This window comes from Bos indicus x Bos taurus, chromosome 12 (assembly GCF_003369695.1).
Source record: "Bos indicus x Bos taurus breed Angus x Brahman F1 hybrid chromosome 12, Bos_hybrid_MaternalHap_v2.0, whole genome shotgun sequence".
NCBI lineage: Eukaryota > Metazoa > Chordata > Mammalia > Artiodactyla > Bovidae > Bos > Bos indicus x Bos taurus.
In genome coordinates, this window is record NC_040087.1 from 47,818,411 (window position 1) to 47,890,499 (window position 72,089).

Below are 72,089 nucleotides of genomic sequence, written 5' to 3' on the forward strand. Positions count from 1 at the left end.
AGTTTCTGCTGCTGCTCATTATCTCTAACTTGAGTTATTGTAATAACCTTCTAATTGGTCATCTTGCTTCTATCCTTGCTTCTACAAAATTGGTTTTCAATGCAGTAGCCATAATAACTCTCTTATGAGTTAAAAAAAAAAAAATGGAACCCTATAGTTTTTCCCCATCGGACTTTGGTAAAGACCAACGTTCTTACATAGGAGCACAAAACCTTGTACTCTCTGACCCTCAGTTCTCATTATGGTCTCCTCTGGTGCCACACTCCCACCCCTTTGCTTGCTCCACCCACACTGATCATGTTTCTGTTCCCTGAACAGACCAGGAACATTCCCACTGGAGAACCTATGCACTGGCTGTTCCTTCTGCAGGAAACACTCTTGCTCCAGATACCATTACGGCTATTCCCCCGTACTTGAAAAGCAAGTCTTAGTAAGGCTTGTCTGTCCTCTTCGTTAAAAATTTCAACCCCCACTGCCCACTGCTCATCCACACTGTCATTCCCAATCCTCTTAATTCTACTTCGAAGTTCTTTCCCGTTGCATTTCCCATTCTCTAAGAGATTAAGTTACTCATTTATCATCATAATTGTCATTATGATTATTATTAATAGTCCAGTCTCCCAAAACTTGAATGTAAACTCTAGGAAGGCAGGGATCCTTTCCCATTTTGCTTGCTGATATATCCCAAGAGCCTAAAAATACTCCTGGCCTGGAGTAGAGACTCCACAGATACTTGTTGATAAATTGAATAGAAGGTAGAACAGAGAGAAATTAAAAATCACTTTGGTGGTAAAAGAAAAGATAGGGTGTGTTGAAATTCTATGGTTATTGGATATGTGAGGCTAGGTGGCTTAGTGGTCAAGAATCCACCTGCCAATGCAGGAGCCACAGGAAACATGGGCTTGATCCCTGAATACAGAATATTCCCTGGAGAAGAAAACAGCAACCCTCTCCAGTATTCTTGCCTAGATAATCCCATGGACAGAGGAGCCTGGTGGGCTATAGTCCATGGCATCATAAAGAGTCAGACAGCACTGAGTGACTGAGCACCCACAAGGACCTGGGAAGGAAGCCTGCTCCACTTAGTCAATAAAGAAAGACAAACTGACAAGGGAAGCTATCTCTTGGCTATTGCTGTGTAAATGTCCCACAAATTGTTTAATGTGTAGCTCTGCAACTCAGGGTAAAGATCTGGGGTGGAGAAAGAAATGTATAAGTCCTCTTGTAATCGTAGGCATGAGAAGAACAAGAAAAGAAGGTCTCTGTTTTTTTTTTTAAGGTATATTTTTATTCGTTTGTTTGTTTATTTTGGCTGTGCCACAGAGCATGCAGTATCTTAGTTCCCCAACCAAGGATTGAACCCATATCCCCTGCACTGGTAGTGTGGACCACCAGGGAAGTCCCAGAAGGAAGGTCTTTTGCAGTTTAGAATATTCTTGTTTATAATGTCCATGTCCATATAGGAGGAAGTCTGAGGGCCATGAAGTTCTGGAAGGCTGGGGGTGGGGATGGAGGAGGTCACAAATGAACGTGATTGGGTGACCGAGACACACTTTACTTACTTCACAATTTGGCATAAAGCTAAACCGCTTATGGCTGAGGATGGGGAAGGATTAGAGAATGCACACAGCACTTTCTTGTCATTTGGGTTAAGCAAAACCAAAATGTAATGGGGCAGAGCCCTTAATGTCCTACCCAAAGTGAAGCAAATCAGACTAAATATACCTGCAAATTTTTCTATTATAGCTGCAGTTGGGGCAGGATGAGGGATGCAAGTTGGGTGTGGAGGGCTGTTCATAGCCTGGTTCTTAATTTTCTAAATTCTAATAGCCCAAGGAACACTCTGTGGTGTTTCTCTCAAGTCTCTCAGGCTATCACCTTGTCCTTTCTTCAGAGCATAGTTTTGTCATTAAAGCTTTCATTTGGCAAGAATTCGATTTATCAAGGAAGACAGAACTCTGTGTTTGCACGCTTCAAGGCAGAGTGAAAGTCTACTTTGGCAAGCCTTACAAGGAAAGAGAGAAAAGAAAATAAGAGCCATAAATCATCTGGAGGCCAGAATGCAGGATTAAAGATACTTGATCCGTTTCAGAAAGGACTTCTGCTTGCATATGTTTACCTAATGGTTTGAGCTGGGCAAGGGACATCTCACGTTAGAGGCTGCCTTAGGGAAAGAGGAGACTTCATGGAGACTGGCTTAAGGCTTATACCCCCAACACCCTTGTGAGTCCTTGTTCCTAGGCAGTGACCACTTTGAGAATTTCACATTGGTGTTTATGTGACAGTACAGCTTCAGAAATAATAAACACTTGTAACTCAAGCCCTGTTGGTCTGTGTTAAACAGAAGAGAATGGCAGGATTCCCATCTTATAACTAACCTGCTCCCCTTCATATGATGAATTTAAGTAACTGAAGTGCAAGCACAAAGTCTGGATGAGAATCAGATTTCAAGGGAGCCTATGCTTCAAGGGCTTCCCAAGTGGCAGTGGTAAATAACCCACCTGCCAATGCAGGAGATTTAATAGGGGTGGGTTCCATCCCTGGTAAGGAAAATCTCCTGGAGGAGGAAATGGCAACCCACTCCAGTATTCTTGCCTAGAAAATCCCATGGACAAAGAAGCCTGGAGGGCAGTGGTCCATAGGGTCGCAAAGAGTCAGACATGACTGACATGACTTTGTGCACGCATACTTTATGAAATCTGGCAATTAAAAAAAAAAAAAACAACCTAGGCTTTCAGATGTGTATTCTCAACACTTGAACTTTAATGAACTCTTCTTCCTTTTTAGATAGGCTAAAGACAGCTGTACACTCCAGCATGAGTCACCCAGGTCATGATTCCCTGTTGATTTTGTAATAAAATGCTGCTGATCAAATCTATCATGTCACTCTTTACATTATGAAGGAAAACGATTTCCATGTGTCAAATCACATCTGAAGACTGAGGAGAAAAGATATCTGTCATAATATGTTTTTATGACTTGTATTTTATGACTTGTAAGTATTAATGACTAATAATATTCGGCATCAAGAAATACGGTTAAGGACACTTTAGGTAGGACAGTGAGATTTGGTTTTGACATACGGCAGACTGCTCTACCTTAACCCTGGTTAGTAGTATCCATCTGGAAATAAGGTAATGTGAAAAAGGAATGAGCACTTTGGAGCCTACTGTTAGCCCTCCTGTTATCCCTTGAATTTGGTTAAAGGCTGCCCTCAAAGGATCACTTGTCAGCTCATTATATTTGATTAGAAGGCACATACCCAGAGAGAAGAAAGGAACAAACCTGCATTTATTTAGCTAGGGTTTCCTGCTGTGATGTGTTTCCAGTGTAATGACGCATGCATGCAAGAACTTAGTTATTCTGTGAACAAATATTTGTTGAATGAATAAGTAAGTAATTAGCCAATGGCAAAGTGTGCTCCTTGATTCCGGGGGACAAGGGTAACTTTTCAAGTGCATTCTCCTACTGTTCCCTGGAGTTGAAGTAATATTAACACAGGACATACTCATGGTGCTTACATTGGTGGCTTCTCTACCTAAGCACTAGCCTTAGAAAAGTGCCTTCACATTTCCCTGAATGCTAAGAATTAATCCCTGTCTAGGCTTCCCTGATAGCTCAGTTGGTAAAGAATCTGCCTACAATGCAGGAGATCCTGGTTCAAACCCTGGGTTGGGAAGATCCCCTGGAGAAGGGAAAGGCTACTCACTCCAGTATTGTGGCCTAGAGAAGTCCGTGGACTGTATAGTCCATGGGGTCGCAAAGAGTCAGGCACAACCGAACGACTTTCACTTTCAATCCCTGTCTAGCTGGGAATCAAAGGTCAAGTGTTGTAACCCATGTAATCTTTCTGGAACACTCAACGTGTGTGCTGGTCCATGGCCATGGGCCATGACCAGAGGTTATTTACCCATATGAAATAGACATTTCATATCCATTTTTTCTTTACAGTTTATGTGGTCAAAACAGCCTAGGTCAGAAGCGTGCAGCAGCCATAGTCTTCACGTCACAAGAGTGGAACTCTTGGACTTTAGTTACCTTCTTTACCTGTGTAAACCACAAAGACAAAAGCTCATCCCGTTGCATCACTGTGGCTCAGTTCATCCATGATGGGTTCACAGAAGCCAGGCTTGGTTTTAGAAATGTCTAATTAAACCCTGGTGATTTGGAGTCCAGGAGAACAAGATGTGGCGAGTGGTGTTCATTGTGGATCTGCTGAGTAAGCAATAGACTCCTGTTTTGAAGGTGCCTTCAGTTACTTCAGGTCAAAGAGATTTGCATGAGACATTTTTGCACCTGGAAATAAAAATTGCATGCTTAGTAATTTCAAATATGGTAAAGGAAGTTTTATTAAGGCCTCAGGGAAGAGCAGCCTTACAGGTCATACATGCTTACACGAGTGTGGAGCAAGAATAGGGCACACTGAAAGAGATTCCAATCTGAGCCTGGGGCAGGTGGACACTCAGATTCAGAGCAGTTCTTCTTTAGGGTGGTATTAGGAGTTAGAGCTGGGAAATGCCTCAGAGCTAGGTGAACAGAAGCAGAAATCTAGTGTGCCTCTTTTTTTTTTTTTTTTTTTAATAGGAAATACTCAAGCTTTGTGGGGCAGATTAAGTCTGAGAAATCTGAGAGTGGTTGGAATAGTTATACACTAGAAATCTGGCAAGATGAAAGGCGAGTGATTAAGGTGGTTTCGGTCTAAACCAGAGTGAGTGCTCAGCACTCTTTTTGGCAAAGCTCGTTTTGGCAACATTGTTACACCCATCCCAGGAGAGAAGCTTGGGGTTGAAAGATTAAGGGCACCAGAGGTCAAAGGTTAACTGTGTTAATGTATTTATTTGGGAAAGTCTACAAAAGCCCTTATTAACCTTGGCTTTTGAGGATGGAGTTGACAGGTCCTCGCTTTCATGATCACAGTTTCATCTGAAAATGTTATGAGGCAGTCCAGTATCAAAACAGAATCTCTGTACCTCAGGTAGAAACATGTTGAACGGCACGGTACCTGTAATCCTCTGTACACTGGCAGCTTCGTGGCTTAGATACCTATCATGTGAGCTATTCTTCTGTTCCTATAAATTTAGTTACTATTTCAGGAGAGAAGGTAATTTATTATTTTTTTTTTTAAATGGAGTGGAGGGAATGTTCCCTATTATTAAAAACAAAAACAAACAAAAAAAAAACCTCCTCTTTGGAAATTAAGCTTTCAGCTCCCTAATCTTTTAGGGGAATACTTACTAACTGAGGGAAAAAAAAATGCTAGGTGTCTTTTAGTCTCAGGGGGGTTTAGCAACAAACCATTATTGTTTGCAGACTGATTCTTCTCTGAGAAGACAAGCTGCCTTAATGACAGCTTATGCAATAACAATCCATGATATAGTACTTACCAGGATGGAGCAACAACCGTGCTTTAAGCCAAGAAGAAGGAGGAAAAAAAGGCAGTATCTTGTGCGTGAGAAGCTTGTAGATACCCTGAGGTGACTTCATATAATTCTAAAATAGCAGGTAGCTTCTTGCATAGCTAATCGAGGCATCGGCGCCTGGAGCGAGTGGAGGAGGCTGACAACGTACTTTGGTTTCAGATGCATTCAGCTCTTTTTTGAGTGATATGAGCTTAATTCATATTCTAGTTTCTATCCTAAAAGTTTATGTGTTCTGATTTGGCAAACAGCCTCCCCCCAAATCTGACAGCTCTGTGCTTTGATAAAGCTGCTGATCTTAACGTCTTACTTGGATTTGTTCCCCTATGTGCTGAGAAATTTAGCACAGCTGAATAAAGGGAACGGTTGGGTGCGTGTTTCTTAAGCACCTGAATGATACACCTCACCTTCCCCTTTCATTCATGGCTTAGTGAAAGACACAGGTATTCACCAGGACAACTTGAAATACACACTGTAGATTGAGTGGAAAGAGCTTACGGAGAAAGGAGTCACCCTGACTTTGCAAAGTAGGTTGGTTATTCCTGCAAAGACTCCCTTCTTTAGAGTGAAGGTCACAGAATGGCATGCTTAGATAATTTTAACTGTCAGTATCTTGAGGTTTTCCTCCAAAAGTCTAACATCAGCAGATGCTTTTGGTTGGTACTTGTGTCAATCCAGGATCATCCCTTTGGCTTAGGTCATACAGGAAACGGTTTCTTTTAGGATCCATTGCCTACTTGCTAGGCAATCTCAGGCATGAAGAGGATCTGCCTTCCAAAATAAAGGGCTCCACGTCACATTTATTACTTCGATGCTCAGGAAGCTACAAGTGGAACTGCACATGCCAAGAGCCCATAATTTTACTCTAATAGATATTTAGCAGCTTAAATGAAATAACAAGGAATATGTTCACCCAGGCGCCATCCAGGAGGATTGATGGGTATTTCACATTCCACTCTTTGAAAGGAAAAACACAGTTTTTTTAGACTTTCCCAAGATCTATGAATATTTTGGTATGCAGAGCAATAATACACAGAAGCATACTTGTAAGACTGAACCAAGTTCTGTTAATTACTGCGATCAGTAAGTATAATGTAGGCTAGTCAATCAAATTGATTTTTTTCCTTCCAAACCACTTCATTAGGGTTCACCCAGGCAGCCACTTGCCTTCTGCCTTGTTTGTTCACATGCTGCTTGATTTTCTTGAGCACAGTATATGAATGCCAAAACTTGCCACTCTGTGTGCCTGTTTCACCTTAATCCTCAGACCCCAGCTCTCAGCGCTGGTTTGTGGTCCTGGTACTTTTCCTTTCTAGCCCTCAGAACTCCATAGTTACCCTGTTCCAGGCTCATAGATTTCCAAGGAACTATTATGAGTTTTCTTTTGGTCCCTATCTGGTGCATCGATTCAGTGTTGGGCTACAGTCCATAGTGTTACACAGTGTTGGACATGACTGAGGCGAAAATCATCTTCTAATGAGTAAGAATTATTATGAGGCGTTCCCTGGTGGTCCAGTGGTGAGAACTCGGGACTTTCACTGCCAGTGGCCTGGGCTCAGTCCCTGGTTGGAGAACTAAGATCCTGCAAGCCACACAGTGTGACCCCCAAACACACATATATAAATATTTATATAATGAGTGTCCACTGATCTTCGTGACTCTTTACCTCACCTTCCGACCATCAGCACAGTTGTCTTCCTTCCACCTGGAAATGATCCAGTTGCTGCCCTGCTCAAGGATCGCTGCTCATTGCTGTTTCTGATGGTTCCAGTTGGCCTTCACCCAAAGCCATTCTGCCATTCCTACTTCATGCCCAAGGCTCTTTTACCCCAGCCCCACAGGCATCTCGCCTCTGCCAGATTGCTCTCACTCCTCTGTACCTTGGCTTATGCTCTGCCAAGAATATCATTTTCTTTCTCTGCCACTTGTTAAAATTCTACTCATCCCTCCAGGCCCTGTTCAAGTGTCGCCTCCCCTGGGCAATCTTTTATCTAAATATGTTTTGAAGTCTTCCCTGGCCATCTAGTTAGAACTGATTGCTCTGTTGGCTACAGTCTTATAGCACTTTGCTTGTATATCTAGTCAGAGTTGCCCAAGTGTGCTTTTTCATAAGGTGAGCTGCAGGTATCTGTTCCCTGCAGGGGATTCTAAACATCTTCAGGGCAGGAATTTAAAAAAATCTCAATATCTACGTAGTGCTTTGCTCATAAGGTGGATAAATGGTTTAGAATTGAAATAAAATTAGATATTACATGGATAACTTGTCAGTATCTGTAAGTGGGCTGGAGCTGCTGGTCTGGGCACATTTATTAAAAAACTTAGTAGGTAAGTGTGACTGTAGAGACATGAGAGTACAGGAAATTAACAAGCACAGGACACTCTAATCTCTTTGACAGTCAGAGGAAGGGGGAGTCCTCACTGGTCCTGCTGGTGAGAAAGCAGATGGGAGGTGAGCTGGTGGCCAGGAGGCGTCTTTCACTTGGGCTCACCATAGAGAGGTTAGGGGGCAAGAGTTTCCTTCTCTGTAGAGAGAGAAGGCTCCTTCTGCTTAGTGCATCACCCCCAAATATGGTTCTGAGGCACTCCATGGTGAGATCTGAGCACAGCAAGATGAGATTCATCCATTCATGACAAGAAGAGGTTGACGTTTCATAGAAAGCCTGATTCCAGCACCAAGATGGACACCATGTAGTTAGATAAAAATGCTCACTCACTCTACAGATGGGAAGGCTGCCCGAGGGCCTGTGTGAAGGATGCTACTCATCCACAGAAATGTCTTCTCCCCTTCCTTCCTGATAGCAGAGTTATAGCTGGGATGGGGGCTATCTGGCTTAGCAGTGCCCAGCTCCCTCTGCAGCCAGGTTTGAGGCAAAGAAGCATGCTCAAAATTGATGTGTGCAATTCCTCACTCTTTTCAAGAGAGGGTGTCTGGCCCTGGATCTCTATTTTTCCCTCTCTGCCTTCTGGGTGGTGGGGTGGTGGATGAACCGTGAATTTGAGGATGGAAGTCATTTGTTCAAGATGGTGGAGCCATGTCAGCCAGGCTCCTGCTAAAACTAGAAACTTTCAGCCACTGTCTTGCATTTTTTATAGTAGCTTTTGCTCTCCTGATACAGGGTCTTTCCTTTTTCCATCTGTATAAAGCTATCAACAAACATTTATTGAACACTGACTGTGTTTTAGACCCTCACTCTGTAAAACCCAAACTGGATGATTCTTAGTCCTTGTCTTTAAGGCGTTTATAGTTCATTTGGACAGATAAAACACACAATAAAAAAATGCCTGTACAAGTATGTCATCACTCAGCTCACAGAAAATATACACTAGAGGTTACAGGAAAAAAGAGATTCCTTTAGGCTATAGTGAGCTAGAAAGTCTCGTGAAGGATGTAAGATCAGATTTGGAAAGATGGAGAGGTACAAGGAAGGCATTGTGGATGGGCAAAGGCAATGTGTGTCTTGAGATTGGGAGAGATATCCGTGACCCCTGTAGTCTGGACACAAGAAGCAATTTACTTGTATCAGGGAGGAGCTGTAGTTGTCTTCAGGAAAGTGGTTGGGATGTAATTAGGAAAAGTCTTGAATAACATATGGACTTGGGAATTGGTTTCTTCCTGGTGGCCAATGGGGGAACTAAGGAAACATCACTGCATATTGCTGTGACCCAAACAACCTTTCGTTTGTTTACAGATCTGTTGTCCTAACACCTTGTAGGAAGCTGTGAGAAATCTGGTTTCGTCTCCAAAGTACAGGTTTTCGACAAATAGCTGGTTTGTGTACCTACAGCCTCAGGCCATTCCACAGAACAAACTGCAGAGGAAGAAACACATGGATGGCTGTGTTACTGGTTCAAACCTTTCCTTTTAACCCCACCTTCAAAACAAACTTCCTCTCATCTTCCTAGTCTCCCATTTTCTACATCAATGATTTCTCACTGCACCTGTCTTTGCATAATTACTTCTTGAAAAAAAAGGCAAGTAAACTTTGCATGTTTGATCTCATTCTTCTTACCTCACAAACTGACTTTTTATTGATTTCCCTGTCCAAGAAATCATGTTCAGACTCGGTACCTCTGCAGTTAACCTTGTTTTTATTTATCAACCACCTAGCAACACAGTTGTTCAGGGAGCCCTTCTTAACAACCGGTATCCTACACACATGTATTTCTCCAGTATTATGTAGATTTTTCCAGCTACATATGGACTTTTTCTTTCAGTCCCATGATGATCACTTCAAAACTTAAGAAAGTCTGACTCCTGGAAAATTTACTCCTAGGTGTTTTTTACTTGTCTTATTGCTGAGTTAGATTATTGTGGTCTTGAAAGGTGCAAAAGTTTGGATGAAGGAGAGTTTGATTGCAGCTGGCAAAATTTGAGTCATAACTTCAACTTGGGCGGGCTAACATTAATTTCCACGTGTTTCTTGAACATGTGAGGTTGGAAGGCCAAGATGCTGGAACGATATTTTGTGACCCTTTGTCCAAGAATGACCTCCTATTAAATTATTGAATCAGAAGTGGGAGAAGATAGTGTAAAAATAAAAAGACTTCTCAGATGTTTGAATTGTCCAAGACATGACTCCTGCCAATATGATGGAAAATGTTGGTAATTCATTGTAACATCGCAGAGGTGTCAGGAAGGAGATGCCTTTTGAGTTGTAGAAGAAAAATGATCAACTTGTAAATTTTGTCATCTCAGTAACTTCTTAAGTTATGAAATATTCAATGGCTTTCATTTTAACAGAATTGTGCTCAACAGTCTGGTAATTTAGTTTTGTTTTTATTTTATTTGGGCAAGTTGTGCTTAAACAGGTCATGATATTATATTCTTTACTATACCTGATTCTCCTTCTTACAAGAGGAGGACTGTTGATTAGGGAAGGGAGTTCATTTTGTGCTAGTGTTACTGGGATGCTTGCTGAAATGTGAATCTGGAGTGAACAAAGTGATCTTTTATTTATCTCCATCCACATACGGCTTCACTCGTGCTTTCCTACACCTCCCTGGCAGTTGATGTTAGCTTCTATCTTTTGTTCTCCCACATTACTTTCTTAGTTTCTACATACTGCTGTTTTTGTTTTTAAAGTTTGTGGTTGGGATGGAGGAAGGGTGGGGAGTGACAGTTAATGAATATGGGATTTCTTTTTGTGATGATCGAAATGTTCTAAAATTGATTAAGGTGATGGCTACATGACTAAATAAACAAAAAAATGAATTGCATACTCGAAATGTGTTAATTTCTTGAGCTCCTTGGTGAACCAGGTTCTACTTAGGTCCTGGAATCAGTGGTAAATAAAACTATTACGTTCCCTGTCCTCAAGGGATTGACATTCTAGTGATAATGATAAGTATTAAATCAACTAAAAATCAGTGCATATAGTAATGCACGCTCCAAAGAATATTTAGAGGAAAATATTGTACAGAGTTTATTTTCATTTAAGATGGAATCTTCAGGAGAGGTCTGTCCAAGAAGGTAACACTTCAAGTGAACTGAATGATGGGAGAGAATTCCAGACGTGTGTAGATTTCAGGGAGAAGCACGCCAAGCAAAGGGCGCATGAAGCATGTGGTTCTGGTGTGGCTGGGGCATAGTAGGGATCACGTCATGTGTGCTTTGTAGGTCACAGGAGAGTCCTTGATTTTTGTTGTAATTGCAATAAAAAGTAATTGGAGGATCTTAACAGAGGTGTGCCATAGTTCGATTTTTAGTTTCAAAAGACTTCAGAGACCAATCTGAATGCTGCTGCCATGTTCTAGGTTGGAGATGATGTTTCGTTTAGATTATGGTGAACATAGGGGAGATGTAAGAAGTGGCTGATTTTGGAGCTGTAGCCCATTGTGTGTGTCTTTTATATTTCCTAGCATAATATGGCATATACGACACTTTGCTGAGTGAATGAATGTTTTCAGAGGGCTATTTAGGGAGAAATATCTAAGCAACAACAAAGGGCCCACGATACACTCACTTTTAAGTTAAGTCGCTCGCTCAGTCATGTCCAACTCTTTGCGACCCCGTGGACTGTAGCCCACCAGACTCCTCCGTCCACGGGATTCTCCAGGCAAGAATACTGGAGTGGGTTGCCATTTCCTTCTCCAGGGGATCTTCCCGACCCAGGGATCAAACCCAGGTCTCCCGAATTGCAGGCAGACACTTTAACCTCTGAGCCACCAGGGAAGCGGTGCCATGCAATACTGACTTTTGAACTAGCAGTGGTCGAGTTCACAAAGGATGCTGCTGTGTGTCACAGTCCAAACTTGTAACATCCGCAGAGATAATGTGAGGGTAATTCCTTTGTATTTCATGTCATCTCAATGCAACATTCAAAGAGAGAATTGCATTTGAGGTTAATGATGTGCACTGGGAAAGCGGGGTGGTTTTACATTTAAAATCATCCCATTCTGTACCTTGATATCTTTCATCATTGTCTCCACTTGTCCTGGCGACATTTGTTGAGTTATAAACATCTTTCAAAGAAGTTGAAACCCAGAATTTAGCAAGTCAGCAACATTGTTATAATGTTCATTACAACAGAAGGAAAATGAAAACCATAGATGTGGAACCTAATTTATGCATGATGCCTCTCATTATTCAAGATACAAGGAATCCATAGGAATTGACGAGAATCTGTTTCCAGATTTAGAATTCTGGTTTGCTAGAAAGTAGCTGCATCACAATAGGGCTATGCTTCTTCTCCAGGAAGAAGCTGGCCCTGGAGGGCAGAGAACAGGTCTTTGAATATTGGTTTATATCCCTGTTCTGCCACTTACTGGCTGCAAGAGTCTGGGCACAACATTTCACTTCTGGGCTTGGCGGGCTGAGCTGCTGTGTGGTGGCAGGAATCCATCTCTTTCAAAAGAACTACTTTTGAGTCTGCTTTGTATGGGAGGTCACTTTTCAGAGTAACTCAAAGCCTAATCTCTTTACTTCCTTCCCCTTTTCTTCCCGAAGGAAGTAGTCGTCACTGGTAATTTTATGACTTATCAATATTGTAGGGCTTCCCAAGTAGTGTTAGTGGTAAAGAACTCTCCTGCTAATGCAGAAGACATAAAAGACTCTGGTTCAATTCCTGGGTCGGGAAGATCTCCTGGAGGAGGGCATGGCAACCCACTCCAGTATTCTGGCCTGGAGAATCCCACGGACAGAAGAGTTTTGGTGGGCTACAGTCCATGGGGTCACAAAGAGTCAGACACGACTGAGGAGACTTAGCACACACACGCACACATTAATATTGTAATTGTTGTGGAGCACAGAGAGAGACAACAGTCCTGTGATGAAATCTCCTGACGGGACTAAATTGCCTTCTGCTCTGTGATGAAATCTCCTGACGGGACTAAATTGCCTTCTGCCCATGTCCTGGCATCTTGTCGGACATGCAGGGAGAGCCCAAGGAGCCAAGAATTAAGTGAGCTGATGGGTTTCTGTGATTATGCCAGAATCTCAACCAGCAGTAAAGACATACAACCTGGGAGAAATAAAACTAAAACCTGGCTGTGTTATAAATACACTTGGATGAAAGCTCCTGAGGATGGAAAATGTCTGACCCTCCGTTCAGATGCAAGTGTTTGACTTGGTTACACTTTACTTCCTCTCCAAACTGGCACTTTATTTTCCTCCTTCAAATAAAGAGCAACCATTTGATTTTGTAATGTAAAAACTATTATTGCCCTTAGGAAAAGGATTACTGAACTTTCTGTACCTAGTGTTTATGCCTTTAATAAGCACAGTGTTTCCAAGAGAATTGAATGCCTTTTTGTACTATGATGTTTTTCTGCCACCACATCTGAATTTTGTACCTTCATGTCTGGGATGCTTGTTTTTTTAAATTCACAGAAACCTGACAAATAGTAAGAATTTGTTCTCTGTTCTGTAGAGACGGGCAAATCCCTAAAGAGCTTGTTGATTTCATGCTAACCATTTTGCTGGGAGGCAGGCATCTTTCTTTCTTAAGGAAAAGGTTTATAGAGAGAAGTAAGGTTCATGGGAAATAGCAGACTCAGGTAACTGCAGCTCTAGCAAGCAATATACATCTTAGAGATTACAACATGAAAACTCTCACATGCTCTAACCTTTACCCAAGCTTTACAGTTTGCCTCTAGTATTGTATTTCTTAGTCTGGTTGTATTACCACAAAGGGTAATGGAATAAAATGACCTAAACATTAAAATGAAATTACAAGATGCTTGCTCCTTGGAAGGAAAGCTATGACAAATATAAACAGCATATTAAAAAGCAGAGCCATCACTTTGCTGACAAAAGTTCATCTAGTCAAAGCTATAGTTTTTCCAGTAGTCATGTACAGATGTAAGAGTTGGACCATAAAGAAGGCTGAGCTCTGAAGAATGATGCCTTTGAACTGTGATGCTGGAGAAGACTCTTGAGAGTTCCTTGGACAGCAAGGAGATCACACCAGTCAATCCTAAAGGAAATCAACCCTGAATATTCACTGGAAGGACTGATGCTGAAGCTGAAGCTCCAGAACTTTGGCTACCTGATGCCAAGAGCTGACTCTTTGGAAAAGACCCTGATGTTGGGAAAGACTGAGAGCAGAAGAAGTGGGTGACAGGGGATGAGATGGTTGGATGGCATCACTGACTCAATGGATATGAGTTTGGGGAAACTCTGGGAGACAGTGAAGGACAGGGAAGCCTTGCATGCTGCAGTCCATGGGATCGCAGAGTCAGACATGACTTAGTAACTGAACAACTGAACAACGTTAAAAGCCAAGCATGAGGAGGAAGAACTTAAGTGTGGAGAGATGAGACTAGAGAGAAAAAAGCAAGAGTCAAATGGAAAAGTGCATTTTGTACCAACCTTGAATGTTTTAACTTTATTCTCAGGAAACTTCAGGAAGATCAGGAGAAATCATGGGAGGCTTCTAAGCCGGGAAATGAGATTTTCAGATATATATTTTAAGAAGGTCTCTTCTCTTGGAGTTATGTGGAGGTCTGATTTCCAGTGTGAAGCCTGGAGCCAATAGCAAACTCCACCCCCTCCCCCCAAAACCTGATTTAAAAATTCACAGAAGACCTAAATAGATACTTTTCCAAAGAAGACATACAAAATGGCCAACTGGGACATGAAAATATGCTCAACATCAATAATCTTTTAAATGCAAATCAAAGCCGCAATGAGATATCACCACACACCTGTTAGAATGGGTATTATCAAAAATACGAGAGATAAATGTTGGTGAGGATTATGAGAAAAGGGAACCCTTGTGCACTGTTGGTGGGAATGTAAATTGGTATAACTACTATGGAAAAGAATAGTAAGTTTCCTTAACAAATTAAAAATAGAACTATCATATGACCTAGTAGATGGGTATATATCTGAAGAAAATAAAATCATTATCTTCAAGAAATATTTGTAACCCCATGGGCCATGCAAATACTGTATAGCGTCACTTATTATGTGGAATCTAGAAAGAAACAAAAGTCTATGTCATAGAAACAGAAATTAGAATAGTTGTTGCAAATGACTGAGGCATAGGGAAAACAGGGTACAAGGGTACAATCTTTCAGATGTCAGATGAGCAAGTTCTGAGGGTCTAATTCCAGCATGGAGACTACAGTTAATAACACTATGTTGTACATATGAAATTTGCTGAGAAACTAGATCTTCAGCATTCTTTCTATTCAATAAAAGGTAACTATGTGAGGTGATGGATGTGTTGATTAACTTGATTTTACAACATGTATCTGTGTCAAATCACCATGCTGTGTACTTTAAATAAATACAAAATATCACTAAAGTTGGAAAAAAATGAAATATTTTCATGTAATTTTTATCAGGGGTGTTCACTTGGGTTGTGTGGATTCTCTAGGTCCTGGACAGAGGTGCTTTTCCATTCACCTATTGCTTTCTCATCAATCAAAATTGCTTTTGAGGAGAATTTTCTCACTGAAATACTAAATTTTATTAAAATCAACAAAAGGAAAATTAAGAGTATAAAAATATTATATATTTATTTTACTTCATCTGCTTGATTCTATGAATGTCTACTGTGATTTCTTTTAGCCATGGCAAGTTTTTAATATTTAAGATAAGCAATAGAGCTCATCTTATTGGGAAATAAAGGAGGGGATTTCAGTTGAAAGATTCAATAGCAGTAATACATTTAAAAAATCATAAAACGTATAGGATATTAAAATGGATCTAGTATGCTTGGTGTGGAATGACATATTACTTGGATGTTTTAAAACTCATATCATTTTTAGGACATACTTACCATTCCTAATTTACAATTTCTGGAGTGGAGCCAGTAAATCAAAAATGCAGTAGCCATGTCATCTATGAAGATCCTGGGGGAACTAGAAAAATGTTGGTCAAACCTCCCACAAAAGGTTCAGTTGTGGGAGATGAATAAGTTCTGAGATCTAATGTGCAGCATGGTGGCTACAGTTAATAATACTGTGCTGTAGATTCAAAATTTGCCAAGAGAGTTGATCATAAGTGTTCTCACCACACATACAGAAAAAGTACCCATTTGAGGTGTTGAATATGTTAATTAGCTCAAGTATGGTGATCATTTCACAATTTGCATCACATACTGCTGAAGCCTGGCTTGGAGAATTTTGAGCAGTACTTTACTAGGGTGTGAGATGAGTGAAATTGTGCAGTAGTTTGAGCATTCTTTGGCATTGCCATTCTTTGGGATTGGAATGAAAACTGACTTTTTCCAGTCCTGTGGCCACTGCTGAGTTTTCCAAATTTGCTGGCATATTGAGTGCAGCACTTTCACAGCATCATCTTTGAGGATTTGAAATAGCTCAACTGGAATTCCAGTTGAGCTATTTCACTAGCTTTGTTCATAGTGATGCTTCCTAAGGCCCACTTGACTTCACATTCCAGGATGTCTGGCTCTAGGTCAGTGATCACACCATCATGAACCGTGATCTTCCTGATGTTCAAGCTGGTTTTAGAAAAGGCAGAGGAACCAGAGATCAAATTGCCAACATCCACTGGATCATAGAAAAAGCAAGAGAGTTCCAGAAAAGCATCTATTTCTGCTTTATTGACTATGCCAAAGCCTTTGACTGTGTGGATCGCAATGAACTGTGGAAAATTCTGAAAGAGATGGGAATACCAGACCACCTGATCTGCCTCTTGAGAAATTTATATTCAGGTCAGGAAGCAACAGTTAGAACTGGACATGAAACAACAGACTGGTTCCAAATAGGAAAAGGAGTACGTCAAGGCTGTATATTGTCACCCTGTTTATTTAACTTATATGCAGAGTACATCATGAGAAATGCTGGACTGGAAGAAGCACAAGCTGGAATCAAGATTGCTGGGAGAAATATCAATCACCTCAGATATGCAGATGACACCAACCTTATGGCAGAAAGTGAAGAGGAACTAAAAAACCTCCTGATGAAAGTGAAAGTGGAGAGTGAAAAAGTTGGCTTAAAACTCAACATTCAGAAAACAAAGGTCATGGCATCCAGTCCCATCACTTCATGGGAAATAGATGGGGAAACAGTGGAAACAGTGTCAGACTTTATTTTTCTGGGCTCCAAAATCACTGCAGATGGTGACTGCAGCCATGAAATTAAAAGACGCTTACTCCTTGGAAGGAAAGTTATGACCAACCTAGATAGTATATTCAAAAGCAGAGACATTACTTTGCCAACAAAGGTTCGTCTAGTCAAGGCTATGGTTTTTCCTGTGGTCATGTATGGATGTGAGAGCCGGACTGTGAAGAAAGCTGAGCACCGAAGAATTGATACTTTTGAACTGTGGTGTTGGAGAAGACTCTTGAGAGTCCCTTGGACTGCAAGGAAATCCAACCAGTCCATTCTGAAGGAGATCAGCCCTGGGATTTCTTTGGAAGGAATGATGCTAAAGCTGAAACTCCAGTACTTTGGCCACTTCATGTGAAGAGTTGACTCATTGGAAAAGACTCTGATGCTTGGAGGGATTGGGGGCAAGAGGACAAGGGGACGACAGAGGATGAGATGGCTGGATGGCATCACTGACTCAATGGACGTGAGTCTGAGTGAACTCAGGGAGGCCTGGCGTGCTGCGATTCATGGGGTCGCAAAGAGTTGGACACGACTGAGCGACTGAACTGAACTGAACTGAACTGAGGCATCATATTGTACACATTAAATATGAAAAGTGAAAGTGTTAGTCCCTCAGTCGTGTCTGACTCTTTGAGACCCCATGGACTTCAGTCCATCAAGCTCCTCTGTCCATGGGATTTCCTAGGCAAGAATACTAAAGTTGCCATTTCCTATTCCAGGGGATCTTCCTGACCTATGGATAGAACCCACATCTGCAACACAAGCAGGTTCTTTATCCACTGAGCCACTGAGGAAGCCCTCAGTGTTGTTCAGTAAATGGCAAATTAAGGAATGTGAATTATGTGTGTCCGTAGGTCACCAGGAATTTTATTTTCATTTTATTTGTTTTTAATTAGACTATAATTACTTCACAATATTATGACAGTTTCTGCCATACATCAACATAAATAGGCCATAGGTGTACATATATCTCCTCCCTCTTGAACATACCTTCCACCTCCCTCCCCATCCCACCTCTCTGGGTTGTCACAGAACAATGGCTTTGGGTTCCCTGCATCATACAGCAAATTCCCATTGGCTTGTCTATTTTACATGCATGTATGCTAAGTTGCTTCAGTTGTCTCCAACTCTTTGTGACCCTATGGTCTGCCATGTTCCTCTGTCCATGAGATTCTTGAGGCAAGAATACTGGAATGGGTTGCCATGCTCTCCTCCTGGGGATCTTCCCGACCCAGGAATCAAACCTGCATCTCTTATGTCTCCTGCATTGGCAGGTGGGTTCTTTACCACTAGTGCTGCCTGGGAAATCCTCTATCTTACATATGGTAATATACACGTTTCAATGCTATTCTCTCAAGTCATCCCACCCTCTCCTTCCCTCACTGTGTCCAAAAGTCTGTTCTGTATGTCTGTGTCATCTTTGTTGCCCTGCAAGTAGGGTCAGCGGTGCTATCTTTCTAGATTCCATATATATGTGTTAATATGCTATATTTGTTTTATATGGACAGTGACATAATGAAAAACTTCCATAAGAAAGTATGATTGGATAATAGAGTACAGATGGACTCGGGGGACTTCCCTGGTGGTTCACTGATTAAGAATCCACCTTCCAGTGCAAGGAGTGCCAGTTTGATCCCTAGTGAGGGAACTAAGATCCCACATGCTTCAAGGCCAAAAAACCAAAATATAAAGCAGAAGCAATATTGTAACAAATTCAATAAAGACTTTAAAACTGATCTATATCAACAAAATCTTTAAAAAAAAATGAACTGGGGAGAGATATGGAGTTACAGCAAGGACAATGCTTTAAAAACTATTGCATTAAATCTAACATGAGCAATTGAATGCCCAAATTATAATGACGATATTAGGGATAAAAAACAGTAACAATAGGGGGCTAGATTTAAGAGATTTTGTGGAGAAGTAAAGTCAGACTTCGTGACTGATTGAACACGGGTAAGGGAGTAAAGGTAAGAGGAAACCTACATGGGTAATTCTGAAAAATTTTTTTTTATATTGTATTGGTTTTGCCATACATCAACATGAATCCACCACAGGCATACATGTGTTCCCCATCCTGAACCCTCCTCCCACCTCCCTCCTCATACCCTCCCTCTGGGTCGTCCCAGTGCACCAGCCCCAAGCATCCTGTATCCTGCACTGAACCTGGACTGGCGATTCATTTCATACATGATATTATACATGTTTCAATGCCATTCTCCCAAATCATCCCACCCTCTCCCTCTCCCACAGAGTCCAAAAGACTGTTTTATACATCTGTATCTCTTTTGCTGTCTCGCACACAGGGTTATCATTACTATCTTTCTAAATTCCATATATATACATTAGTATACTGTACTGGTGTTTTTCTTTCTGGCTTACTTCACTCTGTATAATAGGCTCCAGTTTCATCCACCTCATTAGAACTGATTCAAATGTATTCTTTTTAATGGCTGAGTAATACTCCATTGTGTATACGTACCACAGCTTTCTTATCCATTCATCTGCTGATGGACATCTAGGTTGCTTCCATGTCCTGGCTATTATAAACAGTGCTGTGATGAACATTGGGGTACACGTGTCTCTTTCCCTTCTGGTTTCCTCAGTGTGTATGCCCAGCAGTGGGATTGCTGGATCATAAGGCAGTTCTATTTCCAGCTTTTTAAGGAATCTCCACACTGTTCTCCATAGTGGCTGTACTAGTTTGCATTCCCACCAACAGTGTAAGAGGGTTCCCTTTTCTCCACATCCTCTCCAGCCTTTATTGCTTATAGACTTTTGGATAGCAGCCATTCTGACTGGCGTGAAATGGTACCTCATTGTGGTTTTGATTTGCATTTCTGAAATTTTAAGATCCCCTGACTTAGGGAATGGTGATCTTATTAAAAGAACCGTATGGGACTTCCCTGGAAGTCCAGTGGTTAGTTTTCCACATTTCTAATTCAGGATGTGTGGGTTTCATCCGTCATCAGGGAATTAAACATCCTATGCTACATTGTGTGGCCAAAGAATAAAAAAACAAAGCACACAAAATAAAATTAGATTGTTATATTTAAAAAAAAATCTTCTTAAAAAAAAAAAGAGAAGTGTGAAGGGGCAGCTAGTTTTCAGAGGGGTAGGGTGAGTTTTCAGAGGGGTAGGCTGTAGTCCATGGGGTCACTAGGAGTCGGACACGACTGAGCGACTTCACTTTCACTTTTCACTTTCATGCATTGGAGAAGGAAATGGCAACCCACTCCAGTGTTCTTGCCTGGAGAATCCCAGGGACGGGGGAGCCTGGTGGGCTGCCGTCTCTGGGGTCACACAGAGTCCGACACGACTGAAGTGACTTAGCAGCAGCAGCAGCAGGGTGAGTTTTAGTTGTAGATATATTGTTTTCTCATTATGATGTGACATGAAAATGCCAAGCTACAGTTAGAGAGACACAATGGGTAGAGGTGACATCTGGGAAAGTCTCATACTTAAATGATTGGGAAAGGATTGAGGAGGCTACAAAGAAGGCAGGTAAAGAACTGCAGGGGGTGAAGGAGAAACCAAAGGATAAAGTGAAAATAGACTATAGACAGGTGAGCTTCCAACCTGGGGGGTAGGGTCTAATCTATAGACAGATACTAAAAAGGTCCCTAAGACATATGCCAAGGACACTGGATTTATCAATAAGGAGGTCATAGTTAATCCTGAAAGAGAATTTCAGAAATGTGATGGTTGGAGAGAGACCAGAGTAAGAAGAGATGGAAGCAGAATGGGGAGAAGGCAGCAGGTAAGAAGTTTGACAACCAGAAGAAATGACATATAGGCAGCAGGAAGGTGGTTTTTAAGATGCCTTCTGCAAGGGAGTAGAGAAAGAACAATTTAATAGGGGCATTGAATGTGCTGGAGGGGCAGGGATTAAAAGAAATAAGTTCTTAGAGCAGGAAGATCATAGAATGGCAAGACGGCCGGAAACTGAGATGTCTCTGCTTACTAGATCAGAAGGAAGGGGAAAAAATGATGCTATAAACACAGGTATTTTAAACTGGGATTGTATTGGCTTTGGAAAAATGAAGTTTTGAAAGTAAAATTAGAAATTGCAAATGACAATGAGGAAAGTTATTCTAAGAAAAAAACTGTGGTATAATATTTTTTCCATCTTTAGGATAGTAAAAGAATGATAAATGTCATGACCAATTTTGTGGGGTGAGCAAAGCCTGGCCAACTAAAGCCTAATGCATCATAATTCATAAAGACATTGGCATCTCATCCTAGAATTTCTGAATAAATGAGGGAAGGGTGAATTCAAGGTAAAGTGGTGCTAAGGAATAAGGTTGTTGTGAGGGATGAACTGTCCTATGCTGTGAAGGCAGGAAATCTGGCACTGCCTGACCAGGTGGAACAATAAGAAATTAAGAAGAAGCAAAACCCAGCAGGATACAACAGCTTACAATGTTTTGACGTCAGTCAATAACCAATGGGATTGCCCAGAAAGAACATTGAAACAAACAGTGGAAAGGATCCAGAGAATAATAAACTTCTATTTTCAGGCCACTCAATTAGAAAGTGACATGACAGAACATAAACAGGCAATATGTCAGCATTCTATCAACAGACATCCTCAGTTGACAACCTGACCAGCTGTACAAAATGTTGCAGAGCAGGACAGGCCATTGTGAAGGGGAAACAGCTCTCAAGCCAAAATAAATACTTTTCAGAATGGTGAGGTTTCAAAAGAATAGCAGATGAAATAGCCCATACTAGTAATGAATGAGAAGAGAGAAATACCCCAGGAGGATAAAGGAAGAAAAATAAAGGAGAAGCAGAATTCAGATCAATAAAGGTTTAAAAGCGTGGACCACATGTTAAGAAATCTGTCCTCTCATGGACCTTTGTGCCTGAAGGTCCAAATTCGTAACTGGTTGTAGAATATATTTCCACTGCCTTAAATGGCAGTGGGGTCCTAGGCAACAGTTTCCCCATCACAAAGGGATAGAGCTAAAATGATGAAGGCACTGCCAGTTTTCCAGTTCTGTGATTCTGTGATACTTGATGCTTAGGTACATATGTTCATGCAAGAATTCAGACACTGTTGGCTATCAGAAAGAACCTTGCTTTAAGGAATCAGGAGAATTTAAAAAGCTTGGATTGTAGCCCTGGCTCTGTGTGACTTATGACAAGTCATTTAACTCCTCTGTTACCAAATTTCTTATGTAAAATGACAAAGAAAGGCTAAGTGCCCACTAAGGTCTTTATTCTGTTTGAAAGATTGATGTTTCATTGATGTGAGCAGAAAGATGGCGGAGTAGAAGTATCCTAAGCTTACCTCCTCTCATGAGCACGCCAAAATCACAACTGTCGTTAGAACAATCACTTTTGAAAAAAGACTAGAAACTACCAGAAAGGATCTTCTACTGTTCAAGACATAAAGAAGGAACCACAGCAAGATCGATACATTGGAAGTCCTTCAGGGACTCAGAGGAAGATTCAGCCACAGATGGAGACCTGAGTCTTGGATCCTTGGCCCATATGGGACTGTGGTAATGAGTGAGATATAGACTTTTGCACTAAGGCACTGAGATGTAGAGGTTCATCTGTTATAACGATTAGGGTCATTCTTCATATCAAATAAAGCAACGACAAGGAAAAAAAGCAATGTTTCTACAAGAGTGGTGCACCACATTATTGACTACCTAAACATTCAGGCTGCTTTTTGTCAAATAACTTTAGATACAGAAATGACAACTAGGTCGTGGTTGACAGAGTCCTTCTGCAAAATGAGGGGAGGGGGGGATAACCCTATACCCAACACCATAAAACATAGATGATATTAAAGCCATAGAACTGGATAAGGCAAGTTAGGGAGGGAGGGTAGTTAGAGGCGAGGCCCCAAAATGAGATGGACTTCTCGACCTCCAAGACAGTGAGGACCCAACGAAGGAGATAGAGAATAGCCTATGAGATTGTAGGAGAACCAAGAGGAAGTGGGGTCTGGGAGGCCAAGGAAAGAAAACATAAGGAGGAGGCAATGATCAATGCTGTCAAACACTATTGATCAAAGGAAGGTGGGGCTGAGAATTGGCCATTGGATTTGGCGGTGCCAGGTCATTGGGTGCATGCTAAGTTGATTCAGTCATGTACAGCTCTTTGCAACCCCATGGACTGTAGCCTGCCAGGCTTCTCTTTTCATGGATTCTCAGGCAAGAATACTGGAGGGGGTTGCCATGCCAAACTTAAACTTAATCCAGTTGAGCCTTCATCTCCTGACTCCTTGAAACAGGTCGATGAGGGCCTAACTGGAGTAAGTTTAAGTTTGATGGAAGAGCAGAAAATACAGAAGAAAGTTCAGAACTCTTTTCAGTGAGTTTTGCAGACAGTAAAGGGAAGCAACAACTGAAGACAGATGCAGACTCAAGAAGCTTTATTTCATTGCTGGATGGGGATGAGAATAAGGCAATAGAGCAAAAGCATCTGATGATGCAGGAGCCAATGATCAACAAAGCAATAGCAAGATGATAGTAAATGCCATGAACATATCACATAGGATGTGGAATCCATAGAAACATTGGGATATTACTTTAAAGTGGCTCAAGAAGGCTTCCCTGGTGGCTCAGTGGTAAAGAATCCACCTATCACTGCAGGAGACATGGGTTCAAACCCCGATCTGGTAAGATCCCACATGCTGCACAGCAACTAAACCCATGTGCCACAACAAGAGACTGTGTTCTAGAGCCTGGGAACCACAGCTGATGAAGCCCTTGTGCCCTAGAGTCTGTGCTCTGCAACCAGAGAAGCCACCACAATGAGAAGCCCACATACTGCAATTAGAGAGTAGCCCCTGCTCGCCACAACTAGGGAAAAGCCCACAAAGCAATGAAGACCCAGCACAGCCAAAAATAAATATAGTGGCTACAGAAAGTCTTTCTGAGATTCTTGAGATATGGATTTTTTTGGTAGAGGGCAGGGAGAAGGAGCGATGAGCAAAGGAAATAGGAAGTTCAGTTGACATGGTTCGGCTTGGAAGATTTGGGGTGTAGGAAATGAGGCCAGTATGTCTGGAAAAAGTGAGTAACAGAGATAAATGAAAATCGAAGAGTAAGCAGGTCCCCAGTGCTGTCGTCGTCTGAGGTCACAACAAGTTGAGATTTTTACGGTAGGTGCCGAAAGAAGTCCCTAGGGTTTTAAGCAGGTGAATGTTTTTATATGATCATTAATGACATGTTAATATCAATTTTTATCATCTTGACTTTTTAAAGTGATTTATGGTTTCTAAGCACGGAATCTCACAAATGAAGGCTCACAGAGTTCAAATCCTTTGCTGAAGTTCTTAGCACAGACCCAGGCACCCAGCTCAATGCAGCTTATGGACTCAAACCCAGTTCTACCATCTGCAAAGGCAGTGACTTTTTCCACCATTCTCACCCCCTTGTTCATACTCCTCACACTTGACATTGTCTCAATCCCTGATGCTCCTCAACAGAATTCCTATGATCCTGAGCATGTCAGGGTTAGCCCCAAGCATTTCTCACGTGGCTTCTCCTCAGTATCCACCCAGAAGGTCAAATAACCTTCTTTCTGCTCCCAGGCTCTCCAATTCTTCTCATATGAAATTCCTATAGCTATTGTCTGTTGCCTTTCACGTTACATGATTATGACTTGTTTGAAGCCAAGGGCCTCATCTCCTACTTCAGATTGATCTTATTATGCACAGAACAGGGAATAAAATACTCTTTAGATAAATGAAACAAAGTGTCTCAAAGGCAAAAAGTTGTTTTCCTTTGGAGCTCTAGAATTTCTCCCTTATGTATTCTGACAAGTGTCAGTGAAGCAATCACAGTGGACAAGATTTCAGAATTTCTGGTCACAGTCAGTCTGGAATCACTGGAAAATATTGTATGTGTTAAAAGCAACATTGTATAAGACACTGGGAATGTTTACTTTTACCAAAAAGATAGGCTTTTAAAATTTGATAACATTCGTTTTTTGAGAAACTAGAAACTTGCTTTCTAACTACAATGGAAGAGACTTGTTTTTAATAACAAGCTTTTATTCGAAATGAAAAAATTCAATATACCAAGCAGAATAAATTAAGAATTAAGTATGTAGGATTGGATTACTAGAGACTGATACATTTGATTAAAATCACTAAGACTTGTGATTGAAACATATGAATTATATTTTATTTTATTTATTTTTTGGCTGTACCACATAGCATGCAGGATCTTAGTTCCCTGACCAGGGATTGAACCTATGCCCCCTGTATTGAAAGTGAGGAGTCTTAACCACTGGACTGCCAGGGAAGTCCCTAAATTATATTTTAAAAGCTATTAAATTTTCAGATTATTTTGCCATACATTTGGAATTAGTTTTGGGCATAATTCAATGAGCAAAATAACCCTTTTAAATCTTTGGGACAGAGTTTCAAATTAAAGACTTATTTTAATCAATTCATAGTTAATTTTTTTAGATTCTGCTTTTGAATTAATTACTTATAATTGTTTTGAAATATAAAAAGCATTTACTATAAAATGTAAAGATAAATATCAGTTTTAGACGTAGGGTTGATACTTGTGAAATTGCAATCTAAGTGGCTCAAGAACAAAATAGGATTGGCCTGTAAGGCCGAAGGCAAGAGAGTCAGTGACTGAAAATGTTCCATTGGCTCAAATGGCCCCAAGCCACTAAGATGCCCCAAAATAGGAGAGCTGAGAAAGTCTAGTTCGCTACCACCTCCACCAGAGAAATGGGCCAAAGTAAATGAAACTTCCCTAATATTTCATTTCTCTTCATCAGCTGCTGCCACCTAGAAATGACATTATTATGATGACTTTATTCGTTGTTGAAGATTTAGTGCGAAATATGACCATCTGTACCAAATCATTCAATTTATATGCAGACTACTGAAAATTTATTTTAGTATGGGCCATAAACTAAGTGCAGCACAGGATTCATTTGTAGTGTAATTTTTATCAGCTTCTGTAGGAATAAAATTGTTCCTTTTGTGTTTAAAGACTTGACATCAAAAGGCAAAACCTCACCCTGAAATTGCCTTACTTAAGATGGGAGAATAGTGCAGTTACAACCCTTAATATACACAGATTATAAACTAAAGAACTACTTTTACAGTAAGTCAAATTGTTAGATCATATTTTTATACCACTAAATCCTAGCAATATAAAAAAATAATCAGTCAGGAAATCTACAAATGATTCAACAGCAAGTTGGGGCTTGGAAACAAAAAGAGTTGCATTGTACCCACCTGTATCAGCTTAGTTATAATTATGCAGATAAAATTATGTGTATATTTTTCATTCAGGAACTGTTTATTCAATTCAATAGATAACAATGGATGCCCTGATGCATACAAAGCACTGTGTTAGGCAGAGTTATGCCGAGGCACAGATACATAAGAGATGGCCCCTGTTTTCAAAGAGCTCACAGTCTGATGAGGTAGACGGAAGGGTACACAGTTAAGTCTAAGACAGGTCTGGCTGTGAAAAGGGCTATAGGAAACAGTAGTGTAAAAGAAAGAGCTATTCATTTTGTCAGGAGGATTCAGGAAGGCTTCATGGAGGTGAATGGCGAGTAGAACTATAAGCAGAGGAGGATTTTCCAAGTAGAAGAGTAATGTGATGGAGAGGATTTAGATTTGGCTGGAAGATAGAGTCTTGATAGAGAGTGGTTAGAGAGGACTCCACGTGGGGATGGGTTGCATTCGGTACATGGCAGTACTGAGAAGCCTACTCTGAAGGCCAGAGACGCCCTGATGGAGACTCGACCAAGAGCATTGACAGTGTGACTTGTGATTCTGCCTTGATCATGTTCTTTCTTTTGTGTGTACCTGAAATTGCGTCCTGGGGACTTTCCTTCAAAACTCAGCACCAATAAACATGTCCAGGTGAAGCCTTCCTCCACCATCTCCGATGGCATATGTGCATCCATGCCTGGACCACTTTAACATTTGGATCAAGCCGTGTTTGTCGTTCTGAAAGGCTGTGTCCATGTGAGCAGCCAGCCGGGAGGAGGACTTTACTTCAGATGCCGTGTTGGCAAGGGTAGTTGTAGGTGGAGGTGGGCAGCAGACAGCTGGAACCCCTATCTGTGGTTGAGGAAGAACATAGGGTTTAAGGTAAAAATTTGGTAGGAATTTGCATAGAAGTGGCCATAGAATCAGATAAGATTTATGGAAAAAAATAATAAACTCCTTTGGTACATGTTAAGTTTCATAAGTCTATAACATGCTCATAGTTTTTTTTTTTTTTAATTCAGTACTAGCTGTAGGTTTTTATAAACTTACAATCTAGATATGTATGAGCAAAAATAAAATATGTCACTTAGTTGAAGGCTCATGGTTTTTACAGTGGAAAATTTAAACCTGAGAGTAAGTATTATTACTATAAGATAAAGAAACACGTTTCTAAAAAATTCTAGGTATAAACATTTTAATAAGACAGTTGAATGCCTGATCGGGGTATATACTACTTAGGGAGCTATAGGTCACAATTACTAGCAGAAGAATGCTGCTGATGTGAAAATCAACATTAACTTTCAAACGTAAGCCAATTCATGACTGAATAAATCCTGTTTCAAGAATAAACTTATGTGTGTATTGAAGGTAGTCATGGTTCTTACACTCAATGCCAAATCACTCAATCAGGTCAGCAAAAGGGTAGACAGATCTGTAAAATGATGCTCTGCAAGACATAACTGGTGAGTTTATGAGAAAAAAACTTGAAGCCTCAGAATTTGCTTAAAGGTATAATTTCAAGAAAAAATATAGAATTAATTTTGCTGCCAGCTACACTGGGGAAACTGTTAGCATTTTCTAAAGGATAAAAAGGAGTTATGTTGTTGCTTTATCATTTGCTATTCCAAGTGTTGATAGTTTTGGAGTTAGGATGTCTTTTTCCATACTGAATTCAACTTAAGAGGACAGAGGAAGAAAATTTGGAGGGTAAAAGGATATGCAAAGCTGATCCTACAAGTGAGGAAAGGAAGATGAGAGCATGTGAAATAAGTGACTTGGGATGAAAAATTCTTGACAAAGTTAAAGAAGGTGGGAACAGGATAAGGAACGGGGTGGGTGGTGTGGGGTATGCAGAAAGGAAGATTGTGAAGGGATGAGCATAGAGGCAGAATTTAGGAAGGAAAACTGACCACAAGCTGATGCTAGGGTGAAAGCAGACAACAATGTCAAAAGTAGATATTAGCTAGTGCCAATTCATATGTGTGGAATGCATTCCTCTTGGGATGATACTGAAGACGGCAAAAAAGAAAAAAGAAGGCACAAAGAGAGAATTGATTTTGAGATAGTTAGAGACCTCTACATAGTTTCAAAAATGATAGAACAGAAAGAAGTTTGGGGATTTTAAAGGAAAAGAAGGAATCAGCATGATCAAGAGAAGAAAGGGGTTAACCTGAAACAGAGTGATGGGGCTGACCGGTGGGTGTGTGCAGTCCTCTCTTGTTCTAGCATGGAGGCGATCAGAGACTGTCTGAAAGCCACCAGGCAGCCTCAGAGGAATCAAAGACAACTCAAAACAAAAGACCAGAAAAAGTGCTTTAAATAGGAGCACAGAATCTAAAATATAGAGCAAATTCAGTAAAAATAGACTAGCACAGCACAGCCTCAGCAGTGGCTCTCAAAAATTTTCCACTGTTGTAGGCATGATTGAGAACGTTTGTGTGTTCCACGCTCTCGTGGGAGTATATAATTTCTGGCAAATTAACTGTAATTTCACCTAATTCTCACCCAGTCAAGAAAGCCTACCAAGGTGCTGGATTGAAAGAGACATTGAATCCCCACCCATTTATTCAAATCCCTCACATGCAAGAGCCAGAAAACAAGAGAAAGGGCGGGTCCAGGGCTGAGGATTAAGAAGCTAATGTGCCATCAGAGAAATGGTCAGGGGGGCTTTTTTGTCTCAGTCATTTCACGTTAAGAGAAAAGGAGGGGCCCTGCGGACTTCCGGCTCATGAGAACCTCTGATGAAGTTGTTCGAATAATAACGAGTTTTGAGAGTACAAAATTCATTAAAGAGGAAAACTGTGGGTGAGGGGCGAAACCTGAGGAGGGCTGAGAAGGAGAGGAGATGAATGCTATGGCGGCAGAAGAGAGTCTGGGAAGGGTCCTCGGAGCGGAGATGGCACAGCTGTCCGGGTCTTGTCCGGGTTTCACAGTTGGGCAGAGCCCAAGCATCGCCGCGAGGTCTAGAGTCCACGCTGCGTGATGAGGCCACGTTGCAGGGCTGTCCTTTTGTCCTTCTGGTGATAAGGGGCTGGTATGTCTGATATATTAGTTCTTTTCCTCTCTGCCCCCATTCTTCCATTTATGAAATCCTCCCGGGCAACGTGTATTTTTCAATCTTTAAGTACCACTCAATCATAGGGGATTTTCCACAAGGACTTACAAAAATGCAGATTACACAGTAAACATGCTCTTCAGTCAATAAAAGGCCTGTTTCACTGAGCAAATTTCTTTCTGATGTTTAACTTTGGTTCGGGTCCTGATTCTGAGAAGTGAAATTTGGTGGCGTGAGAAGGAAAAAAAACGCCGTGGAAAAGAAGAAAACCCCAAGATAGCCATTTCAAACCCCACAATCAGACCTTGTTTATGTGATATGGACTCAGAGCTTTCTCCTAAAAAATGCACGCGATTAAGAAAATACTTTGAGAACCTAATAATAGGTCCCTGAAACCCGAGATCCACCTCTCATCTTTCTAACTCTTGGGAACGCAGTTAATAAGAACTTATGTTTTTAATACACGGATTCTTAGCAACAAAGTAGTTCTTTAATTAGTACAAAACTTGAATAATGCATCGTCTATTATCTCGCACGGCACATAGCATTCAGAAACTTGTACTGGCAGATTCGTTTACATATGTCACAGCAGTACCTGTAATTTAGTTTAATGCCAGGTCAGTGTGCCAAGTGTGTGTCTGTGTTTTAAAGCTTTCCCAACAGTTGTTTCATGGGGCTTCACAGTAGTAACTAAACCATGTCTATATTAGGAAATTTAGTGACTGTCCCTTGTAGGTAGCTGTAATATTCTTCCCTCTCACTAATATTCTTCCCTCATACTAGGGCATTGAATGGCTAACTTTTTAGGAAATGTTTAATACCATTGTAAAAAAAATGGAAAATACTGACTAAAGATGTAGGTAATTTGTTGTTTGTAATTTTGCCAAGAGAAGTGCCGCCTTTTAAGTGAGTTAAATCAAAATAAAAACAAAGGACTAGAAATAAACATATGAGACCCAGTCAGATGATTCAGTCACAGGAAACATCAGATGCGAACGATCTGACAAATCTTTGGATTTAATTTCTAGTTTCCCACATCATGATATGCAGTTTTCTGATCCAGGGAATCATTTCTTGGCCGAGAAACTGAGCATTGCCCACGTGACCAACTTACCCAAAAGGAGGAGGTCTAAGAAAATAATGTGTGCCAGATCCCTTTTCCATCAATCTCCATCAGAGTCATCTTGTCTCTACAGGTGCTGCAGCTAGATGCTTGGAATGAAAAAGGACTCCAAAAAAAATGAGGCAACCTCAACTCACAATTGTTTAAAATGACTCCCCTCTCTCCTGAGAAACTGTTAGGAAGGAGGGTTTAGTTCATTCCCTCACTCCACACTAGGTTTAAATGGGCAGATAGTAGCAGAGTTTTAAGTGCTTTATCCTGACTTAAGTCCCTGAGATTTGGAGCATTTTGTTGGTCCGAATGTCTAACCAGTACAAACCTTAGCCATCAATATCCAAATGGAGAATTCCTCCCTTTGGTATTCACAAGCATAACATACATAATCCTTTATCTCTGGCGAAGCCATTAGCTTTTTGGCCTTTGGCTGGTTGATGTATACAGCATCTCTCGTTATTGCATGTGAGTGTTCTCAACTGACTTGCAAACCCTTTGATCAAACCAGCTAGACCTGATTTTCCAGATGATTCGAGAGACAAGGCACACATCTATCAGCTTTACAGGTCCTGGCAAGCCATCAAGACCCTGTGTTCCCCCACTCCCTTTGTTGGAATCAAAGGTAAACAGGGAGCCAGTTCTCATTTAAATAAGTAGCATCAAGATCTTGCTCGACATTCACCATTGTAGCAGCAGAAGAAAAACAACGGTTGAAGTAAGAAAAAGGTTTCCTTGGCAAGGATGCCAAACTAAATAATGACACCCAAAGCAAAAACATGCTGCACTGAAACTCAACTTTAGTCAATTCAGCCTACTTGAAACAAAGCTTTTTTTTTTTTTTTTTTGTGATTTCAAAAGTGAACATTGTACTTTGCTCTGGCAGCCATTTCTATGTTTTTTGAATGATCCTATTATGCATAAATTCTCTGCCTACAGGCCTTTCAGCTCCTCCATCCCATGAGTGATTTGAAAACAGGACTGAAAATTTCTATACACACAGTATCTGCCCTCTGCTTCCTCTTAACTTTTAAAGCATACACTTTGAGTGACATTGTTTTGACATACATTGTCAATGTGTATTTTCTCTCCGTCTCTTATATGATTTTGGAAATATTTGTAGAAGATCCAGATCTCTACATCCTGTCCCCTAGAATAGGGGTCCCCAACCTCTGGGATCTAATGTCTGATGATTTGAGGGGGAGCTGATGTAAAAATAATAAAGTGCACAGCAAGTGTAATGCTCTTGAATCATCCTGAAATCTTCCCTCACCACCCTGTCCATGGAAAAACTGTCTTCCATGAAACCAGTCCCTAGTACCGAAAAAGTTGGGGACCACTGGGAAGCTCAGAATTCATCGCCTTGTCATCCATTTTTTTGCTTCATTGATGCTGCCATCCTATTGACTGGACTTTGGCAGAATTCTTTAAAGTTGCCGTGTGTGTGTGTTGACCTTCAAAATTTGTACAATTTCTAGTAAAGGGGCAACAAACAGAAATTTGCACTTCAAAAATTTGTTTGTATTTGAATAACTGAAGCAGTGATGCCAGGTCTTCAGGTGAACAGTGGCATGTATGTGTGGTTGGTGAAAAGCTGGCTAGGCTAGTGGAGTATGAATGGTCCCCGTTGGGGAACAACATATGGTGGCCTAAAAGGGGTTAAGGAAGCACAGGAACACTTTCTCAGGCTCCATTTTTCCTTTGGGGGAATTCAGAGCTTGAGTTGCTGGCTAGGTCCTTAAAGAAAGCTCCCTTTTAGAGGCAACAGTTCTTGGTACCTCCTAAACTAGGTCCTAGAACAAATCTTGGTTGACTATTTTTTCTTCTAAAGTTATAGAGATAGCCCTATCATTTTTACTAAATTCCTAAATGTGCCATCACATTCTGTGTCTCAGGATACTTTTCTTACCTCTCTCTATAGCAGCATTGGCAGCTCTTTGTTAACTTTTTAATTAAATTATCTATTTGTTTGGTGGCACTAGGTCTCAGTTGGGCATGTGGGATCTAATTCTCCCACCAGGGGTTGACTCCCTGCCCCCTATATTGGGCACATGGAGTCTTGACCACTGGACCACCAGGGTTTTTTTGTTTAGCTCTTTGTCACTGCAGAACAAGGTGACTGAGGGTTGCCTCTCACACTGGGACCAGGCAGGGATGAGCAACACATAAGGTGAATCCAGAAATGAAACTTTCTACCAGGGCTGGGGCTCCTAAGGGGTGGCAAAAATGGATTGTTGTCCACCAGGCTCCTCTGCCCATGGGGTTTTGCAGGCAAGATTACTGGAGTGGGATGCCAGTTTCTGCTCCAGGGGATCTTCCCCACCCAGGAATCGAATCCGCATCTCTTTAGTTTCCTGTATTGGCAGGTAGATTCTTTACCACAAGTGACACCTGGGAAGCCCGTGTGTGTGTGTGTGTGTGCGCACGTGCATGTGTGTGTATAAGTGTGTGTGTGGGCATGTGTGTGTATAAGTGTGTGTGTGCATGTGTGTGTATAAGTGTGTGTGTGTGTATAAAATTGCATTTTCCTTTTTTTTTTTTGTACCACTCTGACAAATTCTGTCTTCTATGCTTCCCCTCCCCCCATTCTAGATCTGCTAGCTAGATAATGTTATCTATGAGTGGAGTTTCAATTGCCTACTATATAGTGAGGATTCTCAAATCTAAATCTTAAGACAACACTACTCATTAAGGTTTCAGAGTCACATATCCAACTAATTACTAGATAGCTGCTTTTGAATGTCCCACATATACCTCAAGTGAACCTGTCCCAAACAGTTATCAGATATAGACTCCCTTTCATCCTGTGACTTGTGACTTTCATGCCAGAAAACAGCATCATCTTTAACGACACTTATTCAAGACATAAACCTGAGAGCCCTTTCCTTATTTCACCCATCTAATCAAACTAGGTGGTTCAGATGGTAAAGAAACTGCCTGCAGTGCAGGAGACATGGGTTCAGTCCCGGGTCAGGAAGATTCCCTGGAGAAAGGAATGACAGTCCACTCCAGTATTCTTGCCTGGAGAATCCCATGGGCAGAGGAGCCTGGCAGGCTACAGTTCGTGGGGTCCCAAAGAGTCAGACACGACTGAGCGACTAACACAACAGTCAAACCAGTTACCTTTGATTGCACCTCCCCAAATCTCTTGATCTACCATCTTGCTCCATCTTTGGGGGCATTTACAGCATACACTGTGCACCATCTCCCGCCTGGATTATTGGCTGGGTCCCTTGCCTTCAGCCTTGGAGACTGACCTTTCTAAACTATAACTCAGACCTGCCATGCTCCTGCCATGAAGACATCATTTGTCCCCCAAACCTAAACTGTTTAACGTCGCTTCCCAAGTCTGCATTTTTGGATTCTTTATCTCTTTACCCTTTACCTCTCGACTGGGATCCTTCAGATATTCTCTTTTACCTCTGGACCTTCCCTTGTGCTGTTTGTTGCCTTTTGCCTGGCTATGTTTGCCCTTCCCTGTACGTGGATGATACCCTCGACCTTCAGATTTCAATTAGACGTAGCTGAGTTTCAGAATCCTATTCTGGTACTTCACCTGTGGTTTACAGCATCCTCTGTTGCCTCCCTGAGCACCTGCACATCATAACAATCCCTGTGTACATGTAGGATTGTCTCTTCAGGTGTTTCTTTTTCGTTCTCCCTCCACTGTGAGGGTAGTGACTTGTCAAATGTTTTTAATAGGCTTTCCTGGTGGCTCAGATGGTAAAGAATCTGCTTGCAATGCAGGAGACCTGGATTTGATTCCTGAGTTGGGCAGATACCCTGGAAAAGGGAATGGCAAGCCACTCCAGTCTCCTTGCCTGCAGAATCCCATGGATAGAGGAGACTAGTGGGCTATAGTCCATGGAGTCTCAAAGAGTCAGACATGACTGAGGGACTAACACTTTTACTTTTTTTCTTTTCCACCGTGAGAGCAGTGAGTTGTCAAATGGCTAATACATAGTGGGTAAATTAATAAATATTTTGGGGGAAGAAAATGACAAATGAATGTATCAGAATAGGGCACATAATACTAGCAGAGTCTGACCTACAAATAATATGTTTCCTTCCTTTCTGAATTTAGTCCTGGTAGAATCATATGCAATTGAACACAGGGATAAGGTTAAGGAAATGTCAGGACTTGCAAGATTCTTAAAGATGGTCTTTCTTTTATAGATTAAATAATAAAAACCCAGAGAAAGTAAATTACTTCATTATCATCCCATAGGATGACTCCTATAAACTCCTGCTCCAGCATCCTCTTTTCTCAGGCTTTTTCATTTTTGCTGCCTTGATATATATGAAATAGTAGCCCACATTTTGGCTTTGTTCATTTGTTTTAGTGTGCATGTCCCTGTCTGGAGAAGACAATGGCACCCCACTCCAGTACTCTTGCCTGGAGAATCCCATGGGTGGAGGAGCCTGGTAGGCTGCAGTCCATGGGGTCATTAAGAGTCGGACATGACTGAGAGACTTTACTTTCACTTTTCACTTTCATGCATTGGAGAAGGCAATGGCAACCCACTCCAGTGTTCTTGCCTGGAGAATCCCAGGGACGGGGGAGCCTGGTGGGCTGCCGTCTATGGGGTCGCACAGAGTTGGACACTACTGAAGTGACTTAGCAGCAGCAGCATGTCCCTGTCTACTACTGATTTGAACATATTTTTAATATTTACTGACCAATTTGGGTTTCTCTTTATTCAGTTGCCTATTTATATCCTTCCTTCATTTTTTTTTAAATTGGGTTGTTTCTTTCTTGCACATTTTCAGGAATTTCTTATATATTCTGCATATTAATCTTAGTCATTTATATGATTTGCAAATACCTAGTAAAATCTATTATACATAATCTGATGTTATCTGTGACCTAGTAATCTTTAGGCTTGTACCCTTGAAAGAAACTCATACAGGGCCAAAAAAAATTCAAGAGCATTGTTGTTATGGTGTTATTTGTAAAGGCAGAGAATTGAAAATAGAAAATATACATTCATTAAGAGAAGGAATCATTTAATGAGGGTATATTCACATAAGGGCTTCCCAGTGGCTCAGTGGTAAAGAATCCTCCTGCCAATATAGGAGATACAAGCTGCTGCTGCTGCTAAGTCACTTCAGTAGACATGTGTTCAATCCCTAAATTGGGAAGATCCCCTGGAGAAAGAAATGGCAACCCACTCCAGTATGCTTGCCTAAGAAATCCTATGGTCAGAGGAGTCTGGCAGACTACAGTCCAAGGGGTCGCAAAATAGTCAGACACGACGGAGTGACTAAGAAACAAGAACATTTATAAAGTAAAAGTAAGACATAATGCAGAAGAGTGGTTTGTTTTTTTTTCTAGGAAAGAAACTAGGATAAGGGTATTCAACTGAGTCTCCAACTCTTTACTTCTTAAAAAAGATTTGTGGAAAATACAGCAAAATTAATACGTGTTGATTCTAGTTGTGGCTAAATGGATTCTGTTACATTGTTCTCTGTATTTCTTATGCATGCCTTAAATATTTCCCAATTAAAGGAAAAATGACAACAAGGTATGTTAAAATCTTCTAGGCAGAAGTGATGGAATATACACATTTTTGAAGCCTGGAGAAACAAGATTCATTTGAAGAACTTATAGAAGAAGTGAAGGCTTCTAGTGATGGGGAAAGATGTGGTGAAGGAGGTGGTGGGAGAAAGGCAGATCAGGAAATCCTTTGCTAGCTGATCCAGAGTTACAAGAGCTGTAGGCCTATGAGCACTGTGATTCCTAGAAGGACAAACACATCCTGAGAATAATAATATTTAATTAAACCATTAGAATCCATTTATACAAATATACTTTAGAAGCTGAAAAGGAACTCAAGGATCATCTTAACTCATTTGGACAGAGTGACTCATGCTGTCTCCTTAACAGACTCCTTCAACTCCTTCCTTTTCATTTTTTCCCATAACTCTGAATCAATATTCATTTTACTGTATTTTCCACAAATCTTAAGAAGCAAAGATTTGCAGACCCAGTTGAATACCTTTATCCTGTTTTATTCCCAGAAAAATGAGGTTCAGAAGAGTTAAAGTGTAAAGAAAAGAGAGGGCATATTGTATAAGAATATTGGGACACATCTAATTCAATAATTCAGTCTATACTGGCTGACTTTTTTTAAATCTAAAAAAGCTTTTATTTCACTTTTATTTCTTTTTTTGGTTAGGACTTTAAATTTACTCAATAATTATATATATGTATATGTATATCTACCTATATATTCTTTTTTGGAGGATATTTGTTTTGCAGTACTGAGTTGGTTTCTGCCTATTTGCAGGGCAGCATTGGCTGACTTCTTAATTGATGTGATAACTAATTGTACTGCAGAAATAGATTTTTTAAGAGAGTGGAACAGAGGTTACATTAGTTTTGATTGGGAGGTATGGATAATGTTTTGACAAATGGAACATAACAAGATAGACTTTTGAGCATCAGCCGAAACCAAATGGCCAGGTCCCTGTGATTTAGGTTTTATAGAATGAAGAGACATAGAACCTTGTAGAGAGAGGCACATTAGAGTTAAATGACCTCACAATTGTGTCTGGGTGCATCCTATTTGCTGACTAATCATTATTAAGCTGGATATATCTATTAATAGGCTTTTATGGCTCCAGTAAAGACTATCTCATTAGGTAGCCCAACGCCAAGAGATAATTGTGAAGGAGGCCTTCTGTGAAGACAGCCTACAAAAGGTGACTGAGGGGTCATCACCACTGAGATCAGTTACTGGAATTTTTCTTAGGAAATTTCTTCGGATATGAGCAGGTTGTAGCCTTCGGAAGCACCAGTGATATCCATCTCTGACCAGTGAGCCATCTACCTGAGGCTCACTGTCAGGTCCAACCCCAGAGGAAGATAAAGGAGACAGCATGAGTCACTCTGTCCAAATGAGTTCATTCATCAGCTCTCCTATCATAATTGGACTCACATTCTCCTAGCTAGAGATGCTGGTATGTGAACACCTAAGGGGCTTAATGTCTCCTTTGGAATGAACACATGGGGCTAATCAGAGAAGACGTTCTTCTGAAGATACCTCCAGGAGCTTTTCCACAGTATATCAATACTATGACCAACACTACAATGAATCACGTTAGTTAATGCATTTTAAAAGGACTAGGGAGCTTTGTCTTAAAGGGATGAGATGCAAGACTGGCAGGTTTGAACATGTTGATGACAGGCTAGACCAAATAAAATACATCACAACTTTAAAATTCTCTTGACCAAATCTTACTCAGACATCTTCAAGTTAGCTCCCTCTGTTTTATACATTCTTGGAACTCTGTATTTTCCTTCATTTAGTTCAGTTCAGTTCAGTCACTCGGTCATGTCCAACCCTTTGCGACCCCATGGACTGCAGCACACCAGGCTTCCCTGTCCATCACCAACTTCCGGAGTTTACTCAGACTCATGTCCATTGAGTTGATGATGCCATCCAACTGTCTCATCCTCTGTCATCCCCTTCTCCTGCCTTCAATCTTTCCCAGCATCAGGATCTTTTCAAATGAGTCAGTTCTTCTCATCAGGTGGCCAAACTATTGGAGTTCAGCTTCAGCATCAGTCCTTCCAATGAATATTCAGGACTGCTTTCCTTTAGGATGGACTGGTTGGATCTCCTTGCAGTCCAAGGGACTCTCAAGAGTCTTCTCCAACACCACAGTTCAAAAGCATCAATTCTTTGGCACTCAGCTTTCTTCACAGTCCAGCTCTCACATTCATACATGACCACTGGAAAAACCATAGCCTTGACTAGACGAACCTTTGTTGGCAAAGTAATGTCTCTGCTTTTGAACATTTCGATGATCCAACAGATGTTGGCAATTTGATCTCTATTCCTCTGCCTTGTCTAAATCCAGTTTGAACATCTGGAAGCTCACAGTTCACGTACTGTTGAAGTCTGGCTTGGAGTTTTTTGAGCATTACTTTACTAGTGTGTGAGATGAGTGCACTTGTGCAGTAGTTTGAGCATTCTTTGGCACTGCCTTTCTTTGGGATTAGAATGGAAACTGACCTTTTCCAGTTCTATGGCCACTGCTGAGTTTTCCAAATTTGCTGGCATATTGAGTGCAGCACTTTCACAGCATCATCTTTTAGGATTTGAATTAACTCAACTGGAATTCCATCACCTCCACTAGCTTTGTTCTTAGTGATGCTTCCTAAGGCCCTCTTGACTTCACATTCCAGGATGTCTGACTTTAGGTGAGTGATTATCTGGGTTGTGAAGATCTTTTTTGTATATTTCTGTGTATTCTTGCCACCTCTTCTTAATATCTTCTGCTTCTGTTAGGACATACCATTTATGTCCTTTATTGTGCCCATCTTTGCAGGAAATGTTCCCTTGGTATCTCTAATTTTCTTGAAGAGGTAGATCTCTAGTCTTTCTCATTCTATTGTTTTCCTCTATTTCTTTGCATTGATCACTGAGGAAGGCTTTCTTATCTCTCCTTGCTATTCTTTGAAACTGCATTCAAATGGGTATATCTTTCCTTTTCTCCTTTACTTTTTGCTTCTCTTTTCACAGCTCTTTGTAAGGCCTCTTCAGACAACCATTTGGCCTTTTTGCATTTCTTTTCCTTTGTAGCACACATAAATATTTTAATTGAATACTTATTTGAGCAATATGTGTTCACTACAGACTCCATGAGTACAAGGACCACATCTCTCTTCTTGTTTGCAAAATCCTAGAGCATTAGCCTGGTGTGTGGTTTACAGTAGGCTCTCAACTAATACTTGTTGAATGTATAAGTGATTAAATGAATGAATGAGTAAATGAGTGTAAGAATAAAAAAAGAGTGAATGAATGAAGGTGAGTTAATCAGTGGATGGTGCTGATGGAGCACCAGGAATACTGAGATGTGGCTCTATATTTTATCAATCAACTTGAGGTGGGGCAAGGAGCAGCAAATGTTTTAAGGGCAGGAAGGGAAAAATCTCTGGGTCATGGCAGTACTAAGAATCTCTTTCTGAGAATAAAGGAAATTACTTTTCTCTGGAAGTACTGCAAAGTCAAATTTGACCTATTTGTTTTATATTTTACTCTTTTCAACTTTTATTTATTTATTTGTTTATGGCTCTGTTGGGTCTTCACTGCTGCATACAGCCTTTCTCTAGCTGTGGTGATCGGGGCTGCTCTCTAGTTGCCGTGTGTGGGCTTCTCACTACAGCGGCTTCCCTTGTTGTGGAACATGGGCTCTTGGACGTGAGGTCAGTAGTTGAGGCACAAGGATGCTCAGAGGTGTGTGAAAGCTTCTCAGACCAGGGATCAAACCTATGTCTCCTGCATTGGAAGCAGATTTTTAACCACTGGACCACCAAGGAAGTTCAAATTTGACCTGGTTCTTAATTTTTCTTGGGTTAAACACAATTGAGTTGCTCTGAGGGGTTACTGAAATGCTGCCCCACAACCTCAAAAGACAATGAAATCTCCAGGAGGACCATGAAATTGTCTCTTTAAATATAGCTTTAGTCATTATGAAATTTGTACATTTGGGGCCTCAGTAATCCTCAAAAAATCTTTACACAATACTTCATTGTAACTGGCATTGTCTTTCATGACTTAACTGAACTACTTGTTCATAAGATGACTCAGGACAAGAAGACATTGCATAAATATGAAATATTATTACTATACCATAACCATTTGATTTCAGATGACTTACCCTAAAGAATAGTGTATTCATGTCACACTTTCCCATGACATTTAAATCTTGGTTTATGAGTTTCCCAGAATAGGAAATACAGAAAAATGCAGAACGACATAGAATGGAATTGCCTATGTGAGTTAGTTATCCCTCTATTTACCTTATAATTATATTGGTCAAAAATATTAAAGTCTTATATGTTGTATAATATTTTATTTTCGGTTCTGGGTTGAGGAGCAGAGGTACAGATTTCATAGTGATCATCACTATCTTTACTTTGAAAAATGATACATCAATTCATTTTCTGGTTCAGATTAAACTCAGAATGTCACGTTAATATTGCTTCTTTTGAATATGTCATGTGCACTTACAGGCTAAAGAAGTAGTTATAATCAGGTCTGATTTTGATGTATGGCTTCTGTAATAAGGGCACACCATTAATATTTTCAAAATACCACCTCCTTGGCCTCTTTTTATTGAAATTAAATGTGTATATAGCAACTTGAAAGCTTTCCCTTCTTTTTTGGAATAGACAATGATTTATTTTTTTTTAATAAGGAATAGACTTTACTTTTAAAAGAATTTTAAGTTTCCAGAAAAATTGAGCAAAAATTACAGAGAGTTTCCATTACCTCCTCTCTCTTCCACCCCCCCAGTTTCCCTATTATGAACATCTTGCATTAGTGTGGTCCACTTTTACAATTCATGAACCAGTATTGGTATATGGTTACTAACTCAAGTCCATAGTTTACATTAGGTTTCACTTTTTGTGTTGTCGTGTTCTATGGATTTTGACAAACGCATAATGTCAGTATCCAACAATCACAGTAACATAGGGAACCATTTTACTACCGTCAAACTTTTGTGCTCTACCGATTCACCCATCCTTCCTTCCCTTAAACCCCTCAATGATTTCATTTTATAAAAAGTAGCATCATACTCTTCTAATTCCAATATAAAATGATGCCAGAAACATGACCAAACCAAAGGAACACGTATAATACTTTATACTTGTTCTAGTTTGATATTATTTTTTTCATCTTCTTACTACTCCAAACTCTGCTTTTGAGCAGTCCGTTGACAAGTATAAATTTAATGAATTTCCCAGGCTTTTCAATTAATTCTTTTCATCTATTTTTCTGTCTAGCACTGGACATCTCCCAACACCCTCCAAAAAGGAAAATGTCTGAAATAAGAACAGAAATGTTCTTCCTTCCCTCCCTCTTTCACTAAAGGTGAGAGACATTGAATTATCAACTGTGGTTCATTTGTGAGTACAATTACCTCTCACTCCCAGGTTGCCTAAATTATCACATATCCCCAGCAGTAACGCCATCCTTAGCACCACCAAAACATTCTGAAGAATTTTTACTAAGCACCTACGTGGACATGATCCTGCCAGGCTTGACCTGTCATAAGGTCATTCTCTGGATCCCTGAGACTTTCCCAGTCCTCCAGACAGGGTGCTGGAATAATGGAAACCTTTCATTTGGCATTACCAATCAGACTTAGATCCCTGGAATGAATATTCTTTCTTCTGACGTTGCTGGCTTATGTTATAGAATCAAAGCACATAAAAAGATGGCAAAGGCAGCATCACTCTATTCTTGACCAAAGGAACAGGAATTTTCCAGCTCTGTAGCTCTTGAACTCCTTAAAGAATAGCTTGCCTAGTTTATACGAATATTATCTTCTTTAGCATTCATAGAATCCAACCCATCCTCTACAGCATGGTCCTTAATTGCTTTTCCTATTAGTTCGAAAATAAAACATGTTGAATACACGGCCATGGCTGCTCTTCTAATTAGTAAAAAGACTATGTTGAGTTTTAAAACAACAAACTCTTTTCATGTCCAAGTTACTTTTAGTAACCATTATAAATTATTACTTTCCTCCACATCAGAGGTGCCTTGTGACTAAAGAGCAAGACAGCACTTCCCCTGCACCCCCATACTCTTTAACAATGGCTCTTATGTTTCTTTAGTAAACTCATAATGTTAATTACACTGTGCATCAGACGAAGCACCATCCATCAAGGACCTCAATGCACCTTACAAATGCTATGAGTCATCAAAGTCCTTCTATGATGGAGGTAAGTATTCAAGGCCACAGCTTTACAGTTAGAGAAGCGCAGACAAGGTAAGTGTTTTTGTTTTCTAAAGTGGGATATGTTTTAGTCAAGAGATTTAGTCATCATTTACGAAGGCAGAGAAACTCAATAAATATTTATGGAATGAAACTCAATGAATAAAAATGAATGAAATGATCCTAGCTTTGGTGATCCTGGCCATGAACACCTGCACCATATTAATTATTTTGATAAGCTATAGATAAATAGATCAGAAATTATCTACTGTTAATCAATCTTCTCAATGCTAAGTGTAGAAAATAGCCATTTAACTATCATAATGATATAGCAAATCTAGAAAATGGAAATGGCCATTTTGTAACAAGATACAGAAACATTGAAATTTAGAGCAGGAACATGGTTCATATTTCACAGGAGAAAACTGAGATCCAGAAAGGTTAATAAATGGCTTGCATGAAATTAGTCAGCTTTTTAAAACCTAACTTTAATTTCTTTATACTTCCTCCTGTTTCAGGAAGGGTTTAATTTGGCTCAGTCTCTCAGCTGGTTAATGCCATTACTAATGACAAACCAGACTCTTGACCTTAATCAATCCATCTTCTCACTAATTCTATTTTAAAATAGAAAGTTTCATGGGTGTTTTTTCACACCCTGATTATCACAAAACCATAGGTTGTGAAAGTTCTAAGGAGGCCACTTTTGTTTATCTTCCTATTTTGATTTGTAAGAAATCTGATAGTTCAGGCAGTTTAGGGGAATCATTCAAAGTCCCATGACTAGTTACTGGCAGACAGAGGTTGAGAATCCTCATTGTCCCTCCTTCGATTCCTGGGTTGGGAAGATCTCCTGGAGAAGGGATAGTCTCCACTAATCATGGACTTCCCTGGTGGTTCAGACAGTAAAAAATCTGCCTGCAATGCGGGAGACCTGGGTTCGATCCCTGGGTTGGGAAGATCCTTGGAGGAGGGCATGGCAACTCACTCCAGTATTCTTGCCTATACGTATAAGTATGAAAGTTGTTCAGTTGTGTCTAACTCTACAACACCATGGACAGGCCAGAATACTGAAGTGAGTACACAAAAATATCACTGATTTGGAGTTTTAATCTATTAATCAGGATGCCCTTAACCAAAAACACCAATATAATTTTGTGTTGATTTTTCTCAAAAAAAGGGAAAAATAAGCATGCTAATGGTAAAGGATTTCAAAATGAAAATTAAAAAACATGCGGGGCACATCATTAGGTCAGTAGTATTATTAAGATTCCACTCATTCAATATACACACTCAGGTTTCTGTAAAAAAAAAATCACATCCATTCATTTAATATCTTCTAAAGAGAATCCCATGGACAGAGGAGCCTGGTGGGCTATAGTCCATGGGGTAGCAAAGAATCAGACACAACTGAGTGACTAACACTCTCACTTTCTTTCAAAGAGTTATTCGGGGCTTCCCTGATGGCCCAGTGGTAAAGAATCCCCCTGCAATTCAGGAGACATAACAGACATGGGTTAATGGATGTGAATTCGAGCAAACTCTGGGAGACAGTGGGGGACAGAGGAACCTGGTGTGCTGCAGGCCATGAGGTCACAGAACCAGGCATGACTTAGCGACTGAACAACAACAACAACAGCAAAAAGAGCTATTTAATCATCATCGTGATATAACAAACGTAGAAAATGGAAATGGCCGTGTAAATCCAGACAATTTGATAAATTACAAATACAATTTACATGAGGACTCTGAGACATTGAAGATGTTAAAGTGCTGAATTTTCAGAAATTGAACTATTTTTATAAAGGTTTCACCTTTGTGTATTTTATTTAAAATTGTATATTTGTATTTAAATTGACAACCACACATAAAAATGTCTGATAACCCTCAGTGAACATCTAACTAAAAGAACATATTGATTCCTAACCATCACTAACTAAGATTTTCTAGTATTTTCAAGGGTTTTAAGTTTGTATCCTCTCCTTCCACAACCACAATTCTTTAATTAAACAGGGATTATCAAATAAAACAAGAATGCTTGAGTGACTTTGGAGGATTTTTTTCCCCTCTTATTTTATAGCCTTCTTTCCTGTAGAAATTGGCACAAAACTATACACTCTGGATCATCTAGTATATATTTTTTTAAAAAGAAGAGTCTAAAATGAAAGCTTCCATAGTAAATCAATCTTGCAATATAATAACACTTTCTACTTGCAGGGGGTTTTTAACTGAAGCTGGTAATGAACATGGGCAACTCTGAGATCATTGTGAACTGGTGAAATAGATCGCTCCTGTTATTGAGAGGGAAAGGTGAGGATTAGGGTGTGGGGGAAGGATGGTAAGGGAAGCCATTAAAGACTTTCCTTTTGTCTTACAATAATCAAGTGTTCCTGCTGTGTTCAGTTCAGTTCAGTTCAGTCGCTCAGTCATGTCTGACTCTTTGTGACCCCATGAACCGCAGCACGCCAAGCCTCCCTGTCGATCACCAACTACTGGAGTCCACCCAAACCCATGTCCAATGAGTCGGTGATGCCATCCAACCATCTTATCCTCTGTCATCCCCTTCTCTTCCTGCCCCCAATCCCTCCCAGAATCAGGGTCTTTTCAAATGAGTCAGCTCTTCACATCAAGTGGCCAAACTATTGGAGTTTCAGCTTCAATATCAGTCCTTCCAATGAACACCCAGGACTGATCTCGTCTAGGATGGCTCTCCTTGCAGTCCAAGGGACTCTCAAGAGTCTTCTCCAACACCACAGTTCAAAAGCATCAATTCTTTGGCACTCAGCTTTCTTCACAGTCCAGCTCTCACATTCATACATGACCACTGGAAAAACCATAGCCTTGACTAGACGGACCTTTGTTGGCAAAGTAACGTCTCTGCTTTTCAATATGCTATCTAGGTTGGTCATAACTTTCCTTCAAAGAAGTAAGCATTTTTTAATTTCATGGCTGCAATCACCATCCGCAGTGATTTTGGAGCCCAGAAAAATAAAGTCTGACACTGTTTCCACTGTTTCCCCATCTATTTCCCATGAAGTGATAGGACCAGATGCCATGATCTTCGTTTTCTGAATGTTGAGCTTTAAGCCAACTTTTTCACTCTCCTCTTTCACTTTCATCAAGAGGCTCTTTAGTTCTTCTTCACTTTCTGCCATAAGGGTGGTGTCATCTGCATATCTGAGGTTATTGATATTTCTCCCGGCAATCTTGATTCCAGCTTGTGTTTCTTCCAGTCCAGCGTTTCTCATGATGTACTCTGCATAGAAGTTAAATAAGCAGGATGACAATATAAAGCCTTGATATACTCCTTTTCCTATTTGGAACCAGTCTGGTATTCCATGTCCAGTTCTAACTGTTGCTTCTTGACCTGCATACCAGTTTCTCAAGAGGCAGGTCAGGTGGTCTGATATTCCCATCTCTTTCAGAATTTTCCACAGTTTGATGTGATCCACACAGTCAAAGGCTTTGGCATAGTCAATAAAGCAGAAATAGATGTTTTTCTGGAACTCTCTTGCTTTTTCCATGATCCAGCAGATGTTGGCAATTTGATCTCTGGTTCCTCTGCCTTTTCTAAAACCAGCTTGAACATCTGGAAGTTCATGGTTCATGTATTGCTGAAGCCTGGCTTGGAGAATTTTAAGCATCACTTTATTAGTGTGTGAGATGAGTGCAATTGTGCGGTAGTTTGAGCATTCTTTGCCATTGCCTTTCTTTGGGATTGGAATGAAAACTGACCTTTTCCAGTCCTGTGGCCACTGCTGAGTTTTCCAAATTTGCTGGCATATTTAGTGCAGCACTTTCAAAGCATCATTGTTTAGGATTTGAAATAGCTCAACTGGAATTCCATCACCTCCACTAGCTTTGTTCATAGTGATGCTTCCTAAAGCCCACTTGACTTCACATTCCAGTATATCTGGCTCCAAGTGAGTGATCACACCAGCGTGATTATCTGGGTCATGAAGATCTTTTTTGTACAGTTCTTCTTTGTATTCTTGCCACCTCTTCTTAATATCTTCTGCTTCTGTTAGGTCCCTACCATTTCTGTCCTTTATTGAGCCCATCTTTGTGTGAAATGTTCCCTTGGTATCTCTAATTTTCTTGAAGAACAGTATGAAAAGGCTCCTGCTGTGTACTCGACTTTAATGGTAGATATTGCAGACCTAGGGAGGCTGTACTGGGCTTGGACCCTCATTCCGAAAATACTTCTAGATTTACTTGCTGTAACTGATATTTATCAGCTTCCTCAGTGGCTCAGTGGTAAAGAATCCACAGGAGACGTGGGTTTCATCCCTGGGTCGGGAAGATCCCCTGGAGAAGGAACAGCAACCCACTCCAGTATTCTCATCTGGAGAATCCCATGAACAGAGGAGCCTGGCGGGCTACATTCCATAGGGTGACAAAGAGTCAGACATGGCTGAAGCCGTTGAGCACGCATGTACTGATATTTACTCTGCTGCATTTACATCTTGTTTCCTTGACAAATGTAAGTTCATGTATGAAAATGACTCCCTGCTATTATTTGTATAGGAAATTAACCACAGAGCTCTCCATTACTCTGTTTATCTCTCTGTGGTACTAGAGTCTTAGAAAGATTGTGAGTGGAATTTGTACTATGAGTTGAATATTAACAAGATAAGGAGAAGAAACAAATTTCTTCTTTCCTTTAGAGCCCCAGACTGGCCCTAATAAGCAGGAACGTCAACTCAAGCTGGATAGGCTTATACTTCCCACCCCTACCCCCAGTTCCCTATTAATACCACACAACAATTTAAAGGGATCACTTCAAGACAGTTTAGGTTTTCCAAGTAAAATCAGCATCCTCTGCTTTGTAAAATGCTCTGTTCTACTAGGAAAATCCTGAAATTTTAACATGCTGCTTGTCTTTTTGAAGTACAGTCCCCCCTAGGTATCCTAGAGAGAGACTGGTTTTAGGACCACCATGGATACCAAAATCCACAGATGCTCAAGACCCTTGTATTATATAAAATGGCCTAATAAAGTCAACCCTCCATATCCACCTATTCTGCACCTGTGGTTATCGAGGTAGACTGTACAGGAGAGTTAGCAATGACATTTAGCACATGTAGCAAAGCATTTCAAACTCCTTAAAGGAATATATTAATATTCTATTTTATTCCTGTACTGTCTAGGAACAAATGCCTATTTCTATAGATTTTTCCCTCTAGCAGGGTCTTACCTTCCTTTCCTTGTCTAGTCTCTTAACCTCAATGTGAAATGCGTGAGGAATCTATACAAAATATTCTAGGTTTGTATGTAAATGGGGATTAGAAAGAGAACACTGACATAGGAAAGTTGAGACTGTGAAAAATTTTCTTAATTCTTCCCTAGAACTAATTGATAAGGAAACCCAGAGGTAGAGTTTTAATCAGTGGTTATCATACTTATGCTTTCCAGGTGGCACAGTGGTAAGGAATCCTCCTGCCAATGCTGGACACACAGGAGGTGAGGGTTTGATCCCTGGATCAGGAAGATACTCTGGAGTAAGAAATGGCAAACCAACTCCAGTATTCTTTGCCTGAAAAATTCCGTGGTCAGAGGAACCTGGTGGGCCACCATCCATGGGGCCACAAAGAGTCAGTCACGACTGAGCACGTATGCACATCATACTTTGTGGTCTTAAATCTTCCACCATCTGTTAATACAAAACTGTTTAACAGCAGCTGAAATGGAATCCTCATAACATCTCTTCCAGTTAAATAGATGATTTGAATTATTAGATTCATTTGTCAGAGAAAGAAATAGGAATGTTATTGTGTATTATCTGAATCCCCAAAACATTGATAGTGAACAACAGGGAAGTCTGACATGCTGCAGTCCATGGGGTCTCGAAGAGTCAGGCATGAATGAGAAACTGAACAACACAAAGCATTGGTAACCTAAGTGGTTACTAAAAGTATAACTTCAAGTTCTTGCCCTAAGAACTTAAATTCACGGTAGTTTAACAAGGTACGTGTGTGAGTGCTAAGTCACTTCAGTCATGTCTGACTCTCTGCGACACTATGGACTGTAGCCTGCCAGGCTCCTCTGTCCTTGGGATTCTCCAGGCAAGAGTACTGGAGTGGGTTCCCATGTCTTCCTTCAGGGCATCTTCCTGACATAGGGATCAAATCCGTGTCTTTTGTGTCTCCTTCAGGCAGGCAGTTTCTTCACCACTAGCACCACTGGGAAGCCCAACAAAGGAAGGAGCTCTCAATTATGTTTCATGCACTAAGCTGGTTAAAAATTGTAGTATACTTGAGAGAAGAGAATAAAAGTTAAATAAGTTAGCTTTCAGGCCATCACTTTTGGCTTTTAAAATTGTGACTGTTTAGTATTACATACTGTTTAATGTACTATGTTCTGTAGTTGGAAAAGAAAAGTGTAGAGACCAATGTGATACCTAATAAATACTCAGATATAGGAATGGAGTGAAGAACCAGTTATTTCAAACTAGGATAAATTTTAAATATATTTTTATATATAAAATAGAAATATAAAAACGTATTTGCCAAAGCTCCTAAAAATTACTAAAATTTCTGAGCCATTCTATCAATGATAATAACTAAATTTTTATTGTATGCAAAATATGGTTCCAGGTGCTGAAAGGATAAGAAATAAGAACTCAAGGGGCTTGTTCTGAGTAGTATTCAAGACTAGATGTATGGAGTATTACTCAGCCATTAAAAAGAATACATTCGAATCAGTTCTAATGAGGTGGATGAAACTGGAGCCTATTATACAGAGTGAAGTAAGCCAGAAGGAAAAACATAAATACAGTATTCTAATGCATATATATGGAATTTAGAAAGATGGTAACAATAACCCGGTGTACGAGACAGCAAAAGAGACACTGATGTATAGAACAGTCTTATGAACTCTGTGGGAGAGGGAGAGGGTGGGAAGATTTGGGAGAATGGCAATGAAACATGTAAAATATCATGTAGGAAACGAGTTGCCAGTCCAGGTTCGATGCATGATGCTGGATGCTTGGGGCTGGTGCACTGGGACGGCCCAGAGGGATGGTATGGGGAGGGAGGAGGGAGGAGGGTTCGGGATGGGGAACACATGTATACCTGTGGCGGATTCATTTTGATATTTGGCAAAACTAATACAATTATGTAAAGTTTAAAAATAAAATAAAATTGGAAGAATAAAAAAAAAAAAAAAGACTAGATGTACTTCCACAGAGTCATGATCTCTGCTTTACCAATAACAAAAGTCTTACATCATTTTTCTGCATTATCCCCTCAATAACTTTGGTTTATATAGACTCCCACTTTGAGTAGAATATATAGAGCTTTCCCATGGACTATCTTCATTGTATCTTTTTAGCTTCCTGTGATTAAAGCAACATGATTTTTACTAAGCAAATTATTATAATGTTCTTTCTGCAGACAACAAACTGAAGTTGTTAAGAAGTTAAGTGAATTATTCAAGGTTATGGGAACTCTCCTAACTGACCCATTCATTTTCTTTCCACTAACCTTCCTCTCCTGAAGGACAATTTGAGTTTTCTAGCAAAAAGTTCAAGGCACTTGATCATTTTTTTCAGTGGAACTTTCTCTAATTAAAATATTGTAGTCTCTAATTAAAATATTTTCTTTACAATAATACCATTACGAAGAAAAGAAGGGGGAAAAAATCTCATCCCATTCACCCAGCTTCTCTTTCTAGGTAATTTTTATGTTTGTATAAAGTTTTAAAAATGAGATTGTATCACACAAAGTGCTTTGTGTTCAATAAATATTGAATGACTGTTGTACTAACTGCTTGAATGAACTTCTGCCTAAAAGAATTTTGGCTGTCATGGCATGTATTCTCTGCCCTCCATCATCTACTTGTTTTCTTGTTTTCTTATTTTCTGAATTAAGTTTTGCTGTCTGGGGTTGAAATCCATGTCTGATTCTCCTTTGTTTTTATTATCCATGGCGCTAAACACTATGCACTGAACATTGTATGTGCTCGATAAACCTTGGTTGAATGAAGGGATGGCTACTTGCACTGGGGAAGATAAAACACATCAGTTACAGTGGATTTCTCCTTTCTGAGCTCCCCGGTGGCTGTGCTGGATTTCTTCTATGGCTAGCAGCAACTACTAGCAACTGAATGCCTTCCTAACAATTCAGGCTCTCACATTTCTGGTGTCTTCCTCAGTAGCTCCCTGGTTCCACACAGGTAATCCATAAGTGTTTGTCAGATGAAGACAGAAAGTAAAGGAGGAAGGGGAGAGAAAGTAGCTTATATGGATACTTAATGAATGTTGCTGCTGCTGCTGCTGCTGAGTCACTTCAGTCGTGTCTGACTCTGTGCGACCCCATAGACGGCAGCCCACCAGGCTCCCCCGTCCCTGGGATTCTCCAGGCAAGAACACTGGAGTGGGTTGCCATTTCCTTCTCCAATGCATGGAAATGAAAAGTGATATTGAAGTCGCTCAGTCATATTCAACTCCCAGCGACCCCATGGACTGCAGTCCACCAGGCTCACCCGTCCATGGGATTCTCCAGGCAAGAGCGCTGGAGTGGGGTGCTATCTGCGTGCTCTCTAAGGGCCGAGAACTGCTTTAAATGCTTTTCCTGGATCATGTTATTTACTGCCCTGAACAATTCAATAAGGTGGATCCAAGCAGCGTCTGCATTTAACAAACCCAAAGCACAGAGAGAGTAAGCGATTTGTCCAAACTCACATAGCTGGTGAGTGGTAGAAACTGGACTCAAATCTAGTGTTCTTTATCACTGAGTGATATTGTCTCTTATCTTAGCTACACAAAGCTTCAATATAGCACGAGAGGAAAGAGGGAAAGAAGGGCAGGATGGTTTCTAGTAAAACATCAGTGACAGTCAACACATCACAGTGGAGAAAGTGCTAGAGAAATGTCCCCAAATCCTATGTCCCAAAAATAACTTTTCCTGATTCATTTAACTTCATCTTATGTCTCTGGACTCATTATTCTAATCTGCTAAATAGGTCTAATTATTCTAAAATCGCCTTACTCGGAGTTGTTGTAAATCTTTATGAACACAGTTTGAACTGAATGAAGTATAAAGTATTAAGACTATGTAAGCTGAATATTTTGATAGCTCTTATATTCACAGCACATATTTTATCTGTATTCTCAAAAAATCTTCTTCACTTACTCTTTCTGCTCCCTTCTGATGTCTGTGTCAAAAGCTTTCTCTATCTCTTTTATACTTTAATAAAACTTTATTACACAAAAGCTCTGAGCAATCAAGCCTTGTCACTGGCCCCGGATTGAATTCTCCAGAAGCCAAGAATCCTGGCATCTTTTGTGGTTCAGCAGCAACCTTTTATCTTGGGGGCTCATTCAGGATCCTTCAGGACAAGGTGGGGATTCTTGGAGCTCTAGTTCTTTGTTCTTTTAGTGAACATGTTTTCTGCTGTACTTTACTAACTCTACAGTGTGCTTGTGTGAATGAATGACATGCCCTGTGCGAAGCAAGTGAGGCTCCCTGCTCTGTGGTTCTGCAGTGACCTCATATGGCATATGGCAGAAACCCTGTCAGGGGTTTATACCGACCTGCCAATGGACTTCCCTGGTGGCTCAGATGGTAAAGCGTCTGCCTACAATGCAGGAGACCTGGGTTCAATCCCTGGGTTGGGAAGATCTCCTGGAGAAGGAAATGGCAACCCTTTCCAGTATTCTCACCTGGAAAATCCCATGGACGGAGGAGTCTGGTAGTCTTCAGTCAATGGGGTCACAAAGACTCAGACACAACTGAGCAATTTCACTTTCACTTTAATAAGTTAACTTTATTCTACTGAGTAGAGGCACGAAAATGAACATTAATAGACTGTATAGATTCTTTGCAAATGCAGGTTGATAAAATACAGAAACGTTTAATATTATAGATTTTGAGGAAAATTTTTATGATGAAGCATAGATGAAGACTCAGTTTAATATCTGACACATCAGGTCTTACAACATAATGGTGGGGAAAGTGATTGGGGAGGGGGTAAAATTATAGTCAGAGGAAAGAGCTCCACCTACTGATCTGAGAAGCCACTTCCCATCACACCCTTGGAAGTCAAGCTAATACACAACTTTCAGTGCACAATTATCACTACCACCACTCTGCACACACCCACACACACAAACCTTATCATTTATTGCATACTTATTATTTGCCAGGCAACTGAAAGTCATTTTCATTAATTTGTTGACAACCCTAGCAGTAGTAGTTAACTGCAGACCTGCATCCAGGTCACCTGGGCTCGGAGCCTGAATCTGCCATTTTCCAGATGTGTGACTTTGGGCAACTTCCTTAATCTCCCCGGGTCTGCATTTCCCCATCTGCAAAACAGGGTTTGGAATACCTTCTGCCTCATTGGGTGGTTATGGGGATTAAACAAATCAATGTTTGTACAGAATTTACAGATGCTTCGTATTGAATAGATATTTGTGAGATAGATCTTATAAAGGAAAAAGACGAGGAAGCTGAAGTTGACACGCGTTTGTAGCAGACTTGCACAGTCAGGCATCTGACTCCTGATACACATGCTCTGGAGCAGTAAGCTGTAGAACTCCTCAATATGGGACTATATGATGGAAAGACAGCCTCAAAGACTAAGGACATGTATTTGGGTTCTTCCATACTGATGATGATTTGTTGTTTGAATTAAATTAAATTAAATTAAACAGCTTAGCCTCTTCCATCATATCTTTTCCATCTTTATCTTAGATTCTTAATCATTCTTCAGTTTCTTAGCCTCTAGCTTTTGCCATAAGAATTTTCATGAAAAACAGCAATAATTACCCCAAATGATGATCATCATAGAGCATTTTTCTTTTTTCTCCCTTGTAATCTTGAGGGCCATTCTTAAGTATCTCCTTGATGTTGCTTACAAATTTCTCATTTCAAGGTTCTATATGAAGCTGATTGGGTTTTTTAGTTTTTATGTTTAAAATTTATTTATTTTTATCAAAGTATACTTGATTTACAATGTTGTGTTTGTTTCAGGTGAACAGCAAAATGATTCAGTTATATATATATATATATATATACATATTCATGTTTCAGATTCTTTTCCATTATATATTATTATAAGATATTGAATACAGTTCCCTGTGCTATACAGTAGGCCGCTGTTTCTTTTCTTATTTTATATACAGTAGTGTGTGTGTGTCAGAGAAGGTGATGGCACCCCACTCCAGTACTCTTGCCTGGAAAATCTCATGGACCGAGGAGCCTGGTGGGCTGCAGTCCATGGGGTCGCACAGAGTCAGACACGACTGAGCGACTTCACTTTCACTTTTCACTTTTCACTTTCATGCATTGGAGAAGGAAACGGCAACCCACTCCAGTGTTCTTGCCTGGAGAATCCCAGGGATGGGGAGCCTGGTGGGCTGCTGTCCATGCGGTCACACAGAGTCGGACACGACTGAAGTGACTTAGCAGCAGCAGTGTGTATCTGTTAATCCTAAATTCCTAATTTATCCCTCCACCCCACTTTTCCCTCTTGATAACTATGTTTGTTTTCTAAATCTGTGAGTCCATTTCTGTTTTGTAAATAAATTCATTTGCATCATATTTTTAGATTCCTTATGTAAGTGATATCATATGAAATTTGTTTTCTTCTGTATGACTTACTTTACTTAGTATGATAATATCTAGGTCCATCTGTGTTGATGCAGATGGCACTATTTCATTCATTTTAATGGCTGAGTAGTATTCCATTGACTGTGTGTGTGTGTGTGTGTGTGTGTGTGTACATAGCATCTTATTTATCCACTCATCTGTCATTCTTCTTTATCTATTCATAGTTTGCTTCCATGTCTTGGTTATTTAAAAATAGTGCTGCTATGAACATTGGTTTGAATGTATCTTTTTGAATTAGAATTTTCATCTTTTCAGGATATATGCCCATGAGTGCGATTGTCAGATCATATGATAAGTCTGCTTTTAGTTTTTTAAGTAATCTCTATACTGTTCTCCATGATAGCTGCACCAGTTTACATTCCCACCAACAGAGTAGGAGGTAAACCCAATTGTTAAAATCACTACTCAACTCCTGATATGAAGCTGATATTAGTAAAATAATCTGTTCACCATGCTGAAACTGCTCATGGCAATCCTCAGCAGTAACTGTTGAGGCAACAACACAGTACCCTGGGTTGACTAATGATTCCTAACTGAGAAACATAAATGGGCTGAAGTTAAAGAGAACTGTTAGAGAAAAATTCTGAGCAGCAATAACCCTTAAAATGAAGATGAACAATAGGGTGGTAAGAAGGGCAGGAGCATATGCTTTCTTTTCCTCCCTAAATCAACATATTAGAAGTCATGGTCACAATTTAATAATATGTGAGATGGGCTAAAATATTTATTTGGGGAAATTATTGGAAATCTATTACAGCATTTAAGTATTAAAAAACAGAGACATCATTTTGCCAACAAAGTTCTGTATAGTCAAGTTTATGGTTTTTCCAGTAGTCATGTACAGATGTGAGAGTTGAATCATAAAAAAGTCTGAGCACCAAAGAATTGATGCTCTCGAACTGTGGTGTCTCAGAGCCCCTTTGACAGTGAGGAGATCAAACCAGTCAATCTTAAAGGAAATCAACCCTGAATACTCACTGGAAGGACTGATGCTGAAGCTGAAGCTGAATCTCCAATACTTTGGCCACCTAATGCAAAGAAATGAGTCACTGGAAATGACCCTGACGCTGGGTAAGATTGAGAGCGGGAGGAGAAGGGGATGACAGAGGATGAGCTGGGTGAATGGCATCACCAACTCAATGGACATGAATTTGAGCAAACTCCAGCAGATAGTGAAGGACAGGGAAGCCTGGTGTGTGCAGTTCATGAGGTTGAAAAGAATCAGACACAAGTTAGTGACTGAACAACAGCAAAATATGATTGGGTCTCTATATATTACATGGGATTTACAAAATTTGTTAAGTACCAAGGAAAAACAAATATAGTTAAAATCTTTGGAAATAGAAGAGATAAAGAAAAATTAAAGGACTGCAGGGAATTTAATCTGGGGGAGGGGCAAAGCAATTAGGGATGACTTAAGTGTTTTCAAATCTATGGAATGTTATTTATTAAAGAACCAAGTATTTGTTCTCTATTTCAATAGAGATCAGAAATAGAAATGGGTTTAAGTTGCTGCAAGAAGTTTGTGTTTACACACAAGAAAGAACTTCTTGATTAAACTCTAGAACTTACTAGGGAAGGAAATTGTGGGTCTTTGCTTCAGAAAATCTTTAAGAATTGAAGAGATAAGCCCTGGGTAATCTGATGTGGTGTTGGGTTGAAGCAAAGGCTTAACTGGAATTTCTTTAGGTCTCGTCAAGTTCTTAAATGCCATGATTGCAAAAAGAAGATTCATCCACAAAGCAGGAAGAGAAGCAGACACAATCAGACATGGCCCATTTAGCAATGCAGTTTCTATTACTGAGTGAAAATTTTGAAAATCTGCTTTGAAGCAGAGTTACAATGTCATAGCCAAAATCTTGTGAACACCTTGGAGGGTCCTGGTCAGACACTCATTTTTTTTTTTTTTTAGACTTAACGACTAGCCAATTTGAGTAGCAAAGGACATAATCATCATTTTCCATGTGTGGTAGTTTGTGACCCTTGTGTATGTATATGTATGTAAACAATAATTCATGTTTTAATAAATACAATATTTTGTGTAAATTTGTCAGAGATAGACAATGCAGTCAGTTATTCTGGGGCAGTTTTCTGATGGTATTTCAGATTGAAAATAAAAGCTAATGTTAATGATGGGTGATACTGAGAAAGTCCTCAAAATTTTATAAATAAAATTTATTTTATTTTATTTATTTTATTTTTAAAGTTAACTTTTCTTAACATTAAAACTGGAAAATTCTCATCCCATAGATATGATTATACACCTGTATATGGTGAACAGAGAGTTTGGGAGTAGGTGAGGTTTCGATCAAGGTAAAACTGAGAAATACCAGAAAATGCCGACTGGAGTGGGGTTGTAACTTTGTAACTCAGATTGTGGAAATGTGAAACACTGGCTTTCTTTCCCTTCTTGGAGAAAGCCTCTGTGAATAGAAGCTATAGAAGTTTCAACTTCTATTGAAAGTTTCAACTTTCAATAGAAGCTATAGAAGTTCATCAGCTATAGAAGTTTCAACAAGGCCAAGTCACAGAAGCCAAAATGATCAGGGGACACTTGGCAACACTCTCCTCTCTTGGCTGAGCCTTTCCTGCTGCTGGACTCAGTCCTCATCATCTGACTCCATCCATGACCACTAGCACCTTCAGAGGACTCACCTTCCCACCAGGGATTAACTATGGAAGAAAGTGTATTGATCAGTCCAATTTTCCCAACAGTTACATTTTTCATTGTAAATGATCTATGAAACAGTTAATTCATGTAAATCTACTTAAGAGAGACAGCTGACCTGTTGGCATGCTGATATTAGTGATTTAAATCTATAGATCTCGTGATATATTCACTAAGGTAAGTGTCAACATGTAGCGGTTTTAGCAGTTTCTCCCCCTTCTTTCTGGAGAAGGCAATGGCACCCCACTCCAGTACTTTTGCCTGGAAAATCCCATGGATGGAGGAGCCTGGTAGGCTGCAGTCTATGGGGTTGCTCAGAGTTGGACACGACTGAGCGACTTCACTTTCACTTTTCACTTTCATGCACTGGAGAAGGAAATGGCAACCCACTCCAGTGTTCTTGCCTGGAGAATCCCAGGGATGGCGGAGCCTGGTGGGCTGCCATCTATGGGGTCGCACAGAGTTGGACACGACTGAAGCGACTTAGCAGCAGCAGCAGCAGCAGCCCCCTTCTCTCATTAATTGCCTTCCTCAAACTGAAACAAAAATATGATTTAAAAATATTATCATTCATGTAAGTCAGACACCGAAAGACAAGTATCATATGATATCATTTATATGTCGATCTTAAGTGATACAAATGAACTTATTTACGAAACTGAATAGACCTACAGATATAGAAGACAAACTTTATGGTTACCAAAGGGGAAAGTGAGGGAAGGGATAAATTAGGAGATTAGGATGAACAGATACACACTACTATATATAAAATAGATAAGCAACAAAGACCAACAGTATAGCACAGGGAACTATATTCAATATCTTGTAATAACCTACTATGTATATATACATAGATATGTATATACAACTATGGGCTTCCTAGGTGGTGACAGTGGTAAAGAACCCGGCTGCCAATGCAGAAGACGCAGGAGCTGTGGATTTGATCCCTGGGTCAAGAAGATCCCCTGGAGGAGAACATGGCTGGCTACCTACTGCAATAGTCTTGTCTGGAGAATCCCATGGACAGAGGAGCCTGGTTGGCTACGGTCCATGGGGTTGCAAGAGTCAGACACAACTGAAGCAATGTAGCATGCATGCAGCATATATAATATATACATATATAATACATATAACTGAATCACTTTGCAGTATACCTGAAACATTTAAATCAACTATACGTTAGTAAAAAATAAATTAAAAAGTGAAAATAGATACCATAAAAATTTCATTCAACTGACTATTCTTTTTATTCCGGCCATGCCAGGTCTTGGTTGCAACACACAGGATCTTTGATCTTTGTTACTGTGGTATGTGGGCTCTAGTTCCCCAGTCAGGGTTCGAATCTTGGGCCCCTTGCATTGGGAGCACAGAGTCTTAGCCACTGGACCACCAGAGAAGTCCTTCAAGTGACTATTCTTCTCAAGCTCTTACAGATGAGTGCTCCTTCTCTAGTCATATGGAGTGGCTGTGAGGAGACTGGGTCAAGACCTGGGAAAAGGAGGCTCTGAGAGGCTCTCTGTCTGTCTAGCCAGTAGAGGATCCTTTTTTTGCCAGAACAGTGGTGTGATAGATGACTCACAAGATTAGGGGCACATCTATCAAACACTTTTTACCTCAATCATTTTGAAATAGAACAGCCCCAGTATTTACTTAGACATATATTAGCAATTTCCTGCATGCTTTACGGTGATTCAATAGAATGGTCCTGTCTAGATGACCGGAAACGTCTGTTGCCATACATCATAAAACTATAGACATTCATGTGTTGGTTTCAGATAATAGTGGATTTCCTAGACTGGTGCTGTACTGAATCTCACAACCACACTACCTCTGGACGTGTCCTTATCAGGGTTCATAAGCAAAACAGACCTTGGCTGAGGAGGTTTGTGAATGGCAGTGGTCCAAGGAAAACCAGGTGCTGCGGGAAATAAAATTGGTGATTCAGTCAGGTGAATTCTTTCTTGTGATTCAGGCTGACCCGCTAACTAATCATGGTGAGTGAGCACTCTGCTCTCGGGGGTGGATGTGAATAGATGTATAGTAAAGGTCTTAATCACTTTTCCTGACCGAAGCGCTTTCATAGAGATTGCTCTATTTAATGCCTTCGGAATTTCGAAATGGAGGAATCAATTCTATTGTGGTAATACCATTTATTGGTAATACAATTTTAGGTATGTTATATGTCTTACTTCCTATCTTTGCTCAATACTGAAACATGGAATATATTATTACGTACTCAAGGCATTTTGCTGCTGAGCTAGTTTTATACTTGACAATGAATGTATTTGTTCTTGTTTTATTAGTTTTTTCTTAGTTTGTTAAATCTTTAAACTTTAAAGGCCTCATATATATGCATACATCTATGTGTGTTGTTTGTTTCCTTTATTTGTTTGTGCTCTCTCTTTAGGATTTTAAAAAACTATTGAATAAAAGCAATTAGATTAATACATAAGAAAACTGAGGCCAAGAGAAAATAGGACTAAGAAAATAAAGCAGGACAGGAGTGAGGAAACATATATATCAAAGTATCTATAGCATACACTGTAGTTTACCTATAAAATGTTATTATAGCAAAACTATTCTTGCCTAATTCAGAGGAGAAAGTCAGTGTAGTGATGAAGCACTTGCTTTTTTGCCAGCAGACAGATCTGGGTTTGCACCTCAACTCTACCATTTACTAGTCTGTCATTTGGGGCACATTCTGAAGTCTATCCTGTGAAATGCAGATAAGAATAGTATTTACCTCAAAGCCCTATGAATGAGTATTAAAGAAGATAACCCATGTGAAACATTTAGCATGATGCCTGGTACATAGTGAGGTTTATCAAGTGGTAACTATTTTTATACTAGTGATTATTATTTAATTTTTCCATACATTTATGATTGAATAAGGGAGTTCTTGGTTGCCTTTTCACCACCCTTAATAGCTTTACTGAGATCCAGCTGCCTCTTAAACATGTATATTCTTTTGAAAATTGGAGGAGGCACAAGCCCAGTAGGCTTTGATTCATGACACCATCCGTGTACATTTTCTTCCCAAGCAGAGTGGGATCTCTGAGTGACACTCCTGACATGACTTCAGGGCTATAATCAAATGTCTGATTTACTTGAGGCCTGCTTTATCCATATTACTTCCAACTTTTAAGGCCTATATCCATGTCTCCTAAAGGTCTTTGATGATCTGTTAATAATATATTAGTTAATTTTATAAGCCGGGTGAGTTTGCAGAGTTGTAGTTTTCTGGTTTGGCTTCTCTCTGGGATCGACTTGTCTTGGCTCCCTCTCATTGCCCATGGCCTGGAGACAATGGAATCTCCCCAGGGCTTTGGCAAAGACTTGTACAACCTGCAGGGATCCTCACCTAATCCTTTGGTCTATTCTTCTTTATTGAGGAGCTGTCCCTGATTCACTGCCACGGGCACAACCACTTACTTAGAGTGAAACTTTGATCCTGAAATGCAAGAGTCAGCCTAATGAAGCCGAAGCTGCCCTGGGCAAGACCATGGTTCACTATGCATTTTGGGGGAATACAAACCTGCCTTGGATGGTACAGCCAAAGAGGATAAAGGCTGATTGTGCAAAAAGAGAGAGGAGACCTCCTTGTCCTTTCTAAAAATATTTCATGACATTTAGAAAAATATTAAGTTTAGTTCTCAGTACTATTTCTTTCTTGAAGACATCTACTATAAGGAAAATAAATTATTCTCCAGAAACATCTTTTCAAGCCCCAAGTATTTTCCTTTCAATGTTTCTTCTTGAAATGTGGAAATTAAAGTTTAAATATAAATCAGGTAAATTCAAAACCAGAAGTTTTCATCTGAAAATGGGTCAGCCCTATTTGAGGTGACAGGCTTAGTGTTCCCATTCTTGATATGAGCTTGTCAAGCACTCCTTCACATTTCCCCAGCCTCTTCTGGGAACCTTTGCCCCTAACAGATATTCAATTAAGTAGAGTAGTTGAATTGCTAAAATAACATTTCCACACTGTGTTTATTTCCCCTAGTAAACTCTTACTGGAGTAAATTCTGATCTTGCCCTTCACATTTGTCTATGGACTCTGAGCTTGTTCTCTCCTCAAATTACTGAATACGATTACTTTTGGTGGGCTCTGGAATCAGTAGGGATGTGGTTGTAATTTCGTCTCAAGCACTGACTAGTTCTGTAACTTCAAGCTTAAATCCTAAACATAAATTCTAAATCTTCTCATCTGTAAACAGAGTATTAATGATATGGGGGTAAAGATTAATGCACATCCGTTGCTCAGCCCACTACCTGGCTCACACAATTTGTGCTAGCCACTATTATCATTAGTTACCATTATCTCAATGTAAAACGTTAACTTTAAAAATGATCAATTCAAAGAATATGAATGTATAATTTACAAAAGAAAAATTCAAAAGGCCAAAAACTTATGAAGAAATGTTCATATTTACTAAGCATCAGATAAATGTAAGCTAAACACTAAGAGATGATTTTTACTATAGGATAGAAAAACTTGAAAATAATACTCTCCTATGTGGTCAAACAGGGGCTTCCCAGGTGGCAGTAGTGGTAAAGAACTCACCTGCCAATGCAGGAGATATAAGAGACCCAGGTTTGATCCCTGGGTCAAGGAGATCCCCTGGAGGAAAGCATGGCACTCCAGTATTCTTGCCTGGAGAATCCCATGGACAGAGGAGCCAGTGGGCTCTGGTCCATAGGGTCACAAAGAGTCACACGCAACTGAAGCGATTTAGCACACACACACTGTCAAATAGGCAAGCTTAGACTTAAGTGTGAGACTGAAAATCGGCATAACTTTTGGGGAATGTAATACTATAAGTGTCAAGGGTTAAAAAATTTTCACACTCTTTGACCCTATAATTGGGTATGTCTTTTATAGAGATAATCAATGAGATTGACAGAGACTTTTTTTAAAGCATTACATATAATTGTGAAATTGTATGTGTGAAACTGATGTGTGAAAATAGATGAATGAAAATTCCTTCCTCCTAATGAAGTTTAAAAATAATATTCTCAAAGAGCACGGAAGGTTAGGAAAAGTACTCCTGTGATATTATAAAACTGAATAGTGTGTATGATCTCATCTCATTAACATATATATCATTACACACAGGGCTTCCCAGGTGGCATTAGTGGTAAAGAATCTGTCTGCCAATGCAGGAGACACAAGAGACGTGGGTTGGATTCCTGGGTGGGGAAGATCCCCTGGAGGAGGTCATGGCAACTCACTCCAATATTCTTGCCTGGAGAATCCCATGGACAGAGGAGCCTGGTGGTCTAAGTACACAGGGGCTCAAAGAGTCAGACACAAGTGAAGCGACTTAGCATGCACACAGATTACAGCTATCAGTGATATCTTTCAGACATCTCAAATTTGACCTATCTCCAAATGTTTTTATTCTCAGACATGAATCCCTGAATCTGCTCCTCTTCTAGTCTCCCTCGCCTCAATGAAAGGAAATTCCATCCTGCAATTATTCAGGTCAAATACCTGGGATCTTTCTTCAGCTTCTCTTTTTCTTTTATAATCAATCCAAAGGTAAATCCACTCACCCCTCCTTTCAAGGTATCTGCAATCTGGCCACTTTCCACCATCACCAGCTTCTTCTGGCTCAGGCTCTCTGATGGGATCACTGCAGAGATCTCTTCACTGTGGTCCTTGTACCAGCCCTTCTGCACTCCATGCTCTTTTCGTCATACAACAGCCAGAGTGAGCCTTTAAAATATGTCCAACCTTGTCACTCTGCCCAAAGCCTCCAGATAAAAACCAGATCTATGCACTGGTCTGTAAAGGCCTTCCTGATTGGCATTTCTGCTCTCTCTGAATTCATTCTCTACTACTCTTCTCAAACTTTCAGTTTCAGTCACACTAACTCCTTGTGTTCTCAATCCTCACCAAACACCCTCCCTTTCCACTGGGTCTTTCCACCTCCTCTGACCTCCAGTGAGAATGCTGCATGTGGCTGCTACCATCACTTCCTTAGGGCTTTGCCTACCTGTCATTTCCCCTTGTGACCACTATGTTAAAAGATTCCCCAGCCTTACCCCAATATCTCCTCTCCCTACCTCCTTAGACAATTTTTTAGATTATTGCTAACCTCTCAATGCTTTATTTATATTTTGCTTGTCCACCCTCTCTTTCTCCAATAGAATAGAAGCCCTCTGAGAAATGCAGCTTTTTGTTTTTGCTCACTGTTGGAACTCCATTACCTAGAATGCTCTCTGGCTTATTTGTTGAGTAAATAAATAAATGGACCAATGAAGCCTATATCTCTAGATGCATTTGATGTTTTTTATTTTCTTGTTTATACTCTTCTATATTTAAATTTTCAAAGGTGAGGTTTTTTTCCTACTTATTATCAGAAAAAAAATCCACTCTAAATGTTATTAAAGATTTTTTAACTAGGTGCTTTGCTGGTATTAAAGGGCTGACTGAATACATGAATCTTCCAGTTTTCTGTAGTTTGTTCTGGATCACTCACTATGAAATCTAAATCGGTTTATTAAAGTACGAAGTTCTTTGCCTTTCCTCAAGTCTCATTTCCTCTTTCTTCATGGCATTAGTGAAAATATCATATTTCCTACACTTTCTAAATCTGAATCAGTATTAGGCTGGTGACTTAACTCCTTGCCCAGTCTTTCAATTTATTACTACTACTACTGGTACTTTAATTATTTTGCTATTTGTAATCTTTGTTTTTTAATATATATATATATTTTTTTTTTGGAAATATACATTGAACTATATTTCATTAGAAAAGTTAATTTAAGCCACATGGCCAAAATGCTCATGTTCTGAGCAGGCTCTATTGTCTCATTGCCCTCCTCAGACCAATACACACAGACACACACGCACAGACACAGACACACACACACACACACACACACACACACACAGAGGCTATGTTGAAGGAAGCACTTAAAAATGTAAAACAAGAGAACAGGACCCAGAATACTCTCCCTTCCCTCTTTCTACAGCCAACCTACACACCTCCTCAACTCTTACCCACACACAGAGGAGCTCTCATGGAAAAGAAGCTGAACCCCAAATAAACTGACCATAAGACACCCAAGTCCAAAGGAATTCTTGGCAGATGCTCAGAAAGCAGGTTGAAAATAACACCATCTCCCAAGAGCTGAAGTTGCAGCACAAGGCTTCGTCTAAGAGAAGATGGAGCCAGGCTGCCAAGCACAGCAAAGTATACGGCAGACTGGGGAGAAGAGTGAGGTCATTCCATTCCACAGCCACAGGCAACCTCCTCACATCTGAATATTAAACAGGCTTTTCCAGAGCAAGAAGTATCCAGATGGAGAGGCCCTTCAAGCGCCTAGTAACAGGTAGTTCTCTGATCTGATAACACTGATGCTGAGCCTGCCTATACCAGGAACTGGTACAGCTGGAAGTATTTAGGACAGTGTTCCAAGGTTATAGCCAGTGGAGGAAGGTTTTATCACACCCTTCTGGATGGATGGTCTGCAAGGCCCAAGGGGGCTCTGTGTTGGCTCTAGTTGACCGCTGGTGGTTCAGGGGCTCCAGGGTATGGGCTTTCAAGTAAGTCCCCCAGGTTGATGGAGAGCAGGGTGAACACAACACCTAAGAGATAGAGGTTCAACACAAAGCTTCATGACCTGGAGGTTCCCACTCCTTGTACAACAATAAAGCTGCCTTCTGCTTCTGGAAGTTCTCTGCATCCTCCAGGAGGATGGGCCAGGAATGGCCCGCTTGCTGTAATAATGGGAGTTAGAAGGAAAGTCAGTCAACAAGCAGCACTAGCCTGCAACCCAGATGTCTCTCCAGAGACAAAAGCTCAGCCTGCAGCAAAGCTGTTTGTAACCTTTAAATTTCTATCTTCCCCTTGAAAGTGAAAGTCTCAGTCATGTCAGACTCTCTGCAACTCCATGGACTGTAGCCTGCCAGGGTTATCTGTCCATTGAATCCTCCAGGAAAGAAACCTGAAGGGGGTTGCCATTCCCTTCTCCAGGGGATCTTCCTGATCCAGGGACTGAACCTGATTCTATTGCATTGGCAGGCAGGTTCTTTACTGATCAGATTCTTTACTGATTCCCTGATCCATCAGGGAAGCTCCAGTCTTCCCCTTGTACTTTTTCAAATATGACAAAAATTTAAATTGAAACATAGTTGATTTACAAAGTTGTATTAGTTTCAGGTGTACAGCAAGTAATTCAGATATATGTGCATATATGTGTATGTATATATATATATATGTATCTTCTTTTCAAATTCTTTTTGATTATAGGTTATTACAAGATATTGTACATAGTTCCCTGTGCTGTCCCGTAGATCCTTGTTGGTTATCTACTATATTTACAGTACTGTGTATCTGTTAATCCCAGACTCTCTCCCTCCCTTCCCTCTTTGGTAACCAGGATTTGTTTTCTCTGTCTGTGAGTCTGCTTCAGCTTTGTAAAAAAGTCCATTTGTATCATTTTTTTAAGATTCTACATATAATGATACCTTATGATATTTGTTTGTCTTTCTCAGTCTGACTTACTTGTCTGAGGAAACTGAATAAATCCTCCTTTGAGGTCAGTGTATCTCTTCACATTGGAGGAAACTGATACTCCAGGTTCTGGAAACCTTGTTGTCAAGTTGTTTTTATATACACTGTATTTTTCATCCTCAGAAGAACCATCAGATATTATTGCTCCCCATGACTGTGAGGAAACTGAGGCTCTGGGAGCTTTAAAATCTCACTGGAGAGCACAGAGCTAAGAAGTGGTGGAAAGCATGGTGGTGGTTTAGTTGCTAAGTCATGTCCAACTCTTGTGATCCCATGGACTGTAGCCCATAAGGCTCCTCTGTCCATGGGATTCTCCAGAAAAGAATACTGGAGTGGGTTGCCATTTCCTTCTGCAGGGGATCTTTCCGACCCAAGGATTGAACCTGGGTCTCCTGCATTGCAGGCAGATTCTTTACTGACTGAGCTACGAGGGAAGTCCCGGTGGAGAGCATATCTGACTTTAAAACCCAGTCTTTTCACTTTCCCTAGTATCTGTGGATGCTTCCCAGCTCTTCAGTTTGTTTATTTGTTTATACTCTCTCTCTTTTCAGGAAGCATTTGAAGAACATAAAACTGTTCTCACTGCTGCTAAGCCCCATGCTTTGCCTCCATCCTGCCTAAGCCTAAGAGGCTGGGAAGGATGCCATTGCTAGAGGTGACTGTCAGAGAAAGCTCATCCTGTCACCATCACTTGTCCCTTTAGCCTCAACTGCCAGAAGCAGTGAACTTGCAACAAAATCCAGATTGTGTCCAAGAGAGGCACTGTTGGGGGTATTTGCTACAGAATGAATTCCAAGCTTAGCTAGAAGAATTTAGTTTGGTAACCACCATATCATCACTTCATGGCAAATAGATGGGGAAACAATGGAAACACTAACAGATTTATTTTCTTGGGCTCCAAAATAACTGAAGATGGTGATTGCAGCCATGAAATTAAAAGACGCTTACTCCTTGGAAGAAAAGCTATGACCACCCTAACAGCATATTAAAAAGCAGAAACATTACTTTGCCAACAAAGGTCCTTCTAGTTAAAGCTATGGTTTTTCCAGTGGTCATGTATGGATGTGAGAGTTGGACTATAAAGAAAACTGAGCACCAAAGAATTGATGCTTTTGAACTGTGGTGTTGGAGAAGACTCTTGAGAGTCCCTTGGATTGCAAGGAGATCAAACCAGTGAATCCTAAAGGAAATTAGTCCTGAATATTCATTGGAAGGACTGATGATGAAGCTGAAACTCCAATACTTGGCCACCTGATGCAAAGAACTGACTCCTTGGAAAAGACCCTAATGCTGGGAAAGATTGAAGGCAGGAGAAGGGGAGGACAGAGGATGAGATGGTTGGATGGCATTACTGACTTGATGGACATGAGTTTGAGCAGGCTTCAGAAGTTGCTGATGGACAGGGTAGCCTGGTGTGCTGCAGTCAATGATGGGGTCACAAAGAGTCAGACTGAAATGAACTGAACTGATACTAACAGGTGATCTTTGATCTAGAGTCTTCCATTAGTACTTAGCTGATTATTTTCTTTGGAAAATTATCTTTTCCTTTTGATTTTCAGGGAAAACTGCTTTTTTATCCTAACTTTAAAAATAATTGTAGTATAGCTGATTTACAATGCTGTGTTAGTTTCAGGTGTACAGAAAAGTGATTCAGTTCAGTTCAGTTCAGTCACTCAGCCATGTCCGACTCTTTGCTACCCCATGAACCACAGCACACCAGGCCTCCCTGTCCATCACCAAGTCCCAGAGTCCACCCAAACCCATGTCCATTGAGTCGGTGATGCCATCCAACCATCTCATCCTCTGTCATCCCCTTCTCCTCCTGCCCTCAATCTTTCCTAGCATCAGGGTCTTTTCCAATGAGTCAGCCCTTTGCATGAGGTGGCCAAAGTATTGGAGTTTCAGCTTCAACATCAGTCCTTCCAATGAACACCCAGGACTTATCTCCTTTAGGATGGACTGGTTGGATCTCCTTGCAGTCCAAGGAACTCTCAAGAGTCTTCTCCAACACCACAGTTCAAAAGCATCAATTCTTTGGCACTCAGCTTTCTTCACAGTCCAACTTTCACATCCATATATGACCACTGGAAAAACCATAGCCTTGACTAGACAGACCTTTGTTAGCAAAGTAATGTCTCTGCTTTTTAATATGCTGTCTAGGCTGGTCATAACTTTCCTTCCAAGGAGTAAGCATCTTTTAATTTCATGGCTGCAATCAACATCTGCAGTGATTTTGGAGCCCAGAAAAATAAAGTCAGCCACTGTTTCCACTGTTCCCCATCTATTTGCCATGAAGTGATAGGACCAGATGCCATGATCTTAGTTTTCTGAATGGTGAGCTTTAAGCCCACTTTTTTCACTCTCCTCTTTCACTTTCATCAAGAGGTTCTTTAGTTCTTCTTCACTTTCTGCTATAAGGGTGGTGTCATCTGCATATCTGAGGTTATTGATATTTCTCCCAGCAATCTTGATTCCAGCTTGTGCTTCTTCCAGCCCAGCGTTTCTCATGATGTACTCTGCATACGTTAAATAAGCAGGGTGACAATATACAGCCTTGACATACTCCTTTTCCTATTTGGAACCAGTCTGTTATTCCATGTCCAGTTCTAACTGTTGCTTCCTGACCTGCATATAGGGTTCTCAAGAGGCAGGTCAGGTGGTCTGGTATTCCCATCTCTTTCAGAATTTTCCACAGTTTATTGTGATCGACACTTCTAAAGGCTTTGGCATAGTCACTAAAGCAAAAACAGATGTTTTTCTGGAACTGTCTTGCTTTTTCGATGATCCTGCGGATGTTGGCAATTTGATCTCTGGTTCCTCTGCCTTTTCTAAAACCAGCTTGAACATCTGGAAGTTCACAGTTCATGTATTGCTGAAGCCTGGCTTGGAGAATTTTGAGCATCACTTTACTAGCGTGTGAGATGAGTGCAATTGTGAGGTAGTTTGAGCATTCTTCAGTTATAAATATATATGTGTGTGCATTCTTTTTCAGATTATTTTCCCATATAGTTTATTACATATATTGAGCATACTTTCCTGTGCTATAAAGTTGGTCCTTGTCAGCTATCTATTTTATATATAGTAGTGTGTGTATACGTTAATCCCAATTTCTGGGGAAATTGTTAAATATATTCTTATTCAATTTTCTTTGAGGAAGAAAACACCATTTGTTTTTAAGAAGGGAAGAGGATGGTAACTAACACTTGTGGAATAACATGTTAAGTGTATTATCTTGTTTAATCTTCTTAAATCCCTGTGAAATAGACTTCATTATCTTTTTTTTTTAACCAGATGAAGAAATTTGGGTGGAGGAAAGTTAGGACATCGACATAGACAATAGAAGTCCTGATGCGATTCTGTTGGCCTGCAAAGTCTATTTTCTTCCTATCACCTTATGTACTCATTCTACTTATACATACGCAAATATCGAGATATGTTGGACTATGTTTGGACATCTAGGGCCTCTTTAAAGTAGAAGAACATATAGGATGGTTTAGAATTTGAGAGTGCTGAAGAAAGTGGCTTCAGTCAAGTACAGAAATGCAGCCAGGCTTCCTGAGCTCTATAGGAGGTTTGAGCATTGGTATGCCATTGGGATATCTATCTGTGACTTCCTTTGTGATTTGAAACCAGTTGGTCTCTACACATGTACTTGTAACATCAAGATGTTGATGCTCTTCACCAAAATGAACAGTACAAAGCTGCTTTCATGTATAAACATCTGCAGAAGAAAGTGTAAATATTGACTTGTCTGGGGACAACATTCAGTTCAGTTCAGTCACTCAGTCGTGTCCGACTCTTTGCAACCCCATGAACTGCAGCACACCAGGCCTCCCGGTCCATCACCAACTCCCAGAGTTCACTCAAACTCACGTCCATCGAGTCGGTGATACCATCCAGCCATCTCATCCTCTGTCGTCCCTTTTTCCTTCTGCCCCCAATCCCTCCCAGCATCAGAGTCTTTTCCAATGAGTCGGGGTTAGCAAAATGGCCTTCTCAGCTCTTTTTCTGATTTTGACTGATACAATTCTATTGCTAAACTTATACTGAGATTATGTGTTATTAATGATGCATCACTTATCTAGAATGTGATCTTCCAAAAGTTGCTTGCACTTGGGAAGGATCGAGTTCATATCTGATGGAATTTAAGGGGTCTGTAGAAGTAAACTAGTTCTACCAGTGTCAGGAAATCATGAGTCATCTTGACTCTCATGCTCTCTGACTCTGAATGAAGAAGGGCAATGTTCACATAGAAACCGTATAATTTGTCACGTTAGGAACAGACTGATCTTGTTCTAATGCTCTTGTAGAACTCCAGATACTCTTACATAAAGAGAAGTCTTCTGAAATTAATAAAATGAGTTTCAGCCTTAAGGAATGTGACTAATACATCTGAGATGAGTGACTCAAAACAGAATAAGGGGGAGACGTGTAGTTTTAGCATTTAAACAGCTTTGAGTTATTTGAGATTTTTTTTTTAAATCATAAGAACTCACTGTTTGTATGTTTCAAACATGAAAATTTCTTTCTTTCATAGAGTTAAAGGTAAATCAACCACTGGACAGAAAAAGATAAATAATTTAGTCCCTAAAAGACAGTATTTTATTATTGTTATAAAAGGGGCAAATGCTAGATGCAGTTATCTGCATATTGACTTCAGTGCATAGTCTTAATCCCATGATAATTTCCCAAGATAATGTTCTTATGTCCACATCTCCCTGAGTGCTTTGTGCCACTCCCAGGCATGAGTGTGTGTGGTTAGGTCTGCAGGCTTGTGGGGACAAGTGTACATACGAGTGCATGCCTAGGTAATAGCCAGCCCTTCAGGGATATCAGATGTGCTGAATGTTGGAAATAGGCAGTGTTCTGTGTTTGATGACCTTTGCCAAATTGTAAAGTGCAAATTGGCAAAGTGTATTTTATCACTCAGAAACATAGTTTTGGAGATGGAAGAGGCACATAATTATCTAGTCAAATCCCTTATTATATGGAGGTGCGAACTGAGGGTTTTCTTATAGCATATATCTTTGCTTTTATAATTATACACTCCAGAGATTGTTTACCCCACCACACTGTGGGGTCCACAGTGCATTCCATCATGTTCTCAGCACTCATTGCCTACCACATAGTTCCTACTAAAAACCTGTTAAATGATCAAATAGATTAATGGTAAAAGAGAAAAAGAATGAGATTGTGTAAGCACACATCAGGAAGAGAAACTCAAACGTTTCTTATTTTCTATTTTATTGTCCCTGTGAGTTGTCTTTTTGCATGAGTTAATCAACTCCTCATTCTCTTTTAATCCTTATTCCTGGAAACACCACCTATTGTTAGCTAAACTCGGCCCCTTTCTCCCCCTATTTTCACCTCTTTCCCAAAGCCTTGCTGAGTAACTAGACAAAAAAGCAATTTCTTTCTCAACTCCACTTTGCCTGAACATGCAGCAATGAGTCACTCTTCACCTATAAGACACAATAGAGCTTTCCATGGCTTGTATTTGCTATAAATATTTACTGCCCTGATATCTGATTTACTTAATATTAACACAATTGTCTCAGACTTTTGATATATCTATACTAGTCTCAGTATTTGTTCAAGATCTCAAATGACTTTAGGTTCTAAATTCAGTAAATATGGGATCCATTCCAATTAAGTTTCTCAACAAAGGTGAAAGCACTATGTCATTTTTGCCAGGGAGGAATGCTAGGTGTTGTATTAGAGAACATCTGTCTGTTTATCCATCTTTCTGGATGATGGTTGGTTGATTGTTTAGTTGCTAAGCCATGTCTGACTCTTGTGACCCCATGGACTATAGCCTGCTAGTCTCCTCTGCTCATGGGATTTCCCAGGCAAGAACACTGGAGTGGGTTGCCATTTCCTTCTCCAGTGCATGAAAGTGAAAAGTGAAAGTGAAATCGCTCAGTCGTATCCAACTCCTAGGGACCCCATGGACTGCAGCCTACCAGGCTCCTCCGTCCATGGGATTTTCCAGGCAAGAGTACTGGAGTGGGTTGCCAGTGTCAGCCATCATCAAAGCATTCCTGACTAGCAAGTATGAAAAAAGGAGAGGAGAGTAGAATGCTGTATCTCTTTAAGGACACTGCTTTGAAAGTTTCACTGGGTACTTCTGGCATAGCCTATCTGTAGCAGAGTCTGAAATAGAAGCCACGTTTCTATCTTCCTAACCAAGCTTTTCTCAACAATCTGTCTACTACTTTTGGTATTTTTCATCAGGGTTATTGTTTTTTTTTTTTTTTTTTAAGGAAAACACTTAATTTAAACACTTAACACTAGATTTCTGTTGACAGCCGTTCTTATGCCACATCTCTCAGACCAGTTTATAGTGTCACTAAATGGGGGGTAAAGAGATATGACCTCTACCTCTTCTAAGAATCAAGACTCATTAATCTCCCCTTCATATCTATAGGGATGCTTTATTTTTTCTTAGCTGAGTTTAGAATACCAAGTTAAGTGAGAAGATAAGGGCAATTCGTCAGATCTTAAAACGCATTTCTGTATTCTTTAACATTGCTGCTGTAGTAACAATATTTTCACCTTTCAGCTTTTTCATAGCAGTTACTCTCTTGTTCTCTGTCAGAATGTTATCTTTATTTTGAATTAGTAGACATGCAGTGAGTGTCTATTTTGTGATACTTACACCAAAAGGTGCCAGGAGGGCATAAACATGCATACCAACACCTCTGTTCCCATTCCAGTGGCGGGGAAAGACATGTAACTCTTACAAGCTAAACTGAGACCAACACTATAAGTTTTATTATTCATCACTTTGATCAACAAACATGTATGAAGTTCTACTATGTGGAAGACAAAAGTATTAGAATAAAAGATTGATCAATAACCTAAGTATGTGCAATAAGGAAGTTTAGAAGAGAAATTGCAGAGAGGAGAACAAAGTTTCCTTGGAGGCTGTGGTATGTACACTGAGCCTGATGACTTGGGAAGAGAAAGCCCCTTCAGTAGAAGAGTTCATACAAATATAAGGGGATAGGAACAAATTATAGAAGGGGAGCACTTCCCCAGTGGCTCAGCGATAAATAATCCATCTGCAATGCAGGAGATGCAGGACACTCAGGTTTGATCACTGGGTTAGGAAGATCCCCTGGAGAAGGGAATGGCAATTCACTCTGGTATTCTTGACTGGAAAACCCCATGGACAGAGCAGCCTGGCTGGCTACAGTCCAAAGGATCACAAAGAGTCGGA